This window comes from Diceros bicornis, chromosome 5 (assembly GCF_020826845.1).
Source record: "Diceros bicornis minor isolate mBicDic1 chromosome 5, mDicBic1.mat.cur, whole genome shotgun sequence".
Lineage (NCBI taxonomy): Eukaryota > Metazoa > Chordata > Mammalia > Perissodactyla > Rhinocerotidae > Diceros > Diceros bicornis.
The window spans coordinates 14,719,965-14,792,053 of record NC_080744.1 but is presented as its reverse complement, the minus strand read 5'-3'; the positions used below and the strand labels follow the sequence as shown (position 1 = coordinate 14,792,053).

Genomic DNA, 72,089 nt, shown 5'->3' with positions numbered 1-72,089 from the left:
ACCAACACTTCTTTGAAGATAAGCTTTTCTTCCTGGAGAACCAAGGTCAAGTTGACCTGCTGTGTATGTGCTAAACTGCAGCAAAACACATCCTTGTGACTTTGGTGGGGAAACAATTTGTATTCCTATCATGCTTGATGTATGTTCTTCATTCTGAAATGGTATATAACCATGCTGTAAGCCACACTTCTCCAGAGTGCTTTCTTCCCTGGTGAAAATAGCACTTCTGGGCTAGTCCTCAGCATTTAACTCAATAAATATCACTCTATCTTTCTTATCTATAGATTGGTTATTGATTATTTGCATCGACAGGAATAAAATTGGAGGGCTTAGGGCCGGCCCCGTGGCTTAGCAGTTAAGTGTGCATGCTCCACTGCTGGCAGCCTGGGTTCGGATCCCAGGCGCGCACTGACTCACCACTTGTCCGGCCACGCTGAGGCCGTGTCCCACATACAGCAACTAGAAGGATGTGCAGCTATGACATACAACTATCTACTGGGGCTTTGGGGGAAAAAAATAAAATAAATAAAATTAAAAAAAAAAATTGGAGGACTTATATTACCTAATTTCAAATCTTATTATAAAGCTACAGTAATTGAGACAATGTGGATTAGCACAAAGATAGACCTATAGATCAATGAAACAGAATAGAGTTGAAAAATAGACCCACATATATATGATCATTTCATTTTCAAGAAAGTGGAAGTGAGCATGAGTGAGGCCATCTTGTTACGCTAATTGGACCCAGCCGCTCCTCTGTGTGACTACTTGCTGCTCTGCACATACTTTAAAAAAATTCACATGCTCTCCTGATTTATGGCCTCCACTTACATATGTACTCCCTGATAGCTTGATAAATTAAAACTTTGTTCTATGAGTTTCTCTCTAGGAACAGGTTGATAACAGGCAGGAAACACACCTACAAGGTATCCATCACAGCTGACAGAAGAATGGAACAATAAAAGATCCTGGAGTCCATCATGCCTAAAGGAAACCCCCTCCTTACTGCCCACTTTCCCTATATAACTAACTCTAGATTCTGTAATTTTTGAAGATGGTTTTTTAGAGACATTAGTCTGCCATCTTCCCGATCATGCCGGCTAATCAAATTAAACTTCCTTTCTCTATCCCTAACTCATTGTGATTAACTGGCTCAGATAGAGGTGAACAGAGCAAGCCCATTGCTCAGTATCAAACAGTGCAAGGCGGGGCTGGCCTGGTGGCACAGCAGTTAAGTGCACGCGCTCTGCTCCGGCAGCCTGAGGGTTTGCAGGTTCAGATCCCAGGCGCGCACCGATGCACCGCTTGTTAAGCCATGCTGCAGCAGCGTCCCATATAAAGTAGAGGAAGATGGGCACAGATGTTAGCCCAGGGCCAATCTTCCTCAGCAAAAAGAGGAGGATTGGCGTCGGATGTTAGCTCAGGGCTGATTTTCCTCACAAAAGAAAAAAAAAAGTGCAAGGCAATTCAATGGGAAAAGGATAATCTTTTGAACAAATGGTGCTGGAACAAGCGGACAGCTACATACAACAAAAAACAACTTCTACCTATATCTCACATCATACACAAAAATTGACAAGACGGATCATAGACCTAAGTGTAAGAGCTTAAAATATAAAACTTGAGGAAAAAATCTTGTTTTGGTTTTTGCAAAGATTTCTTAAATATGAAAGAAAAAGAAAAAATTGATAAATTTGACCTCATCAAAATTAAAAACTTTTTCTTTGTTACAAAAATGAAAAGGCAAGCCGTAGACTGAGAGAAAATATTTGCAAAATACATATCCAACAAATTAGACAAAGAACCCAATTTAGAAATGAACAGATATCATTATGTTGTACACCTAAAACTAATACAATGTTATATGTCCATTATATCTCAATTTTTAAAAAATGAACAGACAGTTCACCAAAGAAGATATACAGATGGCAAATAAGCATAAGAAAAGATGACCAACATCATTAGTCATCAGGGAAATGCAAACTCAAACCATAATGAGAAAGCACTACACACCAAGTAGAATGGCTATAATTAAAAAGACTGACTATACCAAGTGTTGTTGAGGATATGCAGCAATTGGAACTCTTACTGCCCTGCTGGTAAAAATGCAAATTGGTACAATTACTTTTGAAAATAGTTTTGCAGTTTCTTAAAAAATTACACATATACCAACCATACAATCTAGCCATCCTATTCCTAGATATTTACCAAATACAAATGAAAGAATGTGCCCATACAGAGACTTATACATGAATGTTTATAGCAGTCTTTATTTCTAATAACCAATAATTGGAGACAATCCAAATGTCTGTCAACAGGTGATGGATAATCAAATTGTAGTACATCCACACAAAATTCATACGAGAGGATACTATTCAGCGGTAAAAAGGAACAAACTATCTATACATGCAACAGCGTGGATGAATCTCAAAATAAGTTGAACGAGTGAAAGAAGTCAGACAAAGAGTACATACTGTATTATTCTACTTATATAAAATTCTAGAAAATGCAAACTATAGTGACAGACCAGTGGTTGCCCGGGGTGAGGGGGTGGGGAGAAAGGGATGGATTACCAAGGGGCATGAGGTAACTACTGGGGGTGATATGTTCAATATCTTGATTGTGGTGATGGTTTCGTGGGTATATACATTTGGAAAAATTAATAAAATTGTATACTTTAATGTGTACTTTATTGTATATCAGTTATACCACAGTAATACTATAAAAACATAAATAGAATATAAATCAAATCCAACAACATATAAAAACTATAATCTGAACCTAAAATTGCTCTAAAAAATAAAGTCTACTTTATATATGTACATATATAATATCACGTCAGGGGAGGGGTTCCCAAGACCACCCCCAGATTCAATGATTCATGAAGAGGACTCACAGGATTCCCCATACCCCATGAGTCCTACTCATGCCTATGATTTATTACAGCAAAAGGTACACAGCAAAATCAGCAAAGAAAAAAGGCATATGGCAAAGTCCAGAGGAAACTAGGCACACGCTTCCAAGAGTCCTTGCCCAGTGGAGTCACCAGGACACACTTAATTCCCCCAGCAACAAGTTGTGACACGTGTGCAATGTTGCCGACCAAGGAAGCTCATTAGAGACCCAGTCCCCAAGGTTTTCATTTGAGGCTGGTCACGTAGGCACCTTCCGTCTAGCAATACCAAAATTCCAGACTCCCAGAAGGAAAGCAGGTGTTCCACATAAACCACATTGTTTGTACAAACAGTTTAGGCACAGTGAGCCATTCTTATCAGTTAGGGTGCTGGAATCCTCCCAAAATTCCAACTTCCCAGATGCCAGCTAAGGGCCAACCTTGCAAGCAGGCCTTTCCAAGGGAGCAGTCAGGCCTGCTATGTCAGCTCTTCTCCACACAATAATATAAACTAGTTAAATTTATCCCAGGAATGCAAGAGTAGTTAACATTTATAAAATCTATAAATAGCATTCCCTACCCTAAAAATAATCATTTCAATAACTAAAGTATTTGATAAAATTCAATACATATTCATTATAAAACCTTTTAGCAAAAAATAAATTAACCTGATAAAATATATCCACCAAATACCTACAGCAAACATTATTTCTTAAAACATTAGAAGCATATACTTTAAATCAGGAACAAGACAATAATGTGTACAATCAATGCTTCTATTCAACATTTTACTGGAGATCCTAGCCAGTCCAGGAAGATATGAGAAATAAATAAAAAGTATAAGGCTTAGAAAGGAAAAAAGAAAAGCCATTAGTAAAAGCAACCGAGGCCAGACAGTCACTAAAGTTTGGACAGTGTAACAGAGACCATGAGAATGACACGGCTTAACTGTACCTTAAAAAATCCAAAAATAATCTGGAGTTAGAAACAAAAACTTGAGTTCAAAATTGAAAAATCTGAGAAAGATGTTCCACTTCAAGTGAACACTCCATTGTTACCTGACAAGCTCTACCAGACAGATTTAGAAGTTACATCAGCATCATCAGTGAAGGGACCATCAGCAGTCTCTGCTGGCGAGCAGGGACCTCAAGGTAAAGGAAGTGAAAAATGTGGCCGTACTGGAACACAAAGAATGGGGGAGGCCCCCCATTTCTCTAATTGCAGCACAACTAGTTATTCTTTACATTTGGATAAAATCACTGAGGAAGATGATTTTCATGATGGTTAATGCTTGGGTAGGTCAGAGGAACATTCTTTCAAGAGGAAGCATTAGACCCAGTATTAGTGACCTGACTTCAGTGAGAGTGAGAAGAATGATGAATAACTCACTATGAGTAAAAATAAAGGAAAGTTTTGTGGGTTTTTTTTTTTTTTTTTTAAGTGAAGGAAAAGCCCCAGCAAAGAAAGAGAAGAACCCATGTAAATCAAAATGTAATACTCTGGGGACACAAGTAGATGCTGCTGCTGTAGCAGCCCATAAATTAATCGGCTCACACTAAACAGGGTTTCTCTCCCTTCAGAGCCCATAAGGAAACCATTCCAAACATCGAATCCTGCAGCTAAAACCAAGAGATCTAAATAGGTTCCACCAGCAGCACCAGGAAGCAGTGGCAACAGCAGCAGCCCACTTGTGGATGTTTGTAGTCAGTCGTGGTGACGGGTACAATGTCTTACAATAATTTCAAGCCTATTCCCTGAAATTACAGAACACAACGTCTGCCGAAACCCAGAAATACAGTGAATCTGAGAGATCAGCTTTTCTGTTTAATGAGTGGGGGAAAGTTATCCGCATGCCTAGGTGTGCATGTGTGTCTGTGTGTGTTTAAATAATCACTTTATATTAAATCAGTGATATAGGAAGTGCTTCTATAATGTCAGGCAATATCATTTTTTTAGGAAGCTTAGATCTGAATGCATCATGAATAAATAGAGTAAAAAATATTTTATATAAAGGTATGAATTTCAATCAGCTGCTGGTCATACATATACATATATACATATAGATGCCAGCCTTGGTGGTCTAGTGGTTAAGATTCGGCACTCTCACTCCACCAGTCTGGGTTCATTTCTCATCAGGGAACCTCACCTCCCATCTGTCGGTGGTCGTGCTGTGGCAGCCGCATGTTGCTGTGATGCTGAAAGCTGTGCTATGCAGTATTTCAAATACCAGCAGGGGCACCCATGATGGACAGGTTTCAGTGGAGCTTCCAGACTAAGACAGACTAGGAAGAAGGACCTGGCCACCCACTTCAAAAAAATTGGCCATGAAAACCCTATGAATAGCAGCAGAGCATTGACTGATAGAGCGCTGGAAGATGAGAAGTTGGCACAAAAAGACCGGACAGGGTTCCACTCCGCTGCCCACAGGGTCACTAGGAGTTGGAATCCACTTGACAGAACTAACAACAAATATATATATACAGTCATGAGCCGCATAACAACGTTTCAGTCAACAGCAGACCTCATATCCGATGATGATCCCATAATATTATAAGGGAGCTGAAAAATTCCTATTGCTTAGTGACTTTGCAGCCTTTGTAACATTGTAGCTCAACACATTACACACGTGTTTGTGGTGATGCTGATGTAAACAAACCTACCGCACTCCCAGTCATATAAAAGTATAGCTCATACAATTATGTACAGTACATAATACTTGATAATAAACAACTATGTTACTGGTTTATGTACCATACTTTTTACCATTATTCTAGAGTGTAGTCTTTCTACTTATAAAAAGAAAGTTTACTGTAAAACATTATGCCATGTTATGCCGGCAGCAGCCTCATACATCTATTTACCGTTGTCTCTTGATTGCATCATTTTCCCTTGTGCTTGATTTAATCTTATGTTGTTTTGTTCATCATGGCCCCTAAGGGTACAAAATCCACTGCTAGTGTTGCCAGTAAGAGGCCACATTGAGTGATTGACCTAGAAACAAAATTAAAAGTGATTAAGGACCTTGAAGGTGGAAAATCAGTGATGGTTATTGCTCATCAATCAGGCACGTCCCATTCCACCATAGCTATGATCTTGAAAAACAAGAACAAAGTGACAGAAGCTGTTAGAGCTGCGTTCATTGAAGGCAATGAGACTAACAAAAATTTGAGAAGGGACTCTATCAGACATGGAGAAACTTCTAATGACCTGGATTGAAGACCAGACACAGAAGCATATCCCACACAGCACTATGACAATCACGGCCAAAGCAAAAAGTTTGTTTGCGATGTTGAAAGAAAAGGCTGGACCCGACCACGATGTTGAATTTACTGCTAGCTCTGAGTGGTTTAAATGATTCAAGAATGATTATTCATTACATAATGTGAAAGTGAGTGGTGAGTCTGCAAGTGCTGATGCGAAGGCAGCTGAAGAATTTTTGGAAACTCTAGATAAGCCGATTGTGGAGGAAAATTACTTTCCAGAACAAATATTCAATATGGTTGAAACCTCCCTATCCTGGAAACGGATGCCTGAAAGGACTTTCATCCATAAGGTGACCAAGTCAATGCCAGGTTTCAAGGCTTTTAAAGACAGGATAATAGTCTTGCTTGGGGGCAATGTTGTAGGCTACACATTGAAACCCTTTGTGATCTGGCACAGTGAGAACCCCAGGGGCCTTCAAGCATTTCAGTAAGCACACACTGCCAGTGTACTGCAGGAGCAATTAGAAGTCATGGATGACCCAGCTCCTCTTCCAAGGTGCCCTCCTGAAATGCTGTGCCAGCAAAATGGAGATGTACTGTTTGCAGAATAATATACCTTTCAAGATTTTGCTTATTGTTGATAATGCTCCCACACATCTTCCTTTTATTGGTGATCTTCATCCCAATATCAAAGCAATGTTTCTCCCCCCAAACACCACCTCTTTGATCCAACCAATGGATCAAGGAGTTATAGCAGCTTTTAAGGCCTACTACCTGAGGAAGACAGGCTATTATGCAACTGAGGAAGACACTGAGAAGAAACTGATTCAATTCTGGAAGGATTACAACACCTATGACTGCATCAAGAACCTTGCTTGGGCTTGGGGTGATGCCACCAAGGAGTGTATGAATAGCATCTGGAAGAAGACACTCAAGAGGTTCATCAGCGACATCAGTGGATTTGCCAAGGAGAAGGAGATTGCAAAAATCAACAAAGCTGTGGTTGAGATGGCAAACAACTTTAACTTGGTTGTGGATGAGGATGACATTGAGGAGCTCCTAGAGGTGGTTCCTGAGGAATTGACTGAGAGGTTGTTGGAACTGGAACAGGCATGCAGAGCTGAAGAAGAGGCAAGAGAAAAGGAAACTGCAGAAGAAGAAAAAGAACCCTCAAGAAAATTCACAGTGAAGAGTTTAACAAAAGCTTTTGCAGATCCCAACAAGCTCCGAAAAAGTTTGAAAACATGGACACCCCCACAAAGTTTTCATTAATAGAGAGGAATGTTCACGGTGTGTTATCTGCTTACAAGCAAACCTATGATGAAAAAAAGAAACAAAGCAAACCACCGTGGACATATTCCTGAAAAGAGTGACACCTCCTCAAGAAGAGCCACAGGCAGGTCCTTCAGGAGGTATTCCAGAAGAAAATATTGTTATCATAGGAGGCAACAGCTCCATGCATGTTATTGCCCTGATGACTTCCCAGTGGGACAAGAGGTGGAGGTGGGAGACAGTGATATTGATGATCCTGACCCTGTATAGGCCTGGGCTAATGTGTGTATTTGTGTCTTAGTTTTTAACAAAAAAGTTTAAAAACTAAAAAAGAAAAATTTTTAATTTAGAAATAGAAAGAAGCTTATATAAAAAGAATATTAAGAAAATATTTTTGTACAACTGTAAACTGTGTTTTAAGCTAAGGGTTACTACAAGAGTCAAAAAGTTTTAAAAAATTAAAAAGTTTATAAAATAAAAAGTTACAGTAAGCTTTTTTATTGAAGAAAGAAAAATATTTTTTTATAAATTTAGTGTAGTCTAAGTGTGCAGTGTTTATAAAGTCTATAGTAGCATACTGTGTGGGAGATCAAAATTGACCACCCTGAAATATATCTCTTTTCCTTGATTATTTTCTCTGATGGACATTTGACCTCCCCCACTAACTGCCTAAAGGAATTTAACTCTGGGTATGGATAGGCTGGCAGGGTCCTCCCTAAGCCCATTCTTATCAAAGTTCTGTTTACCAAACATTTACATTTGTAAAGGTATCTCCCTCTCTGTACTGGGAAGTGGGGGGGATGGCCTCCTCTCTGGAAACTCTTATCAGTAGGGAAGGAAAAGACTTAAATATACATACTCTTAATTACTGTAATTTCTGTCTCTCCGGCCACATTCTCTAGAGGTGGCCCTGTAAAGAACTGTCTGACAAACACTTACATTTCCCTCTCCATGTGAATTGTCTTCTTCCCCTCTGAAATCCCAAACTACTCCCCCCACCCCCAACATCCTCCTTTGTCTTTAGCTGAAGATAGTATTTAAGATGAGAATCTCTGACATTTTGAGGAGAAACTGAGTTTCCCTGGTTTCTCCCATGTATACATGTTATTAAACTTGGTATTATTTTCTCCTGCTAACCTGTCTTGTAATTATTTGGCCAGCCATAAGAACCTTAAGGGAAAGGGTGGAGGGGGATTCTCCCTCTTCCCCAACAACAGGAATGCCCTAGGCCTTCACATTCACTCACCACTCACTCACTGACTCTCCCAGAGCAACTTTCAGTCCTGCAAACTCCATTCATGGTAAATGCCCTATACAAGTGTACCATTTTTTATCTTTTATACCATATGTTTTACTGTATGTTTTCTATAGATATTCTTTAGATGCACAAATACTTACCATTGTATTACAATTGCCTACAGTATTCAGTACAGTAACTTGCTGTACAGGTTTGTAGCCTAGGAGCAATAGGCTATACCATATAGCCTAGGTGTGCAGTACCACCTAGATTTATGTAAGCACACTCCAATGTTCACACAATGATGAAATCGCCTAACGACACATTTCTCAAAATGTATCCTGTCGTCAAGTGACACATGACTGTGAGGGTATGTATATATATAATTTCAAATCTTATTAACCATTAAAAATGAATAATGCGGGGGCCGGCCCGGTGGCGCAAGCGGTTAAGTGCGCGCGCTCCGCTGCGGCGGCCCGGGGTTCGCTGGTTCAGATCCCGGGCGCGCACAGACACACTGCTTGGTAAGCCATGCTGTGGCGGCGTCCCATGTAAAGTGGAGGAAGATAGGCACAGATGTTAGCCCAGGGCCGTCTTCCTCAGCAAAAAAAAAGAGGAGGATTGGCGGATGTTAGCTCAGGGCTGATCTCCTCACAAAAAAAAAAAAAAAAAAAAAAAAAAAAAAAAAATGAATAATGCTTAGTCTATTGTGCTTTATAAAAACACAGATGTGTTAACACAAAAATAAGCAATTCAGAATTATGATTAAAATAGGCATTTGCCTTTTTATTAAAAAGAAATTGTACCTTCAATAGCTAAATGGCAAAACAAACTGTAATTCATCTAGAAAATGGATACGACTCAGCAATAAAAAACTATTGATTGGGGCCAGCCTAGTAGTTAAGTTTGAGCACTCCGCTTCAGGGGCCCAGGGTTCGCCAGTTCGGATCCTGGGCGCGGACCTATGTACCACTCACCAAGCCATGCTCAGGTGTCCCACATAGAGCAACTAGAAGGATGTACAACTATGACATATAACTATCTACTGGGGCTTTGGGGAGAGAAAAAGAAAAAGGAAGGAAGATTGGCAACAGATGTTAGCTCAAGGCCAATGTTCCTCAAAAAAAAAACTATTGACACATGCAACAATTTGGATGGTTCTCAAGGGCATTATGTTGAGTAAAAAAAGCCAGTCTCAAAAGGTCACATACTGTAGGAATCCACTTAGATAAAAATCCTCAAAATGATGAAGTTACAGATATGGAGAGCAGATTATCGATTAATAGGGTTTAGAAATCATGGTGGAATGCTGGGTAAGTACAACTATAAATGGGTAGCATGAAGGAGATCTTTGTGGTGATAGGACAGTTCTGTATTTTGATTGCGGTGGTAGTTACATGAATCTACATATTTGATAAAATGGCATAGAACTATACATGCACATTGTACCAATGTCGACTTCCTGATTTTGATATTGTACTATAGTTATATAAGATGGAACCAATGGGAAACTGGGTGAAGACTACACAGTCTCTCTGTAATATTTTTGCAACTTTCAGTGAATCTGTTATTTCAAAATAAAAAGTTAAGGGAAAAAAAGACAGAATTAAAAAAGCAGTTGCGTTTCTAGACAACAGTTAGAATGTAATTTTTTAAAGATACCATTTAAATGAGTAATAAAAATTATTTGTTACCTAGAAATAAATCTTTAAAAGATATGCAAGAGTGATATGTAAAGTATAAAACTTCATTGAAAAATAAATGGAGAGATATCGTATTCATTGATAGAAAGACTCAATATTGTAAAGATGTCAATCTCTCCAAAATGACCTAAAGATTAAATGAAATTCCAAAATCTCAACAAAGGGGCCGGCACGGTGGTGTAGTGGTTAAGTTCGCATGCTCTGCTTCAGCAGCCCGGGGTTTGCATGTTCAGATCACGGGCGTGGACCTACACACCACTTATCAAGCCATGCTGTGGCAGGCGTCCCACATAAAGTAGAGGAAGATGGGCACGGGTGTTAGCCCAGGGCCAATCTTCCTCAGCAAAAAGAGGAGGATTGGCAACAGATGTTAGCTGATAATCTTCCTCACCAAAAATAAAAAATTTTTTAAAATAAAAAAATTTTAAAAATCTCAACTAAGTTTTATGGAACAAGTTGATTCTAAAATGTAACAGCATGACTTACCATAAAACTATAGTAATTAACATGGTATGGTATTGGTTCAAAAACAAATAAACCAATAAAACAGAATGGCGAGCCCAGAAGTAGATTCATCATATTTGGAAATTTGATAAGACAGAGATAGCACTATAGATGACTAAAGGATAGATTTTTCAATAAAGAGTGCTGAGTATCCATACAGAAAAAATAAATCAGGGGTAGATTAAAGAATTAAATATGAATAGAAAATTTATAAACTTTCCAAAGAAAACAGAGAAGAATATCATTATGACCTCAGGATAGGGATGGTGTTCTTAAACAAGATACAAAAAATGTTAACTATAAAATAAATGACAGAGCAACTTAGAAGGGGAAGAGGAAAGTGACTGAATTGACTTCGTATAAGGAAATAGGAGGCTATCAGATAATGGACTATCTCATACACAAGATTTTTTGCCCAAACCTCAAGGTAACCACTAAACAAATAATCAAATTAAAACCACATAGGATAAACAAAGAGAAAACTAGAAGAATCATAAGACAGAACAACCAAACTGAATTGGCAGTCCAAAACAAATGGGACAAGAAACAAAGGAAATGCAAAAGAACCAGAAAATAAGTGACAAAACAGCAACATTCAGCCCTCATATTTCAATAATTACCCTAAATGTAAATGGATTGAACTCTCCAATCAAAAGATACAGAGTGGCAGGATGGATTAAAAAGCAAGACCCAACAATATGCTGCCTTCAGGAAACACATCTTAGCACTAAAGACAAGCACAGGCTCAGAGTGAAAGGATGGAAGACAATACTCCAAGCTAATGGCAAACAAAAGAAAGCAGGTGTTGCCATACTCATATCAGACAAAGTAGACTTCAAGATAAAACAGGTTAAGAAAGACAAAGAAGGGAAATATATAATGATAAAAGGGACACTCCATCAAGAAGACATATCACTTATAAATATATATGCACCCAACATAGGAGCACCAATGTACATAAAACAACTATTAACAAACCTAAAAGGAGAAATCAACAACAACACAATAATAGTAGGGGATCTTAACACCCCACTTACAGCAATGGATAGATCATCCAGACAAAAAGTTAATAAAGAAATATTAGACTTAAATGAAAAACTGGACGAGATGGACCTAGTAGACATATACAGAGCACTCCACCCAAAAACAGCTGACTACACATTCTTCTCAAGCGCGCATGGAACATTCTCTAGGATAGACCATATGTTGGGAAACAAAGCAAGCCTCAATAAATTTAAGAAGATTGAAATCATAACAAGCATCTTTTCAGACCATAAGGCTACGAAACTGGAAATGAACCAGGAAAAAAAAACTGGGAAAGTGACAAAAATGTGGAGATTAAACAACATGCTACTGAACAACCAATGGATCATTGATGAAATTAAAGGAGAAATCAAAAACTATCTGGAAACAAACGAAAATGATAACATGCCATATCAAGCCATATGGGATGCAGCAAAAGCGGTCCTGAGAGGGAAACTCATAGCGATACAAGCCCACCTTAACAAACAAGAAAAAGCCCTAATAGGCAACCTTAAATTACACCTAACAGAACTAGAAAAAGAAGAACAAACAAAGCCCAAAGCCAGCAGAAGGAGAGAAATAATAAAAATCAGAGCAGAAATAAATGATATTGAGACCAAAAAAACAGTAGAAAGGATTAATGAAACAAAGAGTTGGTTCTTCAAGAAGATAAACAAAATAGACAAACCCTTAGCCAGGCTTACTAAGAAAAAAAGAGAAAAGGCTCAAGTAAATAAAATTAGAAATGAAAGAGGAGAAATTACAACGGATACCATGGAAATACAGAGGATTATAAGAGAATACTATGAGAAATTATATGCCAACAAATTGGACAATCTAGAAGAAATGGATAAATTCTTAGACTTATACAACCTCCCAAAATTGAACCAAGAAGAAATGGAGAATCTGAATAGACCAATAACAAGTAAAGAGATTGAAATAGTAATCAAAAACCTCCCAAAAAATAAAAGTCCAGGACCAGATGGCTTCTCTGGTGAATTTTACCAAACATTCAAAGAAGATTTAATATCCATCCTCCTCAAACTATTCCAAAAAATAGAGGAAGATGGAACACTTCCTGAATCATTCTATGAGGCCAACATCACCCTGATACCAAAACCAGACAAAGACAATACAAAGAAAGAAAATTACAGGCCAATATCGCTGATGAACATTGATGCAAAAATCCTCAACAAAATATTGGCAAACCGAATACAACAATATATTAAAAAGATCATACACCATGATCAAGTGGGATTTATACCAGAGACGCAGGGATGGTTCAACATCCGCAAATCAATCAACGTGATACATCACATCAACAAAACAAAGAATAAAAACCACATGATCGTCTCAATAGACGCAGAGAAGGCATTTGACAAGATACAACATCCATTTATGATAAAAACTCTCAATAAAATGGGAATAGAAGGAAAGTACCTCAACATAACAACGGCCATATATGACAAACCCACAGCTAACATCATACTCAACGGGGAAAGACTGAAAGCCATTCCTCTGAGAACAGGAACGAGGCAGGGCTGCCCACTCTCACCACTCCTGTTCAACATAGTACTGGAGGTTTTGGCCAGAGCAATTAGGCAAGAAAAAGGAATAAAAGGAATCCAAATAGGTAACGAAGAAGTGACACTCTCACTATTTGCAGATGACATGATTGTATATATAGAAAACCCTAAAGAATCTGTTGGAAAACTGTTAGAAACAATCAACAACTACAGCAAAGTTGCAGGGTACAAAATCAATCTACAAAAATCAGTTGCATTTCTATATGCTAATAATGAACTAACAGAAAGAGAGCTCAAAAAGATAATACCATTTACAATTGCATCAAAAAGAATAAAATACCTAGGAATAAATCTTACCAAGGAGGTGAAGGACCTATACAATGAGAACTACAAGACATTATTGAGGGAAATCCACGATGACATAAAGAAATGGAAAGATATCCCATGCACGTGGATTGGAAGAATAAACATAGTTAAAATGTCTATATTACCTAAAGCAATCTACAGATTCAATGCAATCCCAATCAGAATCCCAATGACATTCTTCACAGAAATAGAAAAAAGAATACTAAAATTTATATGGGGCAACAAAAGACCCCGAATAGCTAAAGAAATCCTAAAGAAAAAGAACAAAGCAGGAGGCATCACAATTCCTGACTTCAAAACATACTACAAAGCAATAGTAATCAAAACAGCATGGTACTGGTACAAAAACAGACACACAGATCAATGGAACAGAGTTGAAAGCCCAGAAATAAAACCACACATATACGGACAGCTAATTTTCGACAAAGGTGCTAAGAACATGCAATGGAGAAAGGAAAGTCTCTTCAATAAATGGTGTTGGGAAAACTGGACAGCCACATGCAAAAGAATGAAAGTGGACCATGTGCTATCGCCATTCACAAAAATTAACTCAAAATGGATCAAAGACCTGAAGGTGAGACCTGAAACTATAAAACTCATAGAAGAAAATATAGGCAACACACTATTTGACATTGGTTTTAAAGGAATCTTTTCGGATGACATGCCTACCCAGACTAGGGAAACTAAAGAAAAAATAAACAAGTGGGACTTTATCAGATTAAAGAGCTTTTATAAGACAAATGAAACCAGAATCAAGATGAACAACCAACCAACCAGCTGGGAGAGAACATTTGCAAAACATACATCTGACAAGGGGTTGATCTCCATAATATATAAAGAACTCACACAATTGAACAACAAAAAAACAAACAACCCGATCAAAAAATGGGCAGAGGAAATGAACAGACACTTCTCCAAGGAAGATATACAGATGGCCAATAGGCACATGAAAAGATGCTCAACATCACTAATCATCAGGGAAATGCAAATCAAAACAACACTAAGATATAACCTCACGCCTGTTAGAATGGCTATAATCACCAAGACAAAAAAACAACAAATGTTGGAGAGGATGTGGAGAAACAGGAACCCTCATACACAGCTGGTGGGAATGCAAATTGGTGCAGCCTCTATGGAAAACGGTATGGAGATTCCTCAAAGAATTAAAAATAGAGATGCCCTATGATCCAGCCATCCCACTACTGGGAATCTATCCAACGCACCTGAAATCAACAATCCAAAGAGGCTTATGCACCCCTATGTTCATTGCAGCATTATTCACCATAGCCAAGAAGTGGAAGCAACCTAAGTGTCCCTTGACTGACGATTGGATTAAGAAAATGTGGTATATATATACAATGGAATACTACTCAGCCATAAAAAAAGACAAAATCGTCCCATTTGCAACAACATGGATGGGCCTGGAGCGTATTATGTTAAGTGAAATAAGCCAGAAAGAGAAAGACAAACACTGTATGATCTCACTCATATGTGGAATATAAACCAACACATGGACAGAGAAAACTGGACTGTGGTTACCCGGGCAGTGGGGGTGGGGGGTGGGCACAAGGGGTGAAGGGAGTCATATATGGGGTGATGGACAAACAAAAATGTACAACCCAAAATTTCACAATGTTAGAAACCATTAAAACATCAATAAAAAAAAAAAAAATCATTGTCTGCAGGGGCCAGCTGCTTGTTGTGCCATGCTGTGGCAGAGTCCTATATAAAGTAGAGGAAGACGGGCATGGAGGTTAGCTCAGGGCCAATCTTTCTCAGCAAAAAGAGGAGGATTGGCATCAGATGTTAGCTCAGGGCTGATCTTCCTCACAAAAAAATAAAATAAAATAAAATCAGTGTCTGCTAAAATAAATAAATAAATAAATAAATAAATAAATAAATAAATGACAAATTTGACTACCTTAAAGAAAGAACTTCTCTCCATTAAAAGAAACGATGAGGATGGTGAAATGAGAAGCCAAAAATGAGAGAAGACGTTTCCAATATATATTACTAACACAAAATTGCTACCCAGAACGTATTTCTTTAATTTACAAAAAAAAAAGTAAATTGGAAAACAGACAGTAATCAGGAAAATAGAAACACAATCACAATGAAGATCACAATGAAAAATTGTTTCCTACTCTAAGGAGTAGGATCAGTAAAAATTAAATCTGATAAGTATTAGAAAGAATGTACATTCTTATAGGAAGACGAGGAGATTCTTAAATGGGATTTCTTATGTTTTCCTTGTGGGCGTGTATATTGGTTTACCTATTGTGGAAAACAATTTGGCACTATCTTGAAAACTGAACATTCCCATACACTAAAACCTGTAATTACCACTCCTGGATTTATACCCTAAGAAATTCTCACAAATATGCATCAAGAAACATGTATAATAACGTTCATAATTTGAACCAATATTTACAATAGCAAAATAATAGATAATAAGAAAACAATGCAAATATGCATCAGCAGGAAAATAACTCTTCTTCTCAATGGGCAGGTTTCAGCTCAAATGTCACTTCCTTAGGCCTTCTCCAAGCTCTATTTAAATTTGAAACACACACTCAGTCACTCTCTTCTAGCAGCTACGCCCTTACTTTCACATCACAGTTACTATCTAAAATCAATGCATTTGTTTTAAGGTCTATCTTCTTCCCACTCAACAGTAAACTCAATGAAAAGAAGAACACCGTACCCCTTCTTACTTTGTATCTCTAGGCCTTGGCACATAGTCAACACTGAAAAAGAAAGGGAAGAAGAAAGAGAAATCAAAAGAGGGGGAAGGGAGAGGTGGATGAGGAGAGTTCATTGAGATGTCAGACAAAAGGGGAAAAGGGAGCCAAGTTACAGAAGCTGCCCACATGGAAGGGAGCAGCTCTGTACCTGGAAATATGCTCATGGTTTGAGGAAGGACTGGAGAAAGAAAATATAATACAAAGAAAAGATTTGGCGAGAGGATCCGGAGGGCACTAGCTTAAGCTCTTATTCCCACTATTGATATGCTTCATGGGGGTGGTGGGTGGTATTCCCCTTGGAAGACAGTGGGAAATAAGATTCACCTTAATTGAAATGTGCATCATCATCAACTTTGCTTATTTCATAAAGGATGACAATTGTTACAGGCTTAATTGTAACCCCCCAAAATTTATATGTTGAAGTCCTAACTCCCAGTACCTCAGAATGTGACCGTATTTGGAGATAGGGTCTTTAAGGAGGTAATTAAGGTAAAAGGAGGCCGTAAGGGTGGGCCCTAATCCACTATGACTGGTGTCTTGATAAGAGGAGGTTAGGACATGGACATGTGGGCACAGAAGAAAGACCACGTGAGGACACAGCAAGACAACAGCCTTCTGCAGGCCAAGGAAAAGCCTCAGAAGAAACCAATCTGCTGACACCTTGATCTTGGACGTCTAGCCTCCAGAACCATGAGAAAATAAGTTTCTGTTGTTTAAGCCACCCGGTCTGCGGTGTTTTGTTATGGCAGCCCAAGAAAACTAATAGAACAATCTAAATGAAAAGTACTTTGCCTAGAAAGAACTTTTGCTTTAGTCTAAAGAAAACTTGTCCTGTGCTTCCATAAGTTCCATAAACCAACATCTATTAAGAGATAGTAAAACCTGTCATACTATTAAGAATATTGAAATTGCTTCATTATCCAAATATAGGATGTTGGTAAACTGCTGCCAACCTTTGTCCTCTTACTGATCCACAGGAAGACTCAAACAAAAGCATTTATCCATTTGGCACCGCAGGCAGAGTGCTCAGGGCCCACAAGCTTTTTCCAGAGCAAAGAAAATTGTCTGAGTTCTGGGCAGGGAGGGGGCAGGTATTGGTTCTAAATAAAAAAATAAAACTACAAAATTAAGAAATGTTTAATAAAATTTATATTTAAACTTCATTAATTTTTTATTTAAAACAGATACAAATTTCATTACATTTTAAAACAATTAGAATTCCCATGTATGCACAATGATTGCTTAAAAAAAATCAAATCATAAATGAGTCAATCATAGTCAATTAATTTCAAACACAAGAATAATCTATTCAAAAAGTTTTATAAGAAAAATATTCAACACTGGATATGAGTGAATCTTAATATTTGATATAACACAGGGTAGGGTCTCTCTTTTCTCCCTCCATTCCCTAACTGCCTATCTCCCTCAGTTCCAAATCACTGGTAATAGTGCAGAGAGCCCGAGGCAGTGGTTCCTGCAAGGGAGGGCTGGAGGGTCCTGAGGGCAAAGTTTCTAGGGGTTAGGAGGATGAGGAGCTAAGAAAAGAAGTAGGCATAAACAGTCCCTGTATGATATACCATACCATACAAACATAAATACACCCTGGACCCTTTAAAACATAAGTGACAGATGTAACAATAGATTTAACGTTATGTGTCTTTCCACCTGTAGAGGCAGGTGGCCTCCAGGAGCTAAGAGCAGCTCCTGGCTTACAACCAGCAAGAAAACAACAAACTCAGTCCTATAACCAGAGAAGGTGAATTCTGCCAACAACTTGAGGGAGCTTGGAGGTGGAATCTTCCCCAGTCAAGCCTCCAGATGAGAATGCAACCCGGCAACAACCTGACTACAACCTTCTGAGACCCTGACTAGAGGACACTGCTGAACTGCACCCAGGCTCCTGACTCACAAAAATCATGAGATGATAAATGTGGGTCATTTTATGCCACTAAGTGTGTGGTCATTATGTTAAATAGCAATAAAAACTAATAAAGTAACCCAAGCTAATCAGGAAAAAAGAACAATTAGTTTCACTGGGATCACCAAACCAAAGCTCCAAGCTCATGTTTACCTAAACCCCACTTAAATAATTTATGCTTCATTTAAAAAGGAAATTGAGACAGATTAGGGCCACAAGTGGCCTTAATCCTTTAAAGGTTCACGTGTAGCTCTTTAATACAGAGACAAGAGAAAAACATTTACAATTACAAAATGTGAGAAGGCTATGCTGAAAAGCACTAAGATTGTTGAATAACCTGAATATAATCACATTGCGGGATAGCCTCCTAAGAAAACAAAAGAACAGAAAATATATTCAAAGCTGTGCATTAAAAGTGAGGCGGAAAAACTGTGGCAGCCTCTCTGCTTCAAGCCAAAACAGTGTCACCACCAATTTCCTTGAGTGATATTTCAAGTTTTTTTTTAATTAAAGGGACATAATAGTTATACATAGTTGTGGGGATTTTTTTGTATCTTTGGTGAGGAAGATTAGCCCTGAACTAAAATCTGTGCCCATCTTCCTCTACTTTATGTGGGACGCCTGCCACAGCATGGCTTGACAAGCAGTGCGTAGGTCTGCATCCGAGATCCGAACCTGCGAACCCCGGGACGCCGAAGTGGAGCACGCAAACTTAACCACTATGCCACCGGGCTGGCCCCTACGTAGTTTTTTATTTTATAATATTAAATATATTATAGTCTTTTCTTGAATCACTTCAAATTTTTTTCTTGTTGCAACATCTTCACGCTTACCCTGGGGATTACAATTGTCCTCTTAAATTCCTAACTAGCTTGAAATTAGCTTCCATAGTATACAAAACTCTGCTTCTATACAGTTCTGTCCCTCCCCTTTATGTTGTTACTGTCACAAACTGCATCTTTATACACTGTGATTTCCTACCTCATTTTTATTACTGAATCCATTCTGAGTAGAGACTCAACAATGTACCTTCTTAATATCTGGTCCAGGTGATCTTTATGTGTAAGACCACTGGGAACTTCCACTGAAGTGGAGATGAGGTTACAATGGAGGAGTGGTTGTGGGATCTGGGAAGAAAGTAGGCTTTGCAATGACAGTAAGACAGAAAGAGATCTTGCAAAGCTACAATATGGTAAACACAAGGTTAAAATAATAGACAAGCAGTGTTATTTTGCAACATATCATCTATCATATGTTAAAACATTTATATATACATATATTATATATATATATTGCTTCCAGATAGGTATCAGTGTAGTATAAAAATTATTAAATATGCTATTAAGACATTGGAAATTCCCTAGAAGCAAATTCGTTATCATTTTTCTGCCTCCACCCGATTCTTACCAACACCACATAATCACTGGTCCCAGCTCTCCTTACGTGTAGCTTTTAGAAAGCGAAGGCGGCAAGGCGGTGGGAAGGACATGTTTTCCTTCTGGAAGCATATCATTCTCTGAGGGAGTATGTAGAGGCACCCCCTCAAGCTCTGTTGAGCCCTGACCTCTGTGGGGAATCACTGCTCTAGTCCAATCTTTTCATTTTATAGATGAGAAAACTGGGGCTCAAAGGAACAGACTTGCCCAAGATTAGCATGGTGGGGCCTGAATTAAAACATATTTCCTGACTTCTCTCCACTCTATCACATTTCTATTAGAATAACAAGAGGACCCTGAGTTTCCTAGTGTTGTTTTTGGAATCAGTCCCATCCTATTATCCTTTTAAAACACTAAAATGTACAGATGCATACAGTGCAATTTCCTCCTAGCTGCCACTAATGATTTTTATATTATTAATAGCAAAAAAAAAATACCTGATTGCTGGCAACAGAAATTCCAGAATAAATGGTAAGCACAAGAGGCAGCAACAGGATTTTTAAGTCCAAGGCCAGAGAGTGAGGTTGCTGTTCTTAACCACAAATTTCTATTTTACTATGTTAATTCATTAAGTTTAGAATACCGCTAAGTACAATCTTTTTAGGGAAAGACCTAAATTAATTACTCAAGGCACCTGGCAATACTAACCCCATATAATTGTAATAGTTACTAAATACTGTCACTCTATCATACAGGGGAGAAGGAAAATAAAGATATTTCTTAGCAAAAACAATGCAGACAGAAGTCAGGAAATAGTTTCTAGTTTAATCACACCAAGGGTATATCCAAAATAAAAAATAAAAATAACACTCTGAAACAAAGATTACTTATAACTCCAGAACATTTTAATTTTAAAGAGCTTTAATAAATAAAAAGCCCCACGGTTTCCAAATGCCCATGAAAAAGGAAGGAATAATCAGTCCCATCAGAGCTGGGGGAAAATTTTTTAAAAAGGAGGGGGGATGAAGGTTGATAACCATTCTCTTTCAAAAGGATAAAGACAAAACACTGCTTCCTCAAATAAGCACTGAGAATGTCACTTGATATGAAGAGGCAGGAGAAAAACAACTGTTCATACTTGCCTTATCTACATTACTGGGCAACTCAATGGCAACTTAGCTACTTAGGAATGGCTTGCTAAAACGTTGAAAAAATGAAAGACTTCGTCCTTGTCGTAGACTGCCACTTCAGTGGAACATTCGGTGCACATGACTGGGTGATAGATTTCTTCCACTTCTGTCTCTGTCTGCTCTGCAGCATCTTCACGGTTAGACCTCATCTTCTTATGGCCTCGTCTTTTCTTCCTGTTCTCTGGGATTTTGTATCTTAGAACCTCCTCTTTGTTGACAGAGCAATTCATCACAAACATTGCTCTATATTGAGTTTTGTAAGATTCATGTCTAAGAGGAAAATGAAATGGAGAATTTCGACTTATGTTCTATTTTAATAATTATCTATTTAGATAAAATTTGAGAACACCAGAAACTTACTGAAATATCAAAGTAAAGACATGAGAACAAAACAGAAAATTTAAAGAAATTTAAGTTATTTTAAGAATAGGAAGAAACTTGTTAATAGATAATAGTATAAAGAATGAATATATCCTCTTTTCTACTGCTTTAAACTTTTATTTTTATATATTATTATTTGTGTGTGTGTGTGTGAGGAAGATCAGCCCTGAGCTAACATCCATGCTAATCCTCCTCTTTTTGCTGAGGAAGACCGGCTCTGAGCTAACATCTATTGTCAATCCTCCTCCTTTTTTTTTCCCCCCAAAGCCCCAGTAGATAGTTGTATGTCATAGTTGCACATTCTTCTAGTTGCTGTATATGGGACGCAGCCTCAGCATGGCAGGAGAAGCGGTGCGCCGGTGCGCGCCGGGATCCGAACCCGGGCCGCCAGTAGCGGAGCGCGTACAGTTGACCGCTTGCGCCACCGGGCGGCCCCTCTACTGCTTTAAAAGTAACTTGTCTCTCAGAAAAAATTTGATTTGCTCTTCAAACTTACAACAAGAAAAGCTGTTGAAAAACTTGAGAGGTAATATTTAAATAATCTTTGTGTCTTTTCCTGTTGTGGCCTGAGACTCTGCCCTCCTCTCATTCCAGGTGGTGCCATTCTGGTTACCATTTTCATAAAAGCTACAGTTTTAAAAGTTTAAAGAGGGGCTGGCCCCGTGGCTTAGTGGTTAAGTGCGTGTGCTCTGCTGCCAGCGGCCCGGGTTCGGATCCCGCCGCGCACCGACGCACCACTTCTCCAGCCATGCTGAGACCGCGTCCCACATACAGTAACTAGAAGGATGTGCAGCTATGACATACAACTATCTACTGGGGCTTTGGGGGAAAAAAATAAATAAATAAAATTAAAATTAAAAGCTTAAAGAGCTTCTGACTTTATAATGTCCACTCTTGCCTTTACTCTCGCAGCTTAATGAACAAACAATGCTTTCTTTATTCTCCTCATATACTTAATATTTTCCTACTTCTTACCCCACTTGGCAAGTTGCTTTTCTTTTTTGCCCCCTTAAACCTCATGCAACAGAAATATCTATCTGGCTAAAAACAGTGAACTCAAGTTATGCATTCATTAGTTACAAATGTTGATCTCCACCACCACCACCACCAGGAATTTAGACTATGCAAGCCGGTGCTTCTCCAGGTAAGACTACAAAAATTTCATTTATACACTACTGTGTTGGAATCTTGTATTAATACAGAACACAATTTTTATCAAGGCCAATTTCCACTGTTAAGATCATGAAGGGGTATTATGTTAAGTGAAACTACGCCAGAAAGAGAAAGATAAACAGTGCATGATTTCACTCACATGTGGAAGATAAACCAACACACGGACAGACAGAACTGTTTGGTGGTTACCAGGGGCTGGGGGGGTGGGGGTGGGCACAAGGGGTGGAGGGATACACTTATATGGTGACTGATAAACAGTAACGTACAACAAAAATTTCACAACTGAAAAAAAAAAAAAGATCATGAAGCAATTTCTTTTGAGTATGAGAACTCTGTAACAGTCTAATTTGGAAGAAAAGTGACTTAAGTACAAAGACATTTTACTTTTTCTTGATTTTATAAACATATTCTAGGTGTCAATTTATATACAAAAAACTTAAGCACTCATATGGAGAGTACAAAAATTAATTGTTGCAGATGATCAGAAACCTCAAGCTAGCCAAAAAAATAAACTACGTCTGGCTACTCATTAGTTCCTAGAACAAATCCACCACCTACGTCATCACTTAGTTTCAGTTAACTTGATTCAGAACAGGGACTAAGCTAGGCGTTTATTAGGCCACCAAAAAAAGGGGGGGCAAAAAAGAAAAGGAAAAGAAGGGAGTATATTCGGATTAATAGAATGAAGGAGAAAAGCACACAATCATCTCAACTGATGCAGAAAAAGCATCTGACGAAACTCAACACCCTTTCATGATAAAAACACCCAATACACTAGGAATAGAAAGAAACTTCCTCAATACAAAATAAAGGCCATATATATAAAAACCCCACAGCTAACATCATTTGTAGTGATGACAGAGTGAAAAGTTTCCCTCTGAGATCACAAACAAGAAAAAATGCCTGCTTTCACCACTTCTATTCAACATAGTATTGGAAGTTCTAATCAGAGCAATTAGGTAAGAAAAAGAAATGAAAGGCATCCAAATTGGAAAAAAGTAAAATTATCTTTGTTTACAGGTAACATGATCTTAAATGCAGAAAACTCTAAAGATTATTCAAAAAAACTGTCAGCGCCAATAAATGAATTCGGTAAAGCTGCAGGGTACAAAATCAACACACAAAAATCTGTTCCATTTCTCTACGCTAGCAATCAATAATCCAAAAAGGAAAGTAGAATAGAGGTTACCAGAGGCTAGAGTGGGTGGGAGTGAAGAATGGGGAATTATTGTTTCATGGGTGCAGAGTTTCTGTTTGGAATGACAAAAAACTTCTAGAAATGTATAGTGGTTACGGCTGCACAATATTATGAATGTAGTTAATGTCATTGAATTGTACACTTAAAAATGGTTAAAATAGGGAACAAAACAAGGGTGCCCACTCTCACCACTCCTATTCAACATAGTACTGAAAGTCCTAGCCAGAGCAATCAGGCAAGAAAAAGAAATAAAGGTATCCAAATAGGAAAGAAAGAAATTAAATTGTTTTTGTTTACAGATCACATGATCTTATAGATCACAATCTTTAGAAAACTCTAAAGACTCCACCAAAAATCAGTTAGAATAAACGAATTCAGTAAAGTTGCAGGATACAAAATCGATATACCAATATCAGTTGGATTTCTATATACTAACAACAAACTATCTGAAAAAGAAATTAAGAAAACAATCCCATCCACAATAGCATCAAAAATAATAAAATACTTAGGAATAAATTTAACCAAGGAGGTGAAAGATCTGTATACTGAAAACTATATACTGTATGATCTCACGCATATATGGAATCTAAAAAAATGGAACTCATAGAAAAAGAGAGTAGATGGGGGGTGGCGGCAGAATGGATGAAGATGGTCAAAGGGCACTAACTTTCAGTTATAAGATCAATAATTTCCGGGAATGCAATGTACAACATGATGACTATAGTTAACAACACTGTATTGCACACTTGAAAGTTGCTAAGAGAATAGATCTTAAAAGTTCTCACCACAAAAAAAAAAGGTAACTATGTGAGGTGATGATGTGTTAACTAACCTTATTACGGTAATCATTTTGCAATACACATATATAAAATCATCACATTGTACACCTTATACCTACTTAGATAATGTTATACATCAATTATATGTCAATAAAGCCAGGGAAAAAAATTTTAAAGAATAGTTGACAACAACCTGAATATTCAAATAAAGTACTCTTCAACAGCAAAATTTTTAAATTGGTTAAGATAGTACATTTTATATTACATATATTTTATCACAATAAAAAGAGTGTATTTGAGTGATTATGTCATTCCACAACATATATATAGTTTCACTGAATTCTTCTCAGCACTGGCAAGTGCTTTATTAGAAAAGCTACTTAGAACTATGTATAACCATAATTATTTGTATAAAGATTAGTCATGTAGCACCAAGGACAGATGAGTACAGAACTTTATCAGAATTCCTAAGCACCTCAAAAGTCTATTTCTGATATAAACAAAGGACCACAAGTTGTTTCTTTGTGTGTGCGTGTGTGTTATTACCCTTTACCTATTACCTTTGACAATCAAGACACAGCGTGGTCATGCAGGCAGGGCAATTCAAGACAGCATCACTATTTGGAACAGGCTGCTGTTGTTGACATGGCCTCTGTATTCCAAAACCATGGTAGCTAGAACAGAACAAGAAAGGGCAGGGGGGAACACATCGGCCGTTATAAAATCAAATTTGAAAAAGAGTATTTTTCCCTCTTGGGAAGATGAAAATGGCTTGAAATGAAATAGGCTGCACAACATTGCAAATATACTAAATGCCACCAAATCATTCACTTCAAAATGGTTAATTTACGTTATGTGAATTTCACCCCAATTTTAAAAAATCAAATTTGTAAATAGTGAGAAAGAACAATTCAGGTGCAAAAGATAACATCCACTCTTCATCCACATAAACTCTTAATCTCCAAGTAATTTTAAAATGTGACCATTTGAAAAAAGTCAGCTTTGTTTCTTGAATGGAGAGAGTGACTACGGCAGTTTGAATTCAACAACAGTTTTTTAAAAATCAATTGTCTGACAGCAATTTGCTGGTTATTTTCAAAATAAACTATTCTTGGGATCGGCCCTGTGGCATAGTGGTTAAGTTTGGCATGCTCTGCTTCAGTGGCCTGGGTTCAAAGGTTCAGATCCCAGGTGCAGACCTATACTACTCATCAGCCATGCTGTGGCAGCGACCTGCATACAAAATAGAGAGGATTGGCATAGATGTTAGCTCAGGGCTAATCTTCCTCAAGCAAAAAAATAGGAAGATTGGCAACAGATGTTAGCTCAGAGCGAATCTTCCTCAGTAAAAAAACAAAACAAAACAAAAGGGGCCAGCCCCATGGCGTAGCGGTTAACTGCGCACGCTCTGCTGTTGGCGGCCCGGGTTCGATCCCGGGCACACACCGACGCACCGCTTGTCAGGCCATGCTGTGGCGGCATCCCACATAAAGTGGAGGAAGGTGGGCACAGATGTTAGCCCAGGGCCAGTCTCCCTCAGGAAAAAGAGGAGTATTGGCATGGATGTTAGCTCAGGGCTGATCTTCCTCACAAAAAAAAAAAACAAAAAATAAACTATTCAGCAGTTTTTTCTAAAACTTCTTTGTTTATGTATGTCTGCATAAGCATATACATGTATATTCAAAATGTGAACATGGTGAAAATTATCTTTTAATCATTTTGTTCCAAAGATTCTAAATATTAAATTTAAGTTCTGGGGCCGGCCCCATGACATAGTGGTTAAGTTCAGCACGCTCCGCTTCAGCAGTCCAGGTTCGCGGGTTCAGTTCCTGGGTGCAGACTTACACCACTTGTCAGCCATGCTCTGGCGGTGACCCACATATAAAGTGGAGGAGGATTGGCACAGATGTTAGCTCAGGGCTAATCTTCCTCAAGCAAAAAAAGAGGAAGACTGGCAACAGATGTTAGCTGAGGGCTAATCTTCCTAAGCAAAAAATAAATAAATAAATTTAAGTTCTTACCCTCTTCTCTGTGCATCAACCCAGGCCTGATCTCTGTTATCTTTCTCAGGATCATATAGCAATTCATCATTTGTTGGAATCCTGTGTCTTTTCTTCTTTTTTTTCTTGGTTACCTGTGCTATTTGAAAATGTTGAGGATATGGCTAAGCATCATGTCTAAAGTTCACATCTCTTTAATACAGAATGAAGAATCCCACTTCCTAAGCTACCTTTTTTTTCCTATTTATATTTCCCTAAAAAAAATTTTTAAACTATTCCTCCAAATAAAGTTCTTGTCCAATTAACAGGGCAGTAAAATTATGACAAACAAGGCAAAAACTGTTCCTTCACCAAAAACTGGTATCTCAATAACTGAGCACAAATAATGAGAATTCAGAGTCTTAAAAAGGCCACTCAAAGCAAGCCAAGAATAGAAAGTATTTTTGATGTTTAAATTCTCCACAAGTTTCCATATATAAAATGCTACTGAAATCAGAACAAAAATATTTCAAAATGAGTGGGGAAAAAAAAAACTATGGTCATCTACTTACACTAGGTTTTTTTAATGTACTTGAGCAAGTCAATATTTAGGCAATAATATATAAAAATATAAAATTATTTCTTTACTATATAAATTTGTTGTTTGTGTATTCCAGTGTAATTACTGATATAACTAGTTTTGGCTCTTGTCATTATGTTCAACTTAGCTCAAATTTTATACAAAATCAATTCCAAAGAACAGAGAGGTTGATAAAAAAAGCAACAAGTCAGGAAAAATTATGCAAAAAGGTAAAAACATAGAAACTGTTTGCAGGTGTGAAAGCAAATGTTTCATGCTAAGGAACCTGAGGGAAGAGGGGGCCCAGGAGCCCTGACAAAGGAGGTCCTGAGTAAGGACAGACTCTCCTTCTCCCCAGGGATGCCTATGCGGCACCATTGTTGGTCCCATGTCCTCATATGTGTACATTCCCATCTGTTCTGATTCATCAATCCTGCTTTTGTTTTCACATCAAGGGCCTACAATTTCTTAAAAGATAAAACTCAGAGAGAAACCCTAATATCAAATAATTGCTAGGCAAACCTTTTTTCATAAAATACAACTGCTAAATCTGGTAAACACGTTACTTACCTGCTTTGTCTTCATCTTCAGAATCAGAATCAAAATATATATCATCGTAGTACTTTGTTGGAGCTGTTCCAACTTTCCCATTTCCTGAGGAAGACCCTATGCAAACCATAAGGGAAGTTTACAGACTAAACCATACATAATTGACAAGAAAAAAACTCCATGTATTCTTCTATCACCTCAAAGTAACATCAACTCATTCCCAGTCTCACTTGAATGGAAAAATATTTTCACGTCAATGACTTACTGGATTTCTGTGCCCTATGCAATTACAGAGAACCGCTCCTTCTTGATTAAGTGTTCCAAATCATGAGAAAATTATTCTCTCTCCCTTCCCACAAATCTAATTAAATAAAACAGCCATATTTTCAAGTTACATACATATCTCTACCTTTCAGCCATGCAGTATGCTATGGAGAACCGGGAGTAAACATCACATTTTAAGGGACTTTACGGAAAAGAGGATAAGAGCCTTACAGAGAGGTGGGGGACATGAGGCAAGGACTCTTCCTCTTATGCCTAGTGCCATGACATTACCTATATCTATGTCATCATATGCCTGCATCCCTAATTCTTCCTCTTATTTAACATCTGCTTTTGCTTTTATTATTATCATATATGCTTTCAATTCTTAACAGTTAATACATAAGCATATCAACATGGCAACCAATGCTGAGGAGTCCTACTTTCACAAATCAGTTTTCAGGCCAGGTACATTTTACATAAAGACCAAATATCAAAATGAAGTACATTTCCTTACTTCCTAAAATGAGAGAGGAATTTGTGGTGACACACCATTCAATCTGCCATATCAGTGCTATACAGCCCTAAAAATACTTCTACGAGCTGGGCTGTCTTTTTTTTTCTTAATCCTGGCATAAAAATTACAAAAGGAAATCACACAAGTAAACAGTACTAAACAGTCTCTTTCCAACAACACAGGACACTTCTTCGTTAATCATCAAAGAAAACTATATGCTCAGGTTGCCAAACACATTTATTCATCCATTCAGTAAATATTTATTGAGCACCTACCGAAAGCACTGGGGACACGACAGAGTACAGCTAAGGTTCCTGCCCTTACAGAGCTTAGGAAAATATCTATATGAAAATCTAACTAAAAGTTTACCTGTTTCCAGAGAGGATAGCTTGTCCTCCATTGTTTTTATGGTCGAATTTAATTCAGCTTCCATTTCTTTTTCAAATTCATCTTCACTAGAGGATTCACTTTCTCCAGTAAGACATTCTCTGATGAGTTTTCGTTTTTGGTCGGGAGTTCCATGTAAAAGCACATCCACTTCATCTTCAGAACTAGTACACATTTAAATCATAAAGAATAGGAATATTAAAGAATTAAAATAACTTAAAACTCCCATCATCTCACTGGCCAGCAATTTTAAGTTTTACAAGGTTGCATTTGATTTACCTGTCGTATTACATACAGCTATTCTCACTTAATAAATCAACCATTTCTGCATATTTCCAAATATATATATACATATATAGATATACACATATACATATATAGATATAGATATAGATATATTCCGCCCCCCCCGAGCCCCAGTGCATGGTTGTATATCCTAGCTGTGAGTCCTTCTAGTTCTTCCATGTGAGCCACCACCACAGCATGGCAACTGACAGAGGTGGTGTGGTTCTACGACCGGGAAACAAACCCGGGCCACCAAAGCGGTGAGAGCACCAAACTTTAACCAGTAGGCCATCAGGGCTGGCTCCCAAATATATTTTTTAATGTCTGGATAACACTTCCTCTTGTAGATGCTGTACATTTATTTCTAACTCTCAGCTATTAAACCCTACAATGAAGATTTCTGTATATGTAATTTTGTATCTGTTGATTTCCTTAGGATAAATGTCTAGAATTAGATACAAACATCTTTCTGACTTCTTGAATTATCACTCTGCTTTCCAAAAATATTGCACCAATTCAGAATTCTATCAGCAATAAAAAGTTTACTTCACAGAACTGAGAGTTTTTTAAAACTCTGGATACTTAAATAAAACTTAATATACATACCAATACATAGCTAATATATCCACACAAAATATTAACAGACTAATTAAATATTACAGTTTAAAAGGCACAGTGCTACAGACAACTATAAAGAGAGAGAAAGGTAAATTATACTCCAAATTCTCCTGAGCAATTTCTGCCAATTTACTTGGCCTTTTGTGCCTGGGTTTCCCCATCAATAGCAGTATGACAGAATTAAACCAGATATCAGAAAGGATGAAATGTTATCAAAATGAATGAAATGCCCAAGACATTTCTAATATAAGCAATAGTACATATATAACATTCAATTATTCACAGTCTGATGAATAGTTACAGACAATTCCTGGTTTCTGCTTCTCTATTTTTCTCTTCTAAAACAATGCTTTTGAGCCTCCAGCAGAAGGTAAATCAGAAAAACACAATTCACATCAATCAATTTTGCTAATGATAGAGGCCTCAGTCAGATCTACTCCCAAGAAAATTCCCTGTCTGACATTCCTCACCCTGACCAGCATGCTCTCCTTCTCCATTACCACTACATTCACTCTGCTCCTCTCAACTCTGCCTGTACCACCATATCCTAAGGATCTCCAGGCCTCCAAACTCTTCTGTTTCATTCCACCCTTAACGCTGCTGCCAGAATGTTATTCCTAAAGAACTCTCATCGCATCACCACTCAACTGCAAAAGAAATCGTCCATGGCCAAATCTCCAAGCACAGTATCCAAAAGAACCTTCCACAACCTGGCTCCAACTTATCCTTTCAACCTTACCTCTCACTATTACCCTTGAACTACCCCAGTGGTCTTCAACTGGGGGCAATTTTGCCCCCCAAGGAACACCCGGCATAGTTAGAAAAATTTTTGATGGTCACAACTGAGAGGCAGCAGGAAGGGCTACTGGCACCTAGTAGGTAGAGGCCAGAGCGCTGCTAAACATCCTACAATGCACAGGACAGCCCCCACAACAGAGAATTATCTGACCTAAGAGGTCAATGCTGCCAAGGTTGAGATTTATCCAGTTTATTGATTTAGCCAATATGCTAGTGTTCCAAAGTGTGGAATGTAGATTATTTTAAGGAGTGGCAGGCAGACAGCCCACTAAGTAACAATGAAGCCATTGCTAGTGGGAATATAAAATGGTACAGCCACTATGGAAAACAGCTTGGCAGTTTCTTATAAAACGAAACAGGCAACTACCACACAACACAGCAATCACACACCTGGGCATTTATCCCAGAGAAATGAAAACTTAAATTCACACAAAAACCTATACATGAATGTTTATAGCAGCTTTATTCACAATAGTCAAAATTGGAAACAACCAGATGTCCTTCAATGAATGAATGGTTAAACAAATACAGAATACTGTTCAGCAATAAAAAAGGAATGAACTATTGATACCTTCAACAATGTGGATGAATCTCCAGAGAATTATGCCGAGTGAAAAAAGCCAATCCCACAAGGTTATATACTGTATGATTCTATTTATATAATATTCTTGAAAATGACAAAATTGTAGAAATGGAGAATAGATTAGTGGTTACCAGAGGTTAAGGAGGGCACAGGGGCGGACAATGGTAATATGAGGAACCCTTATGGTGATGGAGATGTTCTGTGTCTTGACTGTATCAATGTCAGTATCCCAGCTGTGATATGTACTGTACTTCTGCAGTATGTTAACACTGGGGGAAACTGGGTAAAGGGAACAGAGAATCTCTGCATTATTTCTTACAACTGCATGTGAACCCACCTCAAAATAAAAAGTTTAACTAAAAAAAAATTGAATCACATGGCAAGAGAGTTATACTTTTCTCAAATTTTCTTCAATCCTTGTGATTATTTCAACAGAAATCTCAGCACTTAGCACCGCTGGGCGAAGCAATACATCACGGGCCCTGCACATTCCTGTTGAGTATGCCAAGAATGCAAGGTTCTGATCACTCTTCACCCAGGCCTGCGTTTGCAGTGAACAACCTTGAGGGATGAGGCAATGTCTCTTTCCAAGACAGAGAGCAGGCTTATTTACTGCCTGCTGTAAAAGAGGTGGATTCTCCAAGCTCAAGTGGTCCTGAGCCTCGATGCCAACCCACTGAATGTGTAGCATCCATCTGGGCCTCTCCGGGTAACCCCTGTAAGACTTGGGAACTAACAGCGAGCAACACAAACATGATGCTCATGCTGCTTGCTGTGCTGTGAGTTGTCTCTGACCCACGAGTCTCATGTCTTCTGCCAGCTTCCATGAAACAGTAACAGGCTATAAAATATTAGCTTATAAGTAGGGTAAAATCAAATGCTGACCGACATCTCTTAAACATCTCTCTAACACCAATCTCCCTTTTCAAAACAACAAGCATTTGATTTAGAGCCTTGAGCAGGCAACATTAATAACAGTTTTGTTTTCGTAGTCTTTTTTTAACAGCTTTTCTTTTCTTTTTTCTTCTTTTGAGAAAGAGTGGCCCTGAGCTAACATCTGTTGCCCATCTTCCTCTTTTCTTCTTTTTTTCCCTCCCCAAAGCCCCCAGTACATAACTGTATATTCTAGTTATAGGTCCTTCTAGTTCTTCTATGTGGGACGCTGCCTCAGCAAGGCTTGATGAGCAGTGAGTAGGTCCACTCCCAGGATCCAAGCCAGGAAACCCTAGGACGCCGAAGCAGAATGCGTGAACTTAACCGCTGCACCCCCCAGCCAGCCCTCACAGCATTTATTTTTATAGTTACCTTACCAGTGACAACCGTCACAGGATTATAAAGCTTCCTCAAAGAAACTTAACTACAAAAATGTAAACTGATTTAAAGAAAAATATTAAATAAATAATAACCCGGGTGACTATGGAGATGGTAAGTGGGGGAATAACTCAAGTCCAGGAAACACGGCTATATTCCAAGAGGCCTACATATACCTCCTTTACAGACGGGACTCATTAACTGAAACGCTTTTTCACAGGGTATCCTGGAACCCATCCTCACTTCCCACCACAGAAATCTCCACAGCAGTTTGCTCTCTCATGCCTACAACCCTCCCCAGGATAGTATGAGGAAACATTGTGGCTAAAGGAAGGACAGTTTCACAGAAAGCTTAGTCGGATAGAATATTTTAAAGTTTATGAATAGAATCTGCTGACAACTTAAAAAATGGCTTAATTTGCCTGCAAATTTCTTGCCAACATAATCCCAAGTTTCCCCCAGGTAGGATTAATCCCTCCCTTCTGGAAATTCCCATGGAACTTCATCTGTGCCTATCTCAGGTCATAGTTTTCTACAACACTCTTCTGAGATACATGCTTATTTCCGAAACATATACCTTATTTCCCCTACTGTACTGGAAACCTGTAAAAGACAAATATCTTAGGACTGACCTCTGTAGCCCAGAGCAAGCATTTAACAGGTGCTCAGAAAACGTCTGTTAAATAGTCCCTTATTTCTGTTTACGGCAGTTTAGTCTTCAAGATGGTCACTTCACATTAAGTCCCGTAACCTCACAACATACTTCCGATATAGTTATTATATTTCCTCTTTACAGATGAGAAATCGAGGATAACTGACTTGCCTTCAGTCACACTGCTAGTAAGCTGCAGAGGCAGGATTCGATCTCACGGCTTTTGAAGACAAACGCAGAATTCCAGAATATCCCTCTTCCCCAAGCGGGTGTCAGCCCCGCCTCCCCCGTGGCTGCGCGACCTCACCAGAAGCCCCCTCGGCGTCCCACAGGGGACAGCGGGGCGCGACAACCGCCGGGCCGAGGGTCCACACGAGCGCGGCAGGCGCAGGGAGGGGAGGAGACTAAGGCCTGGCCTCGGCCCGAAGCCTCGGGGCAAGAACGGGGCAGGGGCCCACCTGCTCAAAGCCGGCTCCTCGTCGCTAGGCTCTTCAATTGCGTAGGGGTCATAGTCATCTTGGAGCCGGTTCATGATGGCCTGCGCCCTCCGACACGGTCTACAGGCGTCGGCAAAGCATCTGTTTACGCCGCAGGTCCCTTCCCTAAAGCGTTCCGGACTCCACCTCCGACCGCACTTCACTTCCGACCGCACTTCACTTCCGACCGCACTTCACTTCCGCCCGCACTTCCGCGCCCTCCCTGCGCGCCTGCGCAGATCGTCCCAACGAGGGGGCGGGGAGAGGGGGCGGGTCCCCGTGTCTCGACACTGCCCTCCGAGGCTTCTGCTCACCTGGAAACGGCTACCCTATTACCGGAAATAGTAATTGGCACCTTCGTAAATGGCAGTCTCTGAGATGAACGCTCCAAGTGCATTGTCTCCCGCCGTGACGTGAAGAAGCAGAAATCTAGATGCTGAGAGACATGCAGCCTGAAGTCCGGGCCAGTGGGTCCCCAGACACTAGCACCCGATGTCCCTCCAACCTCCTCGCCTCAAGCTTTTCTTTTTTTGTCACTGCGCGGCTGCCTCGGGCTCACCCTGTTCTCCTCAGTCTGACTTCAGCCCCAACTGTCTACCGGAAAGTTGCTAGGTTGCCACCAGTTACTTCCTAATTGCATTTTCTTGGCCTCTCCTCAGTCCCAACCTTTGCTCAGCCTTTATCCGATTCCACTCGATACTCGAGGTGAAGCCGATGACAGCTTCCCGATTGTGAGACCGTTTCCTCCCCTGTTTCTGTATTGGCCTACACTCAAGTTCCTGCCTCCTTCCGGACAATTCTTCCCTCTGCATGATCCCAATCAGGTGACTGCCCCGTCTTATGTGGTCCTTGCCTTCTCCTCCGGTACCAGGTTGGATTTCCAATCGCCTGGCTAGGTAACTCCGCCTGCTGCACCACCGGCAATTCAAAGTCAACGTAGCCCAGACCACACTCACCATCTTCCACCCCGTTCCTATATCTCAGCCAATAACTACTTTTGACTTCTGATTTCTGCGTATGTCACTTCCTCCATCCTTACAACTGCCATAGGCTGAAAGTCTTGGAATCTTGGTTGACTCCTTCTCTGTCCCTCCATGAGCCCTCAATTCCCAAGTCCTGTAGATCTCTTAGCAATACCTCTCTCACCCACCTCCCATCTCCCCACCCCTCACTTTGACTATTGATACAGGCTCCTAACTGACAGCCTTACTTTGCTTTTGTTCCCTCTGCAATCCATGCTACTCTCTACTGGCAGAGTAACGCTCTTCCAGCACAGCTTTTGCTCTGGATGACTTCCTTCCTAAAATGTCCCAATATTTCACCTTCGCTGGCTGATCTGTTCGCCTTATTCTGCAATATTCTTGGCCCTCCACAATATAGTTCAATGCATCATGCCATCCCTACAGATATCCAGCACAATTTGCTGATTCGAGAATATGCGTTATGCCTTCCACCACTAGGCTTTTGCTTATGCTATTCCCTGAAGCACTCTCTGCTACTTTTTTTTTTTTTTTTGGTGAGGAAGATTAGCCCCGAGCTAACATCTGTTGCCAATCCTCCTCTTTTTGCTGAGGAAGATTGGCCCTGGGCTAACAACCGTGCCCATCTTCCTCTACTTTATATGTGGGACGCCTACCACAGCATGGCTTGATAAGTGGTGCATAGGTCTGCACCCGGGATCCGAATCTGTGGACCCTGGGCCGCCAAAGCGGAGTGTGCAAACCCAACCACTATGCCACCTGGCCAGCCCCCCCACCCTCTCCTACTTCTAATTCCACCATCCAAACCCTACCTCAAGATCCTTCTGCAAGCAATGGATGGGTCAATAAATATATAGAATGACCCTTTAGGATACCTTTCAGCCATGAGATGCCATAGTTCTGGGAACTCACACTGTACCTTTTCTATGATGCCTTTTCAGATTCTCTCTCTACATGGGATCTTTCTCTGCTTTGAACTCTTGTAGGATAAGGTACCACTCACACGTGCCATGTGTTTCTCTGGTTTTCAACTATTGTTCCACCCAACTCTTTTGAGAGGTACAGTACTCTTCCATGAGTCACAGTGATGTGAAGGGGACACCTGTTGGGGAATCCATTTTTCCTTTTCTGGGAATTGTGGCCCTCCTCAGGGATATGCCCTTATATCCATAATCATTCTGCTCCATGAAAGTTGGGCCATTACTTACCTACTTACTCCCATAAACTTAAAAGTAAGAGTTACAGATTCTAAAGAGTTGGCTGTGGTCCTAGGACTTGTAACAGGACAAGTAAACTCAGGAGCTGAGGCTGCCATTTTAGGATGGCTGTTTAGGGGTTATATGTGTTGATGATGAGCAAGCAAAGAAAAGCACAAGTGTGTAACAGAGAGAAGCAGAGAGCTTTCCCTGACCCCCTTATCAAAAACTTTAAGCCCGCAACCCCAACCCCTTCTCTCCATCCCATCTTCTCTATCCTTTAATCCACATTTTTCCCCTTCTGATTCATGTTACTTGTTTGCTTATTTCTTTCTTCCTGTTCCATTTCTCTATTGCTGCACAAAAACACCACCCCAAAATTTAAGAGCTTTGAAACAAAAACAATCATCTAATTTCATCACAAATCTGCAGTTTTGGCAGGGATTACTCTGGGGTCTCAGTTTAGGACTGAAACTGCTGGGGACTCACTGAGCATCTCTCTTTTCATGCATCCTTCTCCACAAAGCCTTGGGCTTCCGTACAATATGGCAGCCCCAGAGTAGTCAGCCTTCTTAGATAGCAGCTCAAGTCTGGCGGAGAGGGTTCCCAGAGACCCAGATGGAAGCTACAAGGCTTCTTCTGACCTAGCCTCAGAATTCTCTGAACATCACTTCTGCCACATTCTATTGGTCAAGCTAGTCACTAAGTCCAGATTCCAGGGGAGGAGACAGACTCCACCCCTCAATGGGCAGAGTAGCAGAGATAGAAAAGTTGTGTTTACTGTCTAAAAAATTGTGTTGGCCTCACTATCTAAAAACAAAAGGAGACATGAACAGATTAAATGGAATATTTCAGATATCATGAACTTACTGTAAAACATAACAGTATATTTACAAATTTTTTAAGTGTTTTAAAATACTTTTCTAGGGGCTGGCCCCGTAGCTTGGCGGTTAAGTGCTCCCGCTCTGCTACTGGCAGCCTGGGTTCGGATCCCGGGCGCTCACTGACGCACCGCTTCTCCGGCCATGCTGTGGCCGCAACTAGAAGGATGCAACTATGACATACAACTATCTACTGGGGCTTTGGGGAAAAAGAGGAGGAGGATTGGCAATAGATGTTAGCTCAGAGCAGGTCTTCCTCAGCAAAAAGAGGAAGATTAGCATGGATGTTAGCTCAGGGCTGATCTTCCTCAAAAAAAATAAATAAAATAAAATACTTTTCTATTTACTAGTATTATATACTTAACTCCACCACTGCACAATTTGCACAGTGGATGAAATTTGTACTTTGCCCTGGTTTTCTTTCTTCAAGCTTAGAACCTTGACTTTTTTTTCCTTTAGATTTCCCTAGGTTTAGTTGTTGTGTATGTTGAGGCAGTTCATGTGATGTAGTTTATGACAGGCTTACTGAGGATGGCGCCATGGGAAAACGATCCCTGTGGAGTTGCTTGGGGAAATATCAGTACTTAGATGTTTAATGGGGGGGGGCTGCCCTCATAATAATCGTGTCCAGGGAGAATGAGTTCGGTCGGCCGGGCAAGGACAAAATGCGCTGAAACTTCCTTTTTGCTGAAAGGAAGGCGAGACCAGACCCGAGCCCTGACCCGCCCCCAGGGGGCCCTCAGCTGCCGGGCGCCGGCGCCGCGAGATCCGGTCTTCCCGGGCGTCCCCTCCAGGTCCCGGACTCGTCGGGTCTCCGGTGGGGATTCGTAGGTCCCGTATCCCCGAGCGGGAGACGGGACGCAGCGGACGTCACGACAGGGGCGTGGCGTATGCAGATGACCGTGCGCGCAGAGGCTGCTGGTCCCGCTTGGCCGGGCCGCGGCGTCCTGCGTGTGGAGATCCGAACGCCGCCAGGGTCGTGGTCCGGGTGGGCGTGGTGGGAGCACCGGGCCTGGAGGGGGCGAGTGCGGCGGGGGGCGCGAGGGAAGTGACCGTGCGTATGGAGCGGGGCGCATGCGAGGGTGCGGGGTGCGGGGTGCAGCGTGCGGGGGGGACTTATACTTATCTGGCAGGGGAGATACCATGATCACGAAGGTGGTTTTCCAGGACGAGGTTTATTTATTGCGCTGTGGATGTGCTGACTTGTGCAATTTCTCCGAATGTGGGTAACTCGACTGCATAACTTGTGGTAGCAGGGAATTGCGTTCGCGCTCTCTCATGAGGGTTGTGGTGTGCAAACGTAAGACCCGGCAACTTATGCGATCGCTCACTTAGTTACGGGTAATCTGCTATGCTTACAGCGCTTAGTGAACACATGTTGCGGAGAGCGCTGCCGTCTTTCTGTTTCGTTAACATTTAGTACAAGTGAAACTAATCGTAGTTTTATTTTATTCGATGGAGTATATAATCCATTACTATCAGTACCTTGATTTCGCCCGCGGGAGCTCTTTCAAACTGACTGTTTTGCGCTTGCCGTGACCGCATCACTCACTGCACATTTCTTTTCTTTTTGGCTCAGCTCCATGTTCCAGGCTCGGCTTGTATTTTCCCGGCCCGAGAGCCTCTCCTCCCCGGGTGCTGATGTGTTCCTCCACCCTCCTGCCCGCAATGACCTAGGCTCACTGAGAAGTGACTGGAGAAAGGCTATTGGATCAGGTGGAGAGACCACGTCCAGGACAGCCCAGGACGTGATCAGGCCGACAGATACCAAGCCTTCGAGGCCGTGGCTCCTCTCCTCTGCCCACCGACCTGAAGTCCTTTGGCAGAGGCGGCTGCTTCCCGAAACGGGTCCAGGTTCTGTGGACTTCCTGGAGAGGCGCTGGAGTGGAAGGGGAGGGGCAGAGAACACTGATGTCCGGGTTGGACTCCTTGCCCTGGCTCCACGTATTTTGCAGACGTTTCACATCCCAACTGGTGTGTGCCCACCACCCAAGACCGCTCACCCACCCAGCGCAAGTTCCACAGAGGCACAGCAAGCCACACTGAGGTGGCCTTCCTTCGACTGAGAGTGTCCTCACTCCCTGACTGGGTGGCAGGCACCTCTGCACCTTCTAGGATGAGAGGACTCTACTGGGACAACTGAATAGTCATATGAAAAAAATGTTGGACCCCTTCCTCATTCCATATGTAAAAATTTACTCAAAATGGATCAAAGACTTAAATTAAATGTAAGAGCTAAAACTATAACATCTTTAGAAAACATAAACATAAATCTTCATGACCTTTGATTAGGCATTGATTTCTTAGGACACCAGAAGCACAGCAACCAAAGAAAAAATGATAAATTGGACTCTATTAAAATTAAAAACTTTTGTGTTCAAAGGACATTATCAAGAAAAAGTGAAAACACAACCCATAGTCTGGGAGAAAATATTTGCAAATCATGTAAGTCCCTAATAAGCAACAGGTATTCAAAATATATAAAGAAGTCTTATAACTCAATAAAAAGACAAATAGCCCAGTTTAAAAATGCACAGAGGACTTGAAAAATATTTCTCCAAAGAAGATATACGAATGGCCAATGAATACATAAAACGATGCTCAAGGGCCAGCCCTGGTGTCCATGGTTAAGTTTGATATGCTCTGTATTGGCGGCCTGGATTTGGTTCCCAGGCTCAGACCTACACCATTCATGGCCATCCTGTGGTGGCAACCCACGTACCAAATAGAGGAGGATTGGCAACAGATGTTAGCTCAGGGCAAACCTTCCTCAGCAAAATAAAGATGCTCAACTTTATTAGCCATAGGGAAATGCAGATCAAGACCACAGTGAGATATCACTTCACACCCACTAGGTGGCTTTTATCAAAAAGAAAGAAAAGAAGTGTTGACAAGGATGTGGTGAAATTGGGACCCTCTTACAGTGTTGGTGGGAATGTAAAATGGTGCAGCCACTTTGGAAAACAGTTGAGCAGTTTCTCAAAAGGTACACCACAGAGTTACGAGGTGACCCAGCAGTTCCACTCCTAAGTAATGAGATATGAAAAGGAAATGAAAACGTGGCCACACAAAAACTTGCACACAAATGTTCATAACAGCATTATCCATACTAGGCAAAAAATGGATACAAACCAGGTGTCTGCCAACTGATGAATGGATGAATCATCGTGGTATATCCATACAATGAAATGTTATTTAGCAATAAAAAGGAGTGAAGTACTGATTCATGGATAAACTTGACACTTTATGCTAAGTGAACAAAGTCAGACACAACAGGCCACGTATTTATATGATTGCATTTTTTTATGAAATGTTCAGAATAGGCAAATCTGTAGAGACACAAAGCAGATTAATGGTTGTCTAGGGCTGGGGGGTGTGGGAGGAAATGGAGAGCGACTGCTAATGCATGTGGGGTTTCTTTTTGGGTGATGAAAATGTTCTACAATTGATTGTAGTGATGATTACACAACTTTGTGAACATACAAAACCGTTGAATTGTGCACTTTGAGTTATATGGTATGTGAATTATATCTCAATAAAGCTGATTTATGAAAAAGCATTGAGAAGAGTAATTGGCCTGTGGTATTCAGTGTGTGAGTGTTAGCTCTGATGATGCTTGGAGAGCTATGAACGTAAGCACTAGGCACACGCAGCCTGTGTTACCGTGAAGCACTCTCTTTTATAGGATCTCCTCTATCGACGATCTCGGGCACTAGTGGATTATGAAAATGCTAACAAAGCACTGGATAAAGCTAGAGCGAAACACAAAGACGTTCTGCAGGCTGAAACGTCCCAGCAATCATGCTGTCAGAAATTTGAGAAAATATCCGAATCTGCAAAACAAGGTACCGTTATGTCGACCTTTGATCATCAAGTGTGCTTTAGACTACTGTGTAAATTCAATAGTTAATCCGAATCTCTCTTGTTCACAGAACTTATAGATTTTAAGACAAGAAGAGTTGCTGCATTCAGAAAAAATTTAGTGGAACTGGCAGAGTTAGAACTGAAGCATGCAAAGGTAGCGTCATATTAAAGATTTAATAATTTAAGTGACTTTGGATTTAGAAATGAGTCAGGAAATTGATAATAATCCTTCGGTGGCAGTTTCCTTGTGCAGAGATACTGTAAGAACTATTCCTGAATTGGAATTGTGTTTTCCAGGATTATTTCACTGCTTCAAAACATTTAGTTTTAGGGGCCGGCCCCGTGGCTTAGTGGTTAGTGCGCACGCTCCGCTACTGGCAGCCCGGGTTCGGATCCAGGGCGCACACCGACGCACCGCTTCTCCGGCCATGCTGAGGCCGCGTCCCACGTACAGCAACTAGAAGGATGTGCAACTATGACATACAACTATCCGCTGGGGCTCTGGGGAAAAAAAGGAGGAGGATTGGCAATAGATGTTAGCTCAGAACCGGTCTTCCTCAGCAAAAAGAGGAGGATTGGCATGGATGTTAGCTCAGGGCTGATCTTCCTCACACACACACATGAAAAACATTTGGTTTTAGTAAATAAAATCCTTCTTCCAGAGTTTTTTGCAGTATTGTTTACTTCTAATTAGGCCCTTTCTTGTAGTTAACATAAAGATAAAGCTTAGCCCAAACCTTATAGTAATTTTTAAAATAGAGAAGCTTAGAATTGAGAGAGATTGTAAAGATCACCTAATTCACACAAGAATAGCATCTCCAATGTCTCTAATGGTCAACTCTGCGAGACTCTAGTACCTGATATGTGAAACCAGTACCATTTTCTGAGTAGCTGTTAAAAAAAATAGGGCCGGCCCCGTGGCCTAGTGGTTAAGTTTCACACGCTCCACTTTGGCAGCCTGGGTTCAGTTCCTGGGCACAGACCTACACCACTCATCCGCAGCCATGCTGTGGCAGTGACCCACATACAAAGTGGAGGAAGATTGGCATAGATGTTAGCTCAGGTCGAATCTTCCTCAGCCGGAAAAAAACCACGACACGTGACTGGGCCAGCCCGGTGGTGTAGTGGTTAAGTTCATGCCCTCTGCTTCTGTTGCCCGGGGTTCGTGGGTTCAGATCCCGGGTGCCGACCTACACACTGCTCATCAAGCCATGCTGTGGTGGCGTCCCATATACAAAATAGAGGAAGACTGGCACAGATGTTAGCTCGGGGCCAATCTTCCTCACACACAAAAACTAAATAAATAAAAATATAAATCTTCCTTAAAAAAAAATCACTTAAAAATTTATTTAAGGGGCCAGCCCAGTGGCGTAGTGGTTGAGTTCGCACACTCCACTTCGGCGGCTCAGGGGTTCGCAGGTTTGGATCCCAGGCACACAGGTATGCACAGAGTATCAGGCCACGCTGTGGCAGGTGTCCCACGTATAAAATAGAGGAAGATGGGCACGGATGTCAGCCCAGGGCCAATCTTCCTCAGCAAAAAGAGGAGGATTGGCAACAGATGTTTGGCTGATCTGCCTCACCAAAAAAAAAAAAAAAAAAATTATTTAATATTTGCTGTCTTTGGTCATAGGGACTGAAAATTAAAAATGTATTCAGGGGCCGGCCCAGTGGTGTAGCGGTTAAGTCCGCTTGCTCCGCTTCAGCGGTCCAGGGTTCGCAGGTTCGGATCCCGGGCTCAGACCGACGCACTGCTTGTCAAGCCATGCTGTGGTGGCGTCCCATATGAAGTAGAGGAAGATGGGCGTGGATGTTAGGCCAGGGCCAATCTTCCTCAGCAGAAAGAGGAGGATTGGCAACAGACGCTTAGCTCAGGGCTAATCTTCCTCACAAAAAAAAAAATGTATTCAGAATTCCCAAAACTATAAATAAGTATTAAAGAAATTTAAGTAAACTTTTAAATGTTATTTTTTGATACATTTATAGCATTTACACTTATAAAGTTATTAAAGCTTAAAACTACTGAGATTTTGGGGGCGCTCGCTAATGAACACAAATCTACCTCTGTGTAACTCTGGCGAATATGTCCAAGTTTTCTCATCTAAAATAAGAAAGATAAGTTTCATTCCTTTAATTACAGTTTACCCTTCCGATATTTGAATACTTTATATTCTTTATGTATCTTCTCTCCTCCAGGCTAGACATCCTTGGGCTAGAGATTTTCATCCCCTACACCTCAACAATCTTTTCGTGATATTATTGCCCTCCTCTCATTGCTCTTCTGAAATATTGCGCCTGGAAGTGCAAACGCTTTCCCATACACCTACTAATTATTGTACAGGTTGCTTCTTACAGCGTGTTTTATATGTATAAGATGAGGGGTTTTGAAACTGCCATATTGCACCAGCTTGATTTGGCTTATACTCACACTTTTTTTTTCTTTTCTTCCTCTTATAACTCAGTTCTTGAACCACAAACCTGTAGTTGTGTGTTTTGGCAGTTTTTTTTAGTAATTATTTTTTTCATTTTTGTTGTAAAAAACACATAACACAGAGCCAGCTCTGATGGCCCAGTGGTTAAGTTCGGCAGCCTGGGTTCGGTCCCTGGTCACAGAACCACATCACTTGTCTGTCAGTAGCCATGCTGTGGTGGCGGCTCACACAGAACTAGAAGGACCTACAACTAGAATATACAACTATGTGCTGGGGCTTTGGGGAGGAAGAAAACAAACACATAACAAAATTTACCACCTTAACCATTTTTAAACGTACAGTCCAGTAGTGTTAAGTATATTCATGTTGTGCAACAGATCTCTAGAACTTTTTCATTTATTGAGCATTTAATTTTTAAAATGTGATTGCAAGCCACATTTATGTCTGTTAAATATTAGCTTGCTAGTTTTAGCCCAGCGCATAGAGTTAGTTCTTTTGGAAACTTGGATTTGATCAGATGGTATTTGACTGTTATACTAGTCACTCCTCCCAAGTGATGGACATTTGTAATTTATGTGAACTTCCCTTTTATGTCTTCATCTAAGTTTAGATTTAAAAGATTGTTCAGGGGGCCAGCCTGGTGGCTCAAGTGGTTAAGTGCACACGCTCTGCTTCGGTGGCCCGGGGTTCGCAGGTTCGGATCCCTGACGCGCACCGACGCACTGCTTGTCAAGCCATGCTGTGGCGGCGTCCCATATAAAGTAGAGGAAGATGGGCACGATTGGCAATGGATGTTAGCTCAGGGCTGGTCTTCCTCACCAACAACAACAAAAAAAATTAGTAAACAAATAAAAATAAAAGATTGATCAGGACCAAAGGAATCAACGTTGTCAATCTAATCGTAGACGTGTGTGGCACCAAAAACAGCTAAATTTTTAGTTCCCTTCCTTTCTTTCTATCCTGATTGGTATGAACTCATTAATTAATATTCTTTGGTTATAGTTAGATAGTTATGAATTCACCTATTTATACTATCATCAACCATTGTTTTTTCATTTTATCCATGAAGGATATAAGAAGTATCAAATTCCTCATTAAAATCAAGATATATGTTGCCTGATTTCCTGGTCTAATAACACTGTCAAGAGAAAAATCTTTTGATAAGCTTGGCATGATTTATTCCTACTGAGCCTGTGTTGGTTTCTAATGTTCACTGTTTTTGTTCTTTTTAAAGAGGTTATAAACTGTCCAAGATTTTGTTACAGATCAAGGAGAGGTTGGCAAATTACAACCTGTTTTTGTACAGCCGGTGGGCCAGCAATGGTGTTCATATTTTTAAATGGTTACAAGAAAAGCAAAAGAATAATATTTCATGACCCGATAATTCTATGAAATTCAAATTTAATCTGTAAATAAAGTTTTGTTGGACTACAGCCAAGCTCACTCATTTGTGCTGTCTGTGGTGGCTTTCACAGCAGAGTTGAGTAGTTGAAACAGAGACCAAATATCTCTCAAAGTCTAAAATGTTTACTGTTTAGTGCTTGAAAGAAAAAGTTTGCTGACCCTACTATAGATTGATGCCAGCCTCTGATTCCCGGATTCTATACTTTTTCAAATCCTTTCTCAAATGTGTTCTTTGTGTTCAGATTTCTGATCGCTCTTCTAGTCCAGGGGCTCTCAACTGGAGGCGATTTTGCCTGGCAGGAGACATTTGCGGTTGTCGCAGTAGCTCGTGGGTGGGTTACTACTGGTATGTAGCGGGTAGAGGCCCGGGATGCTGCTAAACGTCCTACAGTGTGCAGGACAGCCCCCACAAGAAAGGATTATACAGCCCAAAATGTCAGGAGTGCTGAGGTTGAGAAACCCTGCTCTGGTGTCTAAGATTTCTTTTCTTTTCTTCTTTCTTTCTTCCTTTTTTTTTTTTTTTGCTGAGGAAGATTCGCTCTGAGCTAACGTCTCTGCCAGTCCTCCTCTGTTTTGCATGTGGGTCGCCGCCACAGCATGGCCCCCAATGAGTGGTGCAGGTCCACGCCCTGGAACCGAACGCGGGCCACCGATCGGAGCGCACCAAACTTAACCACTATGCCACGGGACCGCCCCAGCCCCCCGTCCCCCCCCCCCCCCCCCCCCCCGCTCCGAGATTTCTTAATGATTTTGTAAATCTGAACAAAGTCCCGTTTTGGTCCCAGGATCCACATAAATTATTCCAAAAAGACTAGATATTGGTTAAACTCACAGCAAGATGGTTTAAAACCACTTTGGATTTCATCTAGTATAACTGGGATATGTCTTATCACATAATTGAAATCTGATTATAACAGAAAACTTGGTAGTTAGGTCATTTTTGTGTCCTTGAAAATAGTCTCGGATTCTTTATTAAGGCAGTATAAAATGTATGAGGAGGAGGGCAGTAAAAAAAATAGAAGCGATGACGCCGACTCTGAGGCTGTGCAGCGAGTCCTCACGTGCCCTGTTGGTAAGGGGGTGAGCACACGCCCTTTCGGGGGCCAGTTTGCAGTGTGTCCCAGTGCAGGGTGTGCCTCTGTTGACTCACCAGTCCCACTGAGGAGTATACCTTTAAGAAGATAATCTCACAAATACGGACAGGCTCAAAGTCATTTGTCACAGTTCTGTTGTCACACTGGCAAAAAATTGACAGTAACCAAAACACCTAAAATTTTTAAATGTTTATTTTCCCTTAATTTCAGACTTTCAGAAAAGTTGCAAGAGAAATACAGAGAATTCCTGGATGCCCTTCACCCAGATTTCCCAAGTGTGCACGTTACCACAGCTGCGTGTCCTTCTTCCTCCCTCCCTCCCTCTCTTCACACGTACTCACACACGTACACACACACCCCTGTGCACACTATTTTTGTCTTAAGCCATGTAAGTTGCAGATAGATACCTCTTCATTCTTAAACACTTCAGTGTGAATTTCCTAAAACCAAGTAATCCTCTTCGATACTCAGTACAGTTATAAAGATTAGGAAATTAATATTGATAGAATGCTGCTATCTGATCCAGAGACCTTTATCCACATTCCACCAGTTGTCCAAGTAATGTCTTCAATGGCAAAAGGAAATTCAAGATAATGTGTTGCATTCGGTGCACATGTCTTTTTAGACTGCTTTAACCTGGGAAAGTTCCGGAGCCTTTGTATTTCCTCACGCTGGACACTGTCAGAAGCACAGGCCCGTAGGCTGCCCTCCTTTGGGGTGTGTCTGATTACTGGGTTTGGGTCACGCGCTTGGGCAGGAACGCCGCGGGGGTGATGCTCGGATCTCCTCCCTGCAGCACAGCAGAGGCACGTGCTGTTAATCTGCTGCCTTACTGGCAACGTGTGACTTGGATCATTTTCTTAAAGTGATGTCTGCAGGTCTCTCGGTGGCAAAGTTACTATTTTACACTTTGGAATTAAGAAGTATTCTGTGGGGAGACCCTTGGGCCTATGGAAACACCCCATCACTCAACCAGCACCGTCCCACAGAACTTTGTGCGAAGATGGAAATATTCGGTCAGCGCTGTCCAGTATGGTAGCCACTAGCCACATTGTGGCTATCGAACGGTCGAAATGTGGGTAGTGCAACTGAGGAACTGAGTTTTTATTTCATTTTAATTGACAGGAATTTAAATTTTAGATGGCTTCACGTAGCTAATGGCTACAGTATTGGCATTTCAGCCCCGCACTGTTTTTAGCATCCATTCGTGACTTTTTGCCTGAATCAGTTATTATTACGATGGTTGCCAAATGGTCATTTTCTGATCCCATCGTTCTTCATACATTTTAGTCGACCTTCTGCTCTGAGGAGGAGGTGTTCCTTCACCCCCATTCATAATTAATGTGACCTGAATATACTCACATTTGTCTTTAAACGTGTCTCTAAATTTGGATGCCAGTTTATGTGTTTTACAAGTGGGTACTTAGGTATGAATTTCATAGAAAATCTTTGTATGGAATCTTACTATTTTTATCAAAACTGCTCTAACCCTATGCTATCGTATGTGTTAATGGCTAAAGGAAAGTGATCAGAACCTATCTTACAATCAGAAAATGTCTCCTAGTTTAACTTGGACACAGAGGGCATACTGGATCCCTCCCTCATTAGAACATCAGTAATTCGAAACATTAATACTGGTCTAGATGGAAATTTACAGAAGAATCGGGTACTTGGAAAATATGGTACCCGAAACAAGTTACATAATTTTATGTCTTTAAACCTCGACTTGTACGTAATAAATGGCTGTTTCCAAAATTCTGATGATCTTAACAAATTTAAAGTTATGTGATTTCTGATCCTGTATATTTTCAACAAGATTCTTCCCAAGTATTGGAACTTCATGATTGGTTTTCCCTTCCCTCATAGGGTAACCTCCAGTTGCTGCAGAACTGCCTGGCCGTGTTACATGGAGACACATAAGCCACACGCTCCACTTTCCGGTTACAAAGGGCTGCCTTCCTTCAGATTTTATTTTTGTTTTCTTCATGACGTTAGGCATTTACAGCTCACTGGAAACAAGGACACAGCTGACGAAGCGCATCTCCTCTCCTTTTCTCTGAGCCGCAGCGGAGCGGCGCCGTCGCCGTCGCCGTCGCCGGGTGCGGCCAGTCTGCGGCGGGCCGCTGCGCTCCCGCACCCGCGTGCTGCCCGGGCGCTGGGCGCTCGGCGCGCGCTCCTCCCCTGCAAAGCCCAGAGGGCGGTCCTTGTTTTCAAGCGGCCTCTATGACTGTGTTTATTTTATGAATAGGATTCCTTGTGGCTGCCAATCTTCTCTGCCTTTAAGTAATTTCTGAAGTTTAACCCTTTCAGAACACATTGTTCAAACAAGATAAAGATTGCCGTTACCTTTTTCTTTTTGAATTTTGTTTTTAAAAAGTAATGTATGCCACCTTAGTTCATTCGTGTATCCTGGAAAACATCTTAATCAGACTTATTTTTAATTATGAACATTTCTTAGAAGTTTTGGGACGGACTTTATGTACTCTTTATAAGTATGATTTGTGAAGAAAAGCAAATGCATTAGTATGTTTGCCTTAAACTTGTAGACTAAACCAACTATTGTCAAATAAACAGTGATAACAGTGATGGTTTCTAAGTCTGTGGTCATTGGATCACTCTACAGTTCGGAGTAGCTCTGAGAAATCTACTCCTCTATTATGCTTTACTTTCTTTTTTCTTATTTCCTTTAAAATGGCATGTTGAACCGAGTTCACCAGTCCCTTTACAAGAGAATGAACTGCTTCTCTCTGTGCTCTAAGCTCTTCCTAGTCATAGAAGATGGAACTGGGCAGAGGCCGGTCAGAACAGCTGTTCCTAAAATTCAGGAGCAGAGAGTGTGGTCTGTTCCGGTTTCCTGGATTCCCTCCCTAGCTCAGCGGATGAACCAGGCGAGAGATGCCTCTGAGCCACCTGGTAGCTGTCGCCCGGGTGTGTAGACTGGTGTGGAGAGAGGAGGGGGTCTGCTGTAGGGGACAGCACTTGTCGGTGGGTGGAAAACATTGGAATACTTGGGATACAAGTTAGGGCACAAAGAGGATACTGATTGATTGTCAGTAATTACATTACAGATATTTTTGGCCTTTCTCCTATGAAGGAACATAATGTCATTCCTAGTGTGGAATTAGGTTGAGTGATTGATTGGATTTTCCCACTGTCGTTTTCTAACTTTTCTCCCATCTGGAAGCCACAGGCATTTGGGTGGGTCCCCCCTCGGGTGGGTTCCCAGCGTGCTGACATCTTCCCACACCGTTCTGAAGAAGGCCTGGTCTAGGGCTCATGGCGAGTCCCCACGACTCCAGCCTTCTCTGCAGCGTGTCCTCGTGCCTCACTGGTGTGCCGGTTAACGTCTCCGTCTTGAACCCCTGTTCCCCGATGCTGTTTGAACTGCTGCTTTTCCTTTTGGCTGAGTGTGTTCTGTCCTTCGTGTCACCTTCACTGGTGAAAACGTGCCCATGCAATGCCCACCCGTGGGCGAACGTGTGATGGAGAGCCTTAGCTTCTGGATTCGGGTGTGGTCCCTCCACAGCTGCCCTTGTGGCTTCAGGAGGGTTGTCCTGACCTCTCTCTGCCTCAGTTTCCCTACTATAAAGGACATAACGACCTACCTCACAGGGGTGTTGTGAGGATTAATAAATGCTGGTACAGTGCTTTGGAAATGTGAAGACGCCGCGTCAACGCTAAGAAATAGCAAGTACAAGGCAAAAAGCTCTACAGTGTTCCATATACCCGTCCGCGAATCCGTGTCTACCAAGGGGGCCTTTTTTCTGGGAAGGGGGTGGAGTGGAAGGTGACATCCCTTGGCCCCTGGTTTGCGTTTCTAGAGTGCGTGTTGGGGTGGAGGTAGACTGGAAGCAGCTGTTACACATTAGAGTGTGTGGGTGGGTGGGCGGGGGGAGGGTTGCTTAATAGTTACACAAATGTGTTAACGACCACACTAGCCGAGGGCCCTCTCACTAACAAAGCGTACAAATAAGGTAAAGAATGTACGTTACTCCCTCGAGGCCATACTTAGGAAAGTGTCTACTTTGTCCCTCCGGAACAATTGAAGCATTTATTCCGTAGCTCACTGCTGGTCTCTGATAGTAACAGCCAGCCCTGGATTCACCGCTGTTGAGTTGTGGCATTCATTTTCGTTTATTGACCATCTCTTGCCTGCGAGACACAAAGGTGACACAGGGAGACAGCCTAGGATGTCTCTCAGGTGAGCCTTTATACGCTGAGAGCCGGGAGAGGAGCGCCCAGGCAGTGGCAGTGGCAGTGGCCTGGGGAGTCGCCAGCGGGGTGGGAACCGGCGGAGTGACAGACGAGGGCGAAGGACGGCAGGACAGGAAATTGCAAAAGAAAGCGGCTCAGGCCTGTGGGCCAGTGAGGCTCAGACGGTGAGATGTCTGTACCTGGTTTGGAAAAGCCTGTACGATACTCTTATTAATGTTTCGCAGTGAACCTATGGAAGGTGAGCCCAAACTGATCTTTTTGAAGCGGAGCACTAAGGAGTCAGTAAAATAGGAGAGGGGACAAGGGTGGTGGGTTTAAAAGGGAAACTGTGTGGGAGAACGGGAGCGATTCAGGGCCTTAAGGCCAAGAAGCGAAATTCTACTTGAATCTTACTTTACACCGTCTCCGGGTAGAGAGAGATGGGAAGACGTCCACCTCCTCCCACGCCCATCCTCTTCCGTTGAAATGACACGCAATCGAACAACCAAGCGGAATGTAACTTTAGCTACAGGTAACGCAATGAGCATTGTAGAAGTAAGTTGTCACCACTTCTCATTCTGCACCTGAGCCTGGGCAGGGTCGGCCTGTGTATTCCCTACCAGATCACCCCCGTGATTTCGTACTGCCAAAGAAACCCACAGAACACAGAACCAAATCACAGCTTGTTAAAACCACCGAACTCTCCTCAAACCTCCTGAAGCCAAAGCGCACAGTAATTGCCTCATCTGACGCACGCCTCGAACACACAGACACCAGCACCACTGCTGTGTAACAACACACCCACAACAACCCACCAGACGCACTCTCGCGGGGATAACCCAGCCAGATCTCTATTATTGAACCGGAGAACATCAGGGGAGAGCGCGAACGCAGTCCCCCACTACCACAAATTATGCAGTCGAGTTTCCCACATTTGGGGAAATCGCAGGGGTCAGCATATCCGGAGTGCAATGGATAAGCCTCGCCCTGGGAAAACCACCTTCGTGATCATGGTATCTCCCCTGCCAGGTAAGTATGAGTTCTTCTCGCCCCCGCGCCCCGCACCCTCGCGTGCGCCCCGCTCCTTACACACGGTCACTTCCCTCGCGCCGCCCGCCGCACTCGCCCCCTCCAGGCCCGGTGCTCCCACCACGCCCACCCGGACCACGACCCCGGCGGCGTTCGGATCTCCACACGCGGGACGCCGCGGCCCGGCCGAGCGGGACCGGCAGGCTCTGCGCGCGCGCTCATCTGCATACGCCACGCCCCTGTCCTGACGTCCCCGGCGTCCCGTCTCCCGCTCGGGGACACGGGACCTACGAATCCCCACCGGAGACCCGACGAGTCCGGGACCTGGAGGGGGCGCCCGGGAAGACGGGATCTCGCGGCGCCCGCGCCCGGCAGCTGAGGGCCCCCCGGGGGCGGGTCAGGGCTCGGGTCTGGTCTCCCCTTCCTTTCTGCAAAAATGAACCGCAACAGAGTGTCAATTAAACGTTAAATACCAAGATCAGAGTTTCGTCACCAATTTAACATGAAATGGTTTGAATCCTCGTTCGTGTAGTAATCCTAGTCTTGCAACAGTGAGAGGAAGACTTGAACAGAGACTGTCAGGGCAAGGCGTCTCTTCACCGGGAAGCCGTGTGGGCCGGGGAGGGCTGTTGAACGGTCTCCGAAAATCAAATGAACAGAAATGTCACATTTCCGTCCTGGGGGCTTAGGTTGCCTCTTTCAGGCCTCCGGGACTTGTCTTTTCCTCTTCTGTACAAGATTCCTTCTCGAGATCAAGCCGAGGTTAAAGGTGCGTCCTCCCCAGATGTGAGCAAAACGATGGACTATTGTGTGTTCGTGGGTGGTCGGTGCTATGGAGCAAAGCAAGGCCAGAGGCAGGGCTAGAGATGACAGGGTCAGGGAAGCCTCCTCTGAGGTTCTAGCTGCGCAGAGATCCGAGGAAACGTACGGTCGCATCCTTTGTGATTGTTGGTTGTCTCAGGAAGAGTTTCCTTTCTTAGTCGTATTTACGAAAAACACAAGATTCTCTTACCGAACCCCAGTACAATTATCGAAATCAACGTTGATACGATATTATTTACTCTACAGACATTATTCCATTTAAATCAATTGTTCCGATAATGTCTTTTATGACAGAGGAAAATTCAAAATCACGTGTTGCGTTCAGTTGTCAAATCTCTTCAACCTACTTTAATCTGAAAGAGTCCCCAGGTCATTCTTCGTATTTCACTATGAAGGCATTTCTGAAGACTACAGGCCAGTTATTTTGTAGAATATCCTTTGATTTTGGGGTTGTCCTATGTTTCCTCACAATTACACTCAGGTATGCGTTTTTGACATGAAGACTACGTCAATGATATCGTGCCTGATGTGGGTTGACTTGTGTCCCTCCAAAGAATATGTTGAATGTGACCTTATTTCGAAATGGGATCTTTGCAAGCACAATCAAGTTAAGGTGAGGTCACTAGAGTGGGCCCTAATCCAATATGACTGTTGTTCTTACGAGAGGAACACGCCGTGTAAAGACACAGACACACAGGGAGAACACCGTGTGATGACAGAAGCAGAGACTGGAGCGATGTTGCCACAAGCCACAGATTGACTGTCACCACTAGAAGCTAGAAAGAGGCAAGGAAAGATTCTACCCAGAGTTTCAGAGGGAGCATGGCCCTGCTGAGACCCTGATTTTGGACTTGGAGCTTCCAGGGCTGTGATGAGAGAAGACGTTTCTGTTGTTTCAGCGACCCAGTTTGTGGTACTTGATTATGACAGCCCCAGCAAATGAATACAGTGTCCTCCTCTGGGCATCACGTTTGGAGGCACGTGAAGTCAGTTTGTTCAATTGGTGGTGTTGACACTGATTACTTGATTCAGGTGGTGCATCAGTTCTCTGTTGCTGTGTGACAAATCCCCCTAAACCTTTTAGTGATTGAAGATACCAGCCATTTTATTTGCTCACCATTCTTTGGATCAGCAATTCTGGCTGGGCTCAGCTGGGCAGTCCTGCAGGTCTCCAGCGGGATCACTCACGCAGCTGCGGTCAGCTCACGGGTCAGCTGGTCAGTCTGGGGGACCTCAGCGGATAGGCTTCATCTTCACTCCCGTGATTTCATCCTCCAACAGGCTAACCCAGGCTTCTTCTCATGGTGGTCTCAGGACAGCGATTGAGAGCGAGTCCCAGTGAGGGAGCGTTTTTCAATCTTCTGCTGGCATCACATTTACTAACGTCCCGTTAGCCAAGTCCAGAGTCCACATGGGGGGTACTGCAGAAGAACATGGGTAATGGGGCCAGCGCTGCAACCATCTGCCACTAGAGGTGTTCACTGGGTTTACCCTTTGTGATTATTAAGTAATTTCTGTGGAGATAATTCGGGGATATGTAAATATCCTGCTCCTCTTCAAACTTTAACACAGGAGTTCTTAGCATCCGTGGATGACTCTTGCATTATGATTGCCAAATGTGCATTTTCTAATTCCATCATTCATTCTACATTTATTAGTGGGCATTCTATTGTCAGGAAGAACTTTCCCTCCTTCCCTATGTACTATCAATATGAAGTCACGGTTGTGATTTTATTCAGTTGTTTATAATGCATAACTTTTTCTTTACCTTGATGTTCAGACATTCTGCGATCGGGCCTATGAAAGCTGGTCCGTATAATTTTTGGAGCATTTCCTCATTTTCCGGCACAAGATGTTCCAGGCTCATCTGGTACCTTCCCTGACCCCTGAAAATCATCAATTTCTCCAAAGAGCCCCCGTTCTTTGCAGGGGGGAGTGGCATTTAGAAAGCAAGATCAGGGCGCTAGGTATGCTCGCTGCTGCTGGGTGTCTTTGCTTCTAGGCGGCTTCAGTGGCTAGAGCTGGGAAACACCTGTGCTTCCCACACAGGCCTACACCTACTAAAACAACCAGCCCACGCTGATGCCTTCGATTCCAATTTTCAACTTAATACCAGGTGGTTCCTCCTTGCCCTCCTCCTTTTCATATTTGCATCTCCTTTCTCCAGCAGCGAGAACCTTGACTCCCAACACGCATTTACTCATTAGCTCAATCCTGCAACACACACGACATTATGACGGAATTGTTACGGCCCCGTACCGGGAAGAGCAGACCTGCCGTGGGACAGTTCGGTCTTTGCAGTTCTTGTCTTTAGACGTGAAGATGCTCGTAGTCAAGGTACTGTGTTCAAAAGTCATCTCGGTTATTGTTTTCTATTTCAGTGTGCTTACGCTATTCACGTGAGACACAGTTAGGTCCATTTATGCTTATATCCTCTGTTAGGGTCTTTTCCCCTGTATTTAAAAAATAAATGTAAAACATTCACCGAGTTCCAGAAAGATGGCGGCGTAGGCAGACTCCGAACTCACCACCTCCCACGGACACAGCCAATTTACAGCTACTCTTGGAAAAATTACCCCTGAGAGAGAACTGAAAACTGGATAAGAGGAACCCCTGCGACAAACGACAATCCTAATTGAGGTGGAAGAGGCAGAAACTCCCTTCTAGAGAGGAAGGACGCCGCCTTCACGAGCCGCAGCGCTTTACAGCCGCCGGGGAGCAGCCCCCGGGCACCCAGACTTCCCTGGAGGAGTGGGGGCCCTGAGCCAGGGAGCGTGCCCGCTATAGGCATTTTTTGGACCCAGCACAACCGAGACGAGTGGCCTAATATCTGACTTTGCTTGCTACTAACAACACTGGGGAGTACCCCCAGCAAAGCTGGTTCACAAAGAAATTACCGCCCCGGCTCTTGAAGGGCCCACGCGCAAACTCACACGTTTCAGAAAGCAACCTAAATTCACCAGAAAGAAAGGTGCACGGTCCTTTGGTGAAAAGAGACTCACCTGATAGGCTCTGAGTGCATCTGGGTGAGAGGTGAGACCTCTCCAGGGACTGGGACATTGGCGGCGGCCATGGCTGTGACCTGGTGTGGGCGTGCTGACACAGACGCCGGCAGACGCCATTGGAGTTCTCCCCCTGGCCTGCTAGCCCAAGGTCTGCCCCACGCACTAGAGCACCAACTTAATCCAGCTCAGCCAGGGCGGGCAGCCCACCCTAGGGACTGGCCTCACCCAACAGCAAGCCCTCAGGCAACTTGTGGGCCTGCATAGATTGGTGACTGGATTCTCCACAGCCTGGCAAGTGGGCCCACCTCTGTGGGGCAGGGCGTGCACAAGGAGCGGCTGGGGAGTATGGGGCGTTGGTGGAGTGTGTGGGGCTCCTGCTTTGGAGAGACTGGGTCCACTTCAGGAGGTCGGGGCACGTGCACCCACGGGCAGGACTGTGTTGACCCGTGTGTGTGTGTGTGTGTGTGTGTGTGTGTGTGTGCACGTGCACGCGTGCGCGCGCGTGGCCCTGTGGGCGGTGGGGCCTGCCAGCTGCCGAAGACTTGTGCTTCTCAAAGAGCCACATGGGGGATTGGCCCCACCTTCCAAAGCCTGAAACAATTGGGTGCTCCCGGGCCTGAGGCCAGCCATACCCAGCTGCAATCCTCAGAGAGCTGACAAGAGACCTAAAGGCCGGAGGCTTATAGCAATTATAAGCCCCTGAGCCCAACAACCAGCCACGCTGGGGGCCTTCTCACTTAATAGAAATACTGCAACAGGAATGTGCTATTAGACCTTGCAGCCAACTGTGCTGGGGCTCCCCACAGCCGATAAAGACACTGAAGGGCCCACAACAACTACAAGCAGCTGAGCGTTACAACAGCTGGCCAGGGGGACAGCTCAGCCTCCCTGGGCACCTACGGGAAGAGCAACCCTGCCACAACAGAAGGACACACGTAGCCCACACAGGGGTCACTTCTGGAACATTCGGAACTGGTGACGAGAGGGAAGCACACGGCCGGGCCTCAGGAGGCATCACTTATATAAGGTCACCTCTCCAAGATCAGGAGACGTCGCTGACCTACCTAATACATAGACACAAGCACAGGGAAAGAGGCAAAATGAGGAGGCAAAGGAATATGATCCAAGTAAGGGAACAGGACAAAACCCCAGAAAAGGAACTAAATGAAACAGAAATGAGCAATCTACCCGACAGAGAGTTCAAACAAAGAGTCGTAAGGATGCTCACTGATCTTGGGAGAAGAATGGATGAACTCAGTGAGAATGTCAACAAAGAAATGGAAGATGTAAAAAAGAACCAATCAGAAATGAAGAATACAATACTGGAAATGAAAATTTCACTAGAGGGACTGGAAAGCAGAGTAGAGGATACAGAAGAACGGATCTGCGAGCTGGACGAAAGACTAGAAGAAATCACCCAAGCTGAACAGGTACAAGAGAAAAGAATTAAAAGAGTGAGGGCAGTCTAAGGGACCTCTGGGACAACATCAAGTGCACTAACATCCGTGTTATAGGTGTCCCAGAAGGAGAGAGAGAGACAAGGGGGCAGAGAATCTATTTGAAGAAATAATGGCAGAAAACTTCCCTAACCTAAGGAAGGAAACAGACATCCAGGTACAGGAAGCACAGAGAGCCCCAAACAAGATAAACCCAAAGAGGCCCACACCAAGACGCATCATAATTAAAATGTCCAGAATTAAAGATAAAGAGAGAATCCTAAAAGCCTCAAGAGAAAGACAAGTTACATACAAAGGAAACCCCATAAGGCTATCAGCTGACTTCTCAGCAGAAGGCTTACAGGCTAGAAGAGAGTGGCACGCTATATTTAAAGTGCTAAAAGGAAAAACCTACAGCCAAGAATACTCTACCCGGCAAGGTTATCATTCAAAACGGAAGGAGGGATAAAAAGTTTCCCAGATAAGCAAAAATTAAAGGAGTTTGTCACCAAGAAACCAGGACTACAAGAAATGCTAAAGGGACTTATTGAAGGGGGAAAGAAAAGACCACAAATAGGAAAAATTATCTATTTCCATGATAAGAGGGTAATGGATACAAACGCACAAAAAAGAGGTTAGATATGATATCAAAAACATAAAATGTGGGAGGAGGGGAGTTAAAGAGTAGAGCTTTCAGATAGAGGTCAAACTAAAGAGACCATCAACTTAATTTAGGTTGCTATATACGTAGGTTACTGTATATGAACCCCATGGTAATCACAAACCAGAAACCTATAATAAATACACAAAAAACTAAGAGAAAGGAACCCAAACAAAATACTAAAGAAAGCCATCAAACCACAAGGGAAGAGAGCAAGAGAAGAAGGGAACAGAGAAGGACTACTAAAACACCGAGGAAAACAAGTTAAAAAATGACGGTAAGTACGTACTTATCAATAGCTACTTTAAACGTCAATGGACTAAATGCTCCAATGAAAAGGCACAGGGAGGCTGATTGGATTAAAAAAACAAGACCCATATATATGCTGCATACAAGAGACACACTTCAGACCGAAAGACACTCACAAACTGAAAGTGAAGGGATGGAAAAAGATACTCCATGCAAGTGGCAATGAAAAGAAAGCTGGGGTAGCAATACTCACATCAGACAAAATAGACTTTAAAATAAAAACCGTAACAAGAGAAAAAGGAGGGCACTACATAATGATCAAGGGAACAGTCCAACAAGAGGATATCACACCTGTAAATATCTATGCCCCCAACGTAGGAGCACCTAAACATAGAAAGCAATTATTAACAGACATAAAAGGAGAAATAGACAGTAACACAATAATAGTAGGGGACTTGAACACTCCACTTACACTAACGGATAGATCATCCAAACAGAAGATCAATAAGGAAACATTGGCCTTAAACGACACACTAGAACAGACGGACCTAGTAGATATATACAGAACATTCCATCCAAAAACCGAAGAATACACGTTCTTTTCAAACGCACATGGAACATTCTCCAGGACTGATCACACATTAGGCCACAAAACGAGTCTCCATCAATTTAAGAAGACTGAAATAATACCAAGCATCTTTTCTGACTCCAACGGTATGAAACTAGAAATCAACTATGGGAAGAAAATCAGAAAAGCCACAAATATGTGGAGGTTAAACAAAATGCTACTGAACAACGATTGGGTCGACGAAGAAATCAAAGGAGAAATCGAAAAATACCTGGAGACAAATGAAAAGGAAAATATGACATGCCAGAATTTATGGGATACAGCAAAAGCGGTTCTAAGAGGGAAGTTTATAGCAATACAGGCCTATCTCAACAAACAAGAAAAATCTCAAATAAACAATCTAACAATGTACCTAAAGGAACTGGAAAAAGAAGAACAAACAAAGCCCAAAATCAGTAGAAGAGGGGAAATAATAAAAATCAGAGCAGAAATAAATGAAATAGAGACTAAAAAACCAATAGAAAAAATTAATAAAACCAAGAGCTGGTTCTTTGAAAAGACAAACAAAATTGACAAACCTTTAGCTAGACTCACCAAGAAAAAAAGAGAGAAGGCTCAAATAAGTAAAATCAGAAATGAAAGAGGAGAAATTACAACGGACACCTCAGAAATACAAAAGATTACAAGAGGATACTATGAAAAGCTATATGCCAACAAATCGGACAGTCTAGAAGAAATAGATAAATTCTTAGAATCATACAACCTTCCAAAACTGAATCAAGAAGAAACAGAGAATTTGAATAGACAAATCACCAGTAAGGAGATCGAGACAGTAATCAAAAACCTCCCCCAAAATAAAAGTCCAGGACCAGACGGCTTCCCTGGTGAATTCCACCAAACATTCAAAGAAGACTTAATACCTATCCTTCTCAAACTCTTCCACAAAATTGAAGAGGAGGGGAAGCTCCCTAACTCATTCTACGAAGCCCACATTACCCTGATACCAAAACCAGACAAGGACAACACACACAAAAAAGAAAATTATGGGCCAATACCACTGATGAACATCAATGCAAAAATCCTCAACAAGATACTAGCAAATTGCATACAACAATACATTAAAAAGATTATACACCATGATCAGGTGGGATTTATTCCAAGGATGCAGGGATGGTTCAATATCCGCAAATCAATCAATGTGATACACCACATTAATAAAATGAAGAATAAAAATCTCATGATCATCTCAATAGATGCAGAGAAAGCATCTGACAAGATACAGCATCCATTTATGATAAAAACTCTGAATAAAATGGGTATAGAAGGAAAGTGCCTCAACATAGTAAAGGCCAGATACGACAAACCCACAGCTAATATTGTCCTCAATGGTGAAAAGCTGAAAGCTATGCCTCTAAGAACAGGAAGCAGACAAGGATGCCCGCTCTCACCACTCCTATTTAACATAGTATTGGAAGTCCCAGCCAGAGCAATCAGGCAAGAAAACGAAATAAAAGGGATCCAAATTGGAAAGGAAGAAGTGAAACAGCCACTGTTTGCAGATGACGTGATTTTATATATAGAAAACCCTAAAGAATCCACCAGAAAACTTTTAGAAGGAATAAATGAATACGGTAAAGTTGCAGGATACAAAATCAACACACAAAAATCAGTTGCGTTTCTGTACACTAACAATGAGGTAGCAGAAAGAGAAATTAAGCATACAATCCCATTTACAATTGCAACAAAAAGAATAAAATACCTAGGAATAAACTTAACCAAAGAGGTGAAAGATCTGTACACTGAAAACTATAAAACATTGCTGAAAGAAATTGAAGACGACACAAAGAAATGGAAAGATATTCCGTGCTCTTGGATTGGAAGAATCAACATAGTTAAGATGTCCATGCTTCCTAAAGCCATCTATAGATTCGATGCAATCCCTATCAAAGTTCCAACAACACTTTTCACAGAAACAGAACAAAGAATCCTAAAATTTATATGGAACAACAAGAGACCCCGAATAGCCAAAGGAATCCTGAGAGAAAAGAACAAAGCTGGAGGCGCCGGCCCCGCGGCACAGCGGTTAAGTGCACGCGTGCTCCGCTGCTGGCGGCCCGGGTTCGGATCCCCGGTGCGCACCGTCGCACCGCTTGTCAGGCCATGCTGTGGCGGCGTGCCACATAAAGTGGAGGAAGATGGGCACGGATGTTAGTTAGCTCAGGGCCAGTCTTCCTCAGCAAAAAGAGGAGGATCGGCATGGATGTTAGCTCAGGGCTGATCTTCCTCACAAAAAAAAAGAACAAAGCTGGAGGTATCACACTCCCTGATTTCAAAATATACTACAAAGCTATAGTAACCCAAACAGCATGGTACTGGCACAAAAACAGACACGCAGATCAATGGAATAGAATCGAAAGCCCAGAAATAAACCCACACATCTATGGACAGCTAATCTTCGACAAAGGAGCCAAGAACATACAAGGGAGAAAGGAAGGTCTCTTCAACAAATGGTGTTGGGAGAACTGGACAGCCACATGCAAAAAAATGAAAGTAGACCATTATCTTACAACCATACACAAACATTAACTCAAAATGGATCAAAGACTTGAAGGTAAGACCTGAAACCATGAAACTTCTCGAAGAAAACATGGGCAGTGCGCTCTTCGGCATCGGTCTTAGCAACATATTTTCAAGCACCATGTCTGACCGGGCAAGAGAAACAATAGAAAAAAATAAACAAATGGGACTACATCAAACTAAAAAGCTTCTACACAGCAAAGGAAACCATCAACAAAATGAAAAGACAACCTAACAACTGGGAGAAGATATTTGCAAACCATACATCTGATAAGGGCTTAATCTCCAAAATATATAAAGAACTCATACATCTCAACAACAGAAAAAACTAACAACCCAATTAAAAAATGGGCAAAAGACCTGAACAGACATTTCTCCAAAGAAGATATACAGATGGCCAACAGGCACATGAAAAGCTGTTCAACATCATTAGCCATCAGGGAAATGCAAATCAAAACTACAATGAGGTATTACCTCATGCGCCCGTCAGAATGGCTATAATTAGCAAGACAGGAAAGAACAAGTGTTGGAGAGGATGCGGAGAGAAGGGAACTCTCATACACTGCTGGTGGGAGTGCAAACTGGTGCAGCCACTATGGAAAACAGTATGGAGATGCCTCAACAAATTAAGGATAGAACCACCACACGATCCAGCTATTCCACTGCTGGGTGTTTATCCAAAGCACGTGAAAACAGCAATGCGTAAAGATACATGCACCCCTGTGTTCATCGCAGCATTCTTCACAATAGCCAAGACTTGGAAGCAACCTAAGCGCCCATCAAGGGACGCATGGATGAAGAAGATGTCGTATAATATATACACAACGGAATGCTACTCAGCCATAAGAAACGATGAAATCCAGCCACTTGTGACCACACGGATGGACATTGAGGGTATTATGCTAAGTGAAATAGGTCAGAGGGAGAAGGTCAAATACCGTATGATCTCACTCATAAGTAGAAGACAAAAACAACAACAAACGAACACATAGAGACCCAGATTGGATTGGTGGTTACCAGAGGGGAAGAGGGGAGGGGGGAGGGCGAAAGGGATGATTCGGCACCTGTGTGTGGCGATGGATTGTGATTAGTCTTTGGGTGGTGAACATGAGAACATGATGTAACCTATGCAGAAACAGACGTATAATGATGTACACCTGGAATCTATACAATGTTATAAACCAACGTTACTGCAATAAAAAAAATAAAACACTCACAGAGTTCCAAAAGTCAAAATTACATAGAAGGGTACACTCAGAAAAGCAGCACTCTCTCCTTCCTTTCACCCCTGCAGGCAATTTCATCAGTTGTGTTTCTTTTTGCAAGACTGTGTATACTGTTCTTATTTTCACATTTTTCCAAGACTAAGGGTAGCATGCTACATATATTTTTGCACTTTATTTTTTTCACTTAACATAGTCAACGCGTCATATCTAGAGAAACCTAGAGGTCAAGCAAACCTGCCCTCACCTGCTCGAGGCCCCAAGGGCAGCCAAAGAAAAAGTAAGCAAACTGGAACCGCGGCCGAGGCTGACTAGCCCAAGAGACGGTGATTTCCCAACGGGGAAAAGGTTCGAAGACGACGGCGAGAAAAATGCAACCCCTCAACCTAACTTCAGACTACCAACGAGTGTTCATGTTAACCATAAGAGTCACAGCAGATCTCTCCCACTCCTCTCTACTTCCGTCGCCCGGGTCAGGGACAGACGGGACGCCGGGGACGTCAGGACAGGGGCGTGGCGTATGTAGATGAGCGCGCGCGCAGAGCCTGCCGGTCCCGCTCGGCCGGGCCGCGGCGTCCTGCGTGTGGAGATCCGAACGCCGCCGGGGTCGTGGTCCGGGTGGGCGTGGTGGGAGCACCGGGCCTGGAGGGGGCGAGTGCGGCGGGCGGCGCGAGGGAAGTGACCGTGTGTAAGGAGCGGGGCGCACGCGAGGGTGCGGGGCGCGGGGGCGAGAGCAACTCATACTTACCTGGCAGGGGAGATACCATGATCGCGAAGGTGGTTTTCCCAGGGCGAGGCTTATCCATTGCACTCCGGATGTGCTGACCCCTGCGATTTCCCCAAATGTGGGAAACTCGACTGCATAATTTGTGGTAGTGGGGGACTGCGTTCGCGCTCTCCCCTGAGAATTCTGCTGTGCTAATGTAAGACTTGGCGACTTACGTCATTGGTAACCGCCTGACGGGTAACTTGCCGTGCGTATAGCATTTAGTGGAGACAAGTCGTGGAGAGCGCTGTTTTGTCTGTGTCTCGCTGCGGTCCGCCGTGTTTTCGTCCCGTACCAGAAGCGGGGGGATCTTCCGGACGCTTTCTCTATTGCGTGTTAAAGCAAGAGAAAGGGTTTTTCTTGCAGTGTAGTCATTTTATTTACAAAATTGCAGAAGTGTATCATTAGTACTTAGTAAAAGCGAAAGTAATTATAATTTTATCTTATTCGATGGGGTATATAATCCACTACTCTATCACTACTTTGATTTCGCCCGCGGGAACCCTTTCAAACTGACTTTTTTGTGCTTGCCATGACCGCATCACTCACTGCACATTTCTATCCTTTTTGGCTCACCTCCATGTTCCAGGCTCGGCGTGTGTTTTCCCGGCCCGAGAGCCTCTCCTCCCCGGGAAACGGGTCCAGGTTCTGTGGACTTCCTGGAGAGGCGCTGGAGTGGAAGGGGAGGGGCAGAGAACACTGATGTCCGGGTTGGACTCCTTGCCCTGGCTCCACGTATTTTACAGACGTTTCACATCCCAACTGGTGTGTGCCCACCACCCAAGACCGCCCACCCACCCAGCGCAAGTCCCACAGAGGCACGGCAAGCCACACTGAGGTGGCCTTCCCTCGACTGAGAGTGTCCTCACTCCCTGACTGGCCGGCAGGCACCTCTGCACCTTCTAGGATGAGGGGCAGTGCCTCAGAGCACCCCCCCGCCCCCCGCCCCGGGACGCCCAGACAGGAGGGTTGGCCATGCTGGGGCTGACGCTCGCCTATGCTGGTCACCAAAACCCAGCTCTTTCCCCAAAGCACTCAAAGCTAGGTTCTCAGGGATTCCACACCTCCACATCCCGTCAAGGGCCGTATCCAATGAAGGCCTAAGGTTCTTTCTGTGGTCTCTGTCCTCTGGTCTCCGCAGATGGTGACATTCGAGGCTCAGGTCTCTTCCTGGAGGTCACCTGTCAGACTGCAATGGCACACCCTCCCGGACCGGTGGAGACTCCGCAGACTCCGGCTCAGCACATCTCAGTTAGCAGTGGGAGAGTGGGGAAGGCTGAGACTGCGGAGGGGAGACCGGGGGCAGCGTGCCGGGAGAGGAGGACTGTGGGGAAACGCAGTCTCCAGCTTGAGAGGCAGAAGCAGCGGGCCCAGGGGTCAGGGGAGGGCGGTGGCTGGCCCCCCGAGGCTTCAGAGAGCCACGCTCCCATTGCGGTTCTGCTGCGAGTCCTCTCTGTGATGCGCTCCAACTGGACAGCGGGTCTCTGGACTTCCCTCCCTACAGGAGGGAAGAGAGCAAGGGCCACTCCCTGGCGTTCTTCTCTGCACCCACCCCCTCCCCAACCCGGCTGCGTGGGCAAGGTGAAGCCCAGCCCCTTTCCTCCTGGGTGCTCTCTGGTTGGGCCTCAGCATCTTCCCCTTCAGGCCCTGCCAATTTAGCCTTAAGGGCCCAGCACTCGAGTTAGCCAACTGGTCAGAACCCACGGGCCGGTGGCCCATGTAAGGAGGTGAATTTGTGTGCCCCTCTATGATGACAGCTGCCCACCTCCCACCCCCGTGGGAGGCAGCTTCCGCTCCCTGCCTCCAGCCCCCGTTGCCCCCGACTCGCAGGGCTCTCTCTGAGCTCTGAGTCTGCGCTGTCGCTGTCGTATATGTATATGTGTGGATACAGATATAGATATAGACACAGATATCTCCATCAGATGTGGCGGGAGAATCGGTGCAGGTGCTTTACCACCATTGTACAGAGTGAGAGCCATCACTGCTCCTTCAGCAGGAATTCAAACCCTCCCTCGGCTACAAGAACAGCTTCGAAGGCCCGTGAAAGTCAAGGTTTCCCCGGGGCCACACCTCTGTGCTCAGACGGGCAGGAAACCCGAACGGGCCGCTGGAGTTCCCATCGTGACTGTCAAAGCCCACCAGGAGCCCTGCTGCATCTTGCTCCCGGCGGCGTCAGCCTCGACGCAAGCGCACGATTGGCAATGGCTCGGACAATCTCAAGGGGCCGGTTCCGTCCCACGAGCAGATTAAGCCGGGTCGGGGAAGAGGGTTTCCCGTCTCCCTGGGTCTGTATATATATAGACCATATGAGACAGAGAGACAGAGAGAGACAGAGAGGCTGCAGCTGGGAGAGACAGAGACAGTGACCATCCTTTGCGGAGGGAGAGCAGGAGACCAAGACGGAGACTGAGAGGGAGAGTTTTCCTGGAGGATGCCGTGATTGTCCCTGTCCCCTGTGAGGGCCTGTATGCCCGTCAGCCTCCAGGGCTTGTCGTGGGCAGATCCTCTTTGCCCACCTGTTTGGCAGGGATCTGTCAACGGTGAGCAGAGCGGTGGTGGCAGAGCCGGCGCTCCGGATGGGGGGCGGTGGGTGAATCAACGTGGAGAGGGCGCGCCGTGTCGCGGGGCTGGTTGGGGCTGCGCGGCAAGGCAGGAGCACCGGGGACTGTTCGGCGCCGAGGGGACTGTGTCTGTGGACCGTGGGAAGAAGACGCGGGTGCGTCCCCTGGCGACAGCACACTCGAAGCTGTGTAGGTGTTCCGAAAAGACTCTCCTGGCTTTGGCCCGTGGGAGAGAGGATGCTACGATGCTCCGAGGGCACGGGGGCGGGGGTGGGGTGGGGGGGTCCGGGAGCCAGGGGGCGGTGCCCCTCCTGAGGGCGCAAAAGCGTCAGGCACTTCCTTCGAGCCGGAATCGAACCAGCGACCTAAGGATGTCCACGCCTGCCCAGTCTACAGTCCTTCGCTCTACCAGCTGAGCTATCGAAGGGTGCACGCTGCCACGGCTGGGTCGTTACTTTTTCTTGAAACGGTGGAGGCCACGACACGGGACCGCTCGAGGTCCGGCGTGCCTTGGGTTGGTCGGAAGCCCCTTTGAAGACGGCCGGGCACTCGCCGCCAGGCGCCCCACTCCGGGCGGCGGAGCAGATCCTCTGCGCGTGGCTGCTGGGGGCTGGCGGGTGGCCCGGCCTCCCGGGACGGCGATCTTCAAGACGCCGGGGCCCGGGCTCTCACCTGTCGCCTCATTTCCCCTCCCCGCGACCCTCTCTACGGGTGGGGACGCCAGCGGTCCGCCGCCGGCCGGAAGGCGGGGACGAGGGGCAGGGGAGGGGCGTTGGCGAAGGGATGCGGGGGTCGAGTGGGCGAGACCCGGCGGAGGACAGGAGGAGAACCCACTGGAATGGGCACCGGTAGGCGGCCGCGACCCGCCCAGCCACCTGCTGTTTCTCCAGGGCCTTTAGTTCAAAATAATCCTTATGCCAAAATGGCGTTTTTGGTGTGGCATATTCGGCCATCATTCAAGGCCAACACCGTCTTGCCTGGATTATGCAAATCTCCTCACTGATCTCTCTGCTCTGGCCCTTGTCACCCTTGCAGCCAGGGTGATTTGGGGGGGTGGGGGGTCGGATCAAACCACTCCTCTGCTCAAAACTTCTGTTTCGCTCAGGTTTAAAGCCTTCCAATGGTCTACAAGACCTTCACGATCCTACCCCGCCCAGTCACCTCTCTGATTTACCTGTGTACAACTCTTCAATTTTGCTCTGGACACAGGGCCCCCTTGCTGTTCTCCACACACAGTGCTACCCGGGCCTTGGGTAGCTGATCTTTGCGCTGGGGATGCTCCGCCTCCAGAGAGCCCCCTGACCGACTCCCTCACCTCCTCCAAGTCTTTGCTCACATGGCACCTTCTCAGTGTGGCCTCTTCTGGCCACCCAATTTAACACAGCAACCTGCCCCTTACTGCAACCCCCCATCCCCTTTCCCTCCTGCATGTTTTCTTTTTTCATAGGTCTTAACACCTAAGATACTAATTAATTTACCGATTGTGTCCATTGCCGATTTTCTCCCATCCCCCTCCCTCTTCTCTAACTAAAATGGGAGCACCAAGACGTATGTTTGTTCCCAAATTCCTGAACAGTGTCCGGCACAGAGCACGCGCTCAATAAACAGTTGTTGAATGGACAAAATCGCAATGTCATCAAAGAGGAGATCCGAATATAAAAGAAGGGGCCAGGAGCCGGGGGCGGGGGTGTGTGTGTGGGGGGGGGGGGAGGGCAGAGCTGTCTTGTTTGATCACAAAACGGAGAATTTCTTAAGTGAGAAGTACAGAACTCTCAGCACATAACCACCCATCCAAACCGTTTCCTGCACCGAGAGACCTGACCGGACTCTCGCGTGGCTCCTGGCGGCATGAGGTCCTGTCCCTAGGCCGCCCATTAAAATGCCTGCCTGGGAAAGTTCTACATAGCCCCTGACCTCCCTTTCTTAGAGCATTTATTAAGAAGGGCTTACAGTTGTGAATGTGGATCTCTTACGACTCCGGAGTGTCTCCCTCAAGGACTGAGAGATGTCATCAGGAAGGATGGGGCCTGCGTCTCCCAGCCTCCGGGAGGATGGCATCCTGACTTCAGTTAACTGCCAGCTGACAAACCCCGCTGGCCTAATCGCCTTTGGACCGACCAACCCTTTGAGGCCCTCACTTCTCGGACTCTGCTGAGCCCCCTCCCTCATTCTCGCTTCGAAACGCCCGAGTCGCCTCTGCACGAATCGGAATGGAGCTCCGCTCTTTCCCCCACGGTCAGCAGTTACTGCATAAAATCTGTTTTCGCCCCTTTGCTGGGTTTCTCTTTCACCGAGTCCGCGTCGGAGAGGACCAGAGGGCACTCTGCGGGGCCACTGTGTGCGCGGGCTGGCGCAGGAGAGGCGAGGGGAGAAGGCCGGGGGCGCCTGACCCTGACCCCGGGGCCCGGGGACCACCCGCCTGGCCGCGGTTGACGGGGACCGCTTGGCGCTCTCACGCGGTTTTCTCTCTTCAAAACTTAGAGCCCTGGGTTTTCGTTCCAGCCTTGCTAGATTAGGCTTCTACACATTCTGAGGCGCTTCGTGTCGCTTTCACTGAGACAGACAGCGCGAATAAACATCAGCACGATTTCTCATTAAGGCGGCTTAGCACTTCACGTCAGCCGGCAAAAAGGCCTGGCCTGAGTGTCCGATTACTTGAGGATGAGTTGGAGCAGGCGAGAACAGAAATGGGCTGAAACTTCCTTTCTGCTGAAAGGAGAAAGCCCTGCCCCGCCCCCGGGGGGGCCCCTCAGCTGCCGGGCGCGGGCGCCGCGAGATCCCGTCTTCCCGGGCGTCCCCTCCAGGTCCCGGACTCGTCGGGTCTCCCGTGGGGATTCGTAGGTCCGGTGTCCCCGAGCGGGAGACGGGATGCCGCGGACGTCACGAAGGGGGCGTGGCGTATGCAGATGAGCGCGCGCGCAGAGCCTGCCGGTCCCGCTCGGCCGGGCCGCGGCGTCCTGCGTGTGGAGATCCGAACGCCGCCGGGGCGGTGGTCCGGGTGGGCGTGGTGGGAGCACCGGGCCTGGAGGGGGCGAGTGCGGCGGGCGGCGCGAGGGAAGTGACCGTGAGTAAGGAGCGGGGCGCACGCGAGGGTGCGGGGCGCGGGGGCGAGAGCAACTCATACTTACCTGGCAGGGGAGATACCATGATCACGAAGGTGGTTTTCCCAGGGCGAGGTTTATCCATTGCACTCCGGATGTGCTGACCCCTGCGATTTCCCCAAATGTGGGAAACTCGACTGCATAATTTGTGGTAGTGGGGGACTGCGTTCGCGCTTTCCCCTGGCTTGCTTGTGTTTCCAATAACAGAAGTTTCCGTCGTTTATCCTGTTAATGGGTCTGCCAGGTGTTTCGCTCTTTACGCCAGTGTCGCGTTTGCTCCCGATGCTCGCTCCGGTGGTGTAGCGCTCGCGGTGTTTTTCGGCGGTTGGTTATCGAACGTACTTTCCATTCCGGTTCAATACGCATGCTCTGCTGTAGCGATTCAGTACAGGTAGTACTCTATCTTTCGTTCCCGGGGATCCTGCGAGCACGCGTTCCTTAGGTGATTCTAGTAACGAGGGCACGGGAAACTAGGTTACTTGTGAAGTAGTCCCACTTTCATTCTGGCTGGTGTGTCAAAACCCGGTGGTTTTTGAGGGCTAATGCTCTGTGGGGTGAGGCGTGACACAGCATCATTATGTGAATCCCTGGAATTGTATAACTGATCTGTCAAGGCCTCGGAAGGGTCCGATAGAACCCCCACCAGTTTGGATGCAGTTTACCAGCACTATCTTTACAGCTATAAATAGTTTGATATTGACTCAAACTCCTACCATAGTGACGATGAGAAAAAAATTCTATAGTGGGGTTAACTCCTACCGCTCTCTTGCTGTAGAGTTAAGGGATTCCTTTCTTCTATAAAGATCCCTCCAATCAAGCCAGTTAACAAAAAGTTTTTGGGGCACATTCACGGCTTGAGTATCTGGATACATCATACATAACTTATACATCCAGCAGTGGGCAAAGTGCCCGCTCTTTGAGAAGGACTGGACCGAGTGAGTCATCATACTCCTAAGTAGACACAGATGTGTGGTGACAGCGAAGGCCTATCTATGAGGCCCTTCCCAAACAGGGGACTTGTGCTCTCCTCTAATGGAGTTGGAAAACCAGGCAAGACTGGCCAATCTAGAAAGACCTTTCAATGATGCTGCGTGGAGAGAATCTCCTGACTGCCTAGGAACATGTCCCCAGGAAGAAACGAGACTCTCTGCGATTGTATTTTAAGATTCCGGGCCACCATCCTGACATAGACATTTCCTCCACTGATAATGTTGCCATTTCACCATCCTAAGTCTTGTATGTCCAGGCCTCCCCTGAGCTCCAAGCCATTGGGACACGTGTAACGTAAGAGTAAATATGAAATTGAAAAAAAATTTTTTTTTCCTCCTGGTGCCCAAAGGGAAAGAGATTTCTTCTCTCTTTTTCTTAAAAAATTTGTAAATTTTTGTTCTGTCCCTTTGAGATATATGTAAATCTTATTAATGGCTAAATAAACCTCTCGCCGGTTTTGCAACTTAGAAATGTTCATAGTAAGAGCCTTGAAGCCATCTCTTCGGAATGTAAACATGAAGGAAGGTAGTGCCCCATCTCCCTCTGTCACTGAGAGTTTAGCTTAGGTGTCTCTGTCCAGGTTGTAGCTACTTGCTTGTCATGAAGATATGAGTTTTATTTTCTCTTTGGGTAAAGGCAGTTAACACAGATGGCCACTTCCAATTACTGGTTGAGTTTAGGATGAACTATGCGTAGCAAACGGTGCCGTCAAGTCCTCTTATAGAGAACACATTCTTGAGAACATACATGTAATCAGTTGTACCTGCCTGTCTATACAACAGAGTAAAATTTCTTACTGTTATGGAATGAATTGTGTCCCCCCCCCCCCCCAAATTCATATGTTGAAGCCCTAATCCCCGATGTACGGTAGTTGGAGATAGGGTCTTTAAGGAGGTAATTAAGGTTAAATGAGGTCATACAGGTTGGGCTCTAACCCAACAGGACTGCTGTCGGTGTAAGAAGAGAGACATCAGGGATGGTTGCCAGCCAAGGAGAGGCCTGAGGAGAAACCAAACCTGCCAACACTTTGGTCTCGGACTTTCAGCCTCCCGAACTGAGAAAAATTCCTGTTGTTTAAGCCCCTTACTCTGTGATATTTTATTATGGCAGCCCAAGCGGACTAATACGCTGTCTTTGCAATCTCTTTAATGGATTGCCTGTGATGCACATTACAGTCTGGTTTAATGCTTTTTCAGTGAAACTATTTACTTCTCTTCCTTCTTCCTTTGTGGAGAGGATTCACCGGGTTGGCAGGAGAATTTATTTTCCCTAACAACCTGGCAACGAGGACAGGATTGGTCTGGCAGTTCTTGATTTGAGTGGACCAGCTAAAAGTCTTATGGCCCCACAACAGTCAGGTAAAAGACCCCAAGTTATTTTTAAAAACTCTCCGTTGAAGCTCTCTGCTCTTCTGGAATACTACCTGGAGGAGCCAGCCTCTCCAGTATCAAGACACTGAGTAAGCATGGGTAATACAGGCTCTAAAATCCTGTCAGGATCACTATTAGCTTTGAGGGTAGAAAAATACGGGAAGCCAGAAGTGTTGCATGCAGGTCTTTCTCTTAAATGGCTAGTCTCTCTCTTGCATGTGGAATGGGTCTGCATATGAGAATCAAGTCTTATGGCCTGAGGGTGGTTCCTTTGATTTGGATAAATTTATGTATTTTTGGAGGTTCTTAGCAGGGCCTCCTCCCAAGCAAATGAATTATGGTATTTATAGGATTAATACCATTCTAAGAGGAAAGTTAAAAATTATTTGGCTAGACAGAAGGAAAGGTTGAGAACAATGGAAGAGGAAATGTGAGAATGGCAATTTCTTTTTCGCAGGACACTCTTCCTCTTTTCTCTGCTGCTCCCCCTGGTCCTCTAGCATCCCTCTATTCCTCCCAGCCTCAAATCAACTCCTGGGAAGAAGGAAAGGGGACGAACGCACAACTTCTTTAGCTGGTAATAAATTACCTGCTCTGTTTGAGGGCATAGATTTTAATTTTTTATTTTTTAAAATTTTATTGAGATCATATTGGATTATAACATTGTGTAATTTCAGGTGTACATTATTATATATCAATTTCTATATAGACTGCATTATGCTCACCACCAATAGTCTGGTTTTTATCCCTCACCATACATATGTGCCCCTTTACCTTTTTCGCCCCCACACCCTTCCGCTCTGGTAACCACTAATCTGTTCTCTTTATCCATGTGTTTGTTTATCTTCCACATACGAGTGAAATCATACGGTGTTTGTCTTTCTCTGTCTGGCTTATTTTGCTTAACATAATACCCTCAAAGTCCATCCATGTTGTTGCAAAGGGGATGATTTTGTCTTTTTTTATGGCTGAGTAGTATTCCATTGTATATATAGGTACCACATCTTCTTTATCCAGTCATCCGTCGGTGGGCGCTTGGATTGCTTCCACGTCTTGGCTATTGTGAATAATGCTGCAATGAACATAGAGTTGCATAAGTCTCTGTATTGTTGATTTCATGTTCTTTGGATAAATACCCAGTAGTGAGATGGCTGGGTTGTATGGTATTTCTATTTTTAATTTTTTGAGAACTCTCCATGCTGTTTTCCACAGTGGCTGCGCCAGTTTGTATTCCCACCAGCAGTGTATGAGGATTCCCTTTTCTCCACATCCTCTCCACCATTTATTATTTCTCATCTCGTTCATTATAGCCATTCTGATGAGCATGAGGTGATATCTCATTGTAGTTTTTTTGTGTGTGAGGAAGATCAGCCCTGAGCTAACATCCATGCCAATCCTCCCTTTTTTTTTTTTGCTGAGGAAGACCGGCCCTGGGCTAACATCCGTGCCCATCTTCCTCCACTTTATATGGGACGCCACCACAGTATTGCCTGACAAGCAGTGCATCAGTGCAAGCCCGGGATCTGAACCTGCGCCGCCAGCAGCGGAGCGCGCGCACTTAACCGCTAAGCCACGGGGCCGGCCCCCTCATTGTAGTTTTGATTTGCATTTCCCTAATAATTAGTGATGTTGAACATCTTTTCATGTGCCTGTTGGCCACCTATAGATCTTCTTTGGAAAAATGTCTGTTCATTTCCTCTGCTCATTTTTTGATCTGGTTGTTTGTCTTTTTGTTGTTGAGATGTATGAGTTCTTTGTATATTTTGGAGATTAACCCCTTGTCAGATATATGATTTGCAAATATTTTCTCCTGGTTAATGGGCTGTCTTTTCAGTTTGTTCATGGTTTCCTTTGCCTTGCAGAAGTTTTTTAGTCTGATGAAGTCCTATTTGTTTATTTTTTCTTTTGTTTCCCTTGCCTGAGTAGACATGGCATTCAAAAAGATGCTGCTAAGACCAGTGTCAAACAGTGTACTGTCTATGTTTTCTTCTAGGCGTTTTATGGTTTCAGGTCTTACCTTCAGGTCTTTGATTTTTGAGTTAATTTTTGTGTATGGTGTAAGATAACGGTCTACTTTTGTTCTTTTGCATGTGGCTGTCCAGTTTTCCCAACACCACTTATTGAAGAGACTTTCTTTTCTCCATTGTCTGTTCCTGGCTCCTTTGTTGAAGCTTAGCTGTCCATAGATGTGTGGTTTTATTTCT

At 43.5% G+C, this 72,089-nt stretch overlaps 1 protein-coding gene, 1 long non-coding RNA gene and 5 other non-coding genes across 8 annotated transcripts; 4 read left to right on the top strand and 3 right to left on the bottom strand.

The window, feature by feature from the left end:
• Positions 1 to 20,648: 20,648 nt before the first annotated feature.
• EAPP (E2F associated phosphoprotein) lies at positions 20,649 to 33,629 on the bottom strand. Of its 2 annotated transcripts, XM_058540742.1 has the most exons (6): positions 33,465 to 33,629; positions 28,742 to 28,923; positions 27,616 to 27,711; positions 26,508 to 26,625; positions 25,047 to 25,160; positions 20,649 to 21,225 (listed from the first exon to the last, which is right to left on the bottom strand). In XM_058540742.1, the coding sequence occupies exons 1-6, from the start codon at positions 33,536 to 33,538 to the stop codon at positions 20,949 to 20,951; spliced, it is 861 nt and encodes a 286-aa protein (XP_058396725.1). In that variant the 5' UTR covers positions 33,539 to 33,629; the 3' UTR covers positions 20,649 to 20,948. The 2 variants fall into 2 exon arrangements, with proteins under 2 accessions (XP_058396725.1, XP_058396726.1); XM_058540743.1 differs by lacking the exons at positions 20,649 to 21,225; positions 26,508 to 26,625 and having other exon boundaries at positions 25,090 to 25,160.
• Positions 33,630 to 37,657: 4,028 nt separating this feature from the next.
• Positions 37,658 to 37,820, top strand: LOC131406549 (U1 spliceosomal RNA). Its single transcript, XR_009220189.1, has one exon. It is a non-coding gene; the product is annotated as a U1 spliceosomal RNA (small nuclear RNA).
• Positions 37,821 to 40,194: 2,374 nt separating this feature from the next.
• On the top strand, positions 40,195 to 47,919 carry LOC131405680 (uncharacterized). The gene is made up of 3 exons (XR_009220009.1): positions 40,195 to 40,384; positions 40,472 to 40,557; positions 47,200 to 47,919. It is a non-coding gene; the product is annotated as an uncharacterized LOC131405680 (long non-coding RNA).
• A 2,481-nt stretch (positions 47,920 to 50,400) lies between these two features.
• On the bottom strand, positions 50,401 to 50,564 carry LOC131406660 (U1 spliceosomal RNA). The gene has a single exon (XR_009220288.1). It is a non-coding gene; the product is annotated as a U1 spliceosomal RNA (small nuclear RNA).
• An 11,273-nt stretch (positions 50,565 to 61,837) lies between these two features.
• LOC131406703 (U1 spliceosomal RNA) lies at positions 61,838 to 62,001 on the top strand. The gene has a single exon (XR_009220327.1). It is a non-coding gene; the product is annotated as a U1 spliceosomal RNA (small nuclear RNA).
• A 2,760-nt stretch (positions 62,002 to 64,761) lies between these two features.
• Positions 64,762 to 64,851, bottom strand: TRNAY-GUA (transfer RNA tyrosine (anticodon GUA)). The gene is given in 2 exon segments: positions 64,762 to 64,797; positions 64,815 to 64,851. It is a non-coding gene; the product is annotated as a tRNA-Tyr (tRNA).
• Positions 64,852 to 67,544: 2,693 nt separating this feature from the next.
• LOC131406691 (U1 spliceosomal RNA) lies at positions 67,545 to 67,708 on the top strand. Its single transcript, XR_009220317.1, has one exon. It is a non-coding gene; the product is annotated as a U1 spliceosomal RNA (small nuclear RNA).
• Positions 67,709 to 72,089: the final 4,381 nt, after the last annotated feature.

Coding starts and splice junctions, on each gene's coding strand:
- EAPP (XM_058540742.1), bottom strand. CDS start 33,538: ATGAACCGGCTCCAAGATGACTATGACCCCTACGCAATTGAAGAGCCT. Junction 26,626..27,615: donor TGAAGATGAAGACAAAGCAG/GTAAGTAACGTG, acceptor ATTTTCAAATAG/CACAGGTAACCAAGAAAAAA. Junction 21,226..25,046: donor CTGTGTCTTGATTGTCAAAG/GTAATAGGTAAA, acceptor TTTTCCTCTTAG/ACATGAATCTTACAAAACTC.